General features: G+C 50.3%; 2 protein-coding genes across 2 annotated transcripts in view; both read right to left on the bottom strand.

The window, feature by feature from the left end:
• The window catches only part of NAPA (NSF attachment protein alpha), a 21,738-nt gene extending 5,378 nt beyond the window's left edge, over nucleotides 1-16,360 (bottom strand). The window contains exons 1-4 of the mRNA XM_002923038.4: nucleotides 16,116-16,360; nucleotides 7,625-7,704; nucleotides 5,337-5,453; nucleotides 616-662 (exon numbers count right to left, since the gene is read on the bottom strand). Of these exons, the coding sequence (XP_002923084.1) occupies nucleotides 616-662; nucleotides 5,337-5,453; nucleotides 7,625-7,704; nucleotides 16,116-16,213 (342 nt within the window). The 5' untranslated portion in view covers nucleotides 16,214-16,360. The remainder of the gene's footprint in view (nucleotides 1-615; nucleotides 663-5,336; nucleotides 5,454-7,624; nucleotides 7,705-16,115) is intronic.
• Nucleotides 16,361-20,674: 4,314 nt separating this feature from the next.
• Nucleotides 20,675-61,975, bottom strand: ZNF541 (zinc finger protein 541). The gene is made up of 16 exons (XM_011229656.3): nucleotides 61,793-61,975; nucleotides 51,147-51,546; nucleotides 47,310-47,553; nucleotides 44,602-46,408; nucleotides 42,876-42,934; nucleotides 42,424-42,583; nucleotides 42,025-42,195; nucleotides 40,785-41,109; nucleotides 32,761-32,824; nucleotides 31,989-32,131; nucleotides 31,476-31,579; nucleotides 30,293-30,368; nucleotides 29,655-29,743; nucleotides 21,845-21,985; nucleotides 21,500-21,681; nucleotides 20,675-21,386 (listed from the first exon to the last, which is right to left on the bottom strand). Exons 2-16 carry the CDS (start codon nucleotides 51,451-51,453, stop codon nucleotides 21,218-21,220), a joined length of 4,041 nt encoding a protein of 1,346 aa, XP_011227958.2. The 5' UTR covers nucleotides 51,454-51,546; nucleotides 61,793-61,975; the 3' UTR covers nucleotides 20,675-21,217.
• Between the last annotated feature and the right edge of the window lie 8,626 nt (nucleotides 61,976-70,601).

The raw sequence follows: 70,601 nt of genomic DNA, 5'->3' as shown, positions 1-70,601 counted from the left end.
AAGCACATCTCTCCCCAAAGAGGCCTGGAGCTCCCAGAGGGGCTGAGCACGGGCCACCAGCACCCAGCAGGCGTCCAGTCTGGCCCTGCCGAGGGACATCAGGAAAGGGCGAAGCTCTGGGCTCAGCGACTCCCGTTTGTGGGCATGTGTCCCTGGGCAAGTCACGTCGCCTGTCTGGGCTCCCCTTCCCTGTCACATGGGAGAACGGTTCCTACTCCAAGGGGCTGTGGCAGGGGAGGATTAAACGAGCTGGCTGACAATGCCGGGTTCAGCAGATGGCAGCAAGTGCTGTTCTAACTGCGATACGCCAGCATGGCCCAGGACCTGCCTGGGGAAGGGGTCCGACGAGACAGAGGTAGAGTGTGAGGGCCAAAAAGCAGAGTGGACAGGAGCCTGAGCCGGGTCTCGGTCCCTGGCCCTGGCTCTGGCGGAGCCGCCTCTGGGCCTCACCTGTCATGGGGGTGCTCCCTGGGGCAGGGCAGGGGCTGGCCCAGGTGACCAGACTCCCCCAGCTCCCACTGCCCCTCGAGCCTGCTCTAGGTGCCGAAGTCGGGGAGGGCAGGCTGCAGTAATATGGTGGGGCAGGAGGGGGACAGGATGAGCAGTGACGCTTACCATGTCTGTGTAGATCTCGATTGCTCTCATCAAACAGTTAATGGCCTCTGGGGAGAGAAAAAGGGAGGCGAGGAGGAGAGATGAGAAAGAGAAGTGATCTCAGCAGAAGCCAGGAAAGGAGGCAGGGTGGGCGCCTGGCGGCCTGCAGAGAACACTGGGCCCTCGGAGCGGCCAGGGCTGTGCTCCCGTGGCTGGGCGGGGAGTGGGAGGGATCCCCGAGTCCCAGGTAATGTGCTCAGAGGAATGCACTGTGCAGACCGTGACCTGCTGAGGGCTGTCGTCTCTCCCAGGGTTGCCACAATGCCACCACCCTCCCGGCAACCCCGGGGACGGAACACAGGCAGACAGCCAGCTTCCCACGGGCGTTCGGAGCCAGGCCCACAAGGGCCCTGCTCTCCGCAACAAGAGGGGCTGGCAAGGGGGAAGGGGGACCAGAGGCAGCCAGGCTTGACCTCTGAGGGGCGCCCAGGGTTCCACCCGGGCTCTGGCACCTTGTCACTGCACCATGTCCCCTGCACCTACCTGGCCTCCGTCTACGGCAGGAGGGGGCTGGATGCTGGGACACCCAGGCCCCTCGGGCTGGAATCTCCCTGTCTCCTACCCACATGTCCGCGTTCAGCAGAGCCCTCTGCTCTTGTCCCTCTGCCACCCGCCCGCTCCTCAAACACAGGTCTCCCCAACACAGCAAACACCAGGAAGGCCCATCAAAGGAGAACCTTTGCTCGGCTACCTTTGTTGTACTACCTCTTCCAAGACCTGAAATCTGGGCATGGCTTTTTTTTTTTTTTGACACGTTATTTGGAGGAAAGAGAGCAGCATGAGTGGGAGGCATTTTCTAGCAGACAGAGATGAGCTCTCAGGGTGGATTTTTTTTAATGCATCTCTGAGGAAAAGGTGTTGGGGGAGGTGCAGACCTAGGACGTGGGCTTTGAGCTGGGGTGGGGCTGGAAGTTCATCCTGCCGTCCAGGGCACCCAGCAGGCTCCTGGTCCGTCCCCGGGGCCCCCACAGTCAGCCAGGCCCACTGGGCGGAAAAGCCACGGAGAAGGGCCAAAGCTGGCGCCTGCTCTTATGGGGCTAAAAGTCTCACTACCTGGGGGGACAGGGGATGGGACACATGCGAACAGAGGCGCTCAGCCTCAGACCTGTGGCTGGGCCTCCAGGGAGTCCACAAGCCCCCCTAAATTTACATGTGAAAGGTGGGTGTCTGTGAGCACTCCTGGGGGGAGGGAGGGGCGGAAGGTTTGGTCCAGTTCTGAAAGGCCTCTGGGGATGCCAGAAAGATTCAGAGAAGGTACAGCAATTGGTCAGGGTTCTGAGGCGGACAGTTGGAAGCCCGGGGCACCAGAGAAGAAGTAAACAAGGTAAAGAGGAGGCAGAGAGAGAGAACACAGAAAAAAAACTGTAGCCGGCAACAGTCTCACTTGAAGACACGCACACATCTTGAAAGAGAGTATTTGTGAATTGAAGCAGCCAGGGGGTGGTTGAACACGACGAGAAGGCTGGTAAGGAGCTAGCTGGCCGGGCTGCAGGGAGCCGCCTCTGCACATCTCACCCCTGCTCATCCTCCACACCAGGGTGGGGGGTGCTGTGGCCAGCAGGGCGACTTACTGGCTCCCTCTCCTGGAACACTGGGGAGCCCCACGCAGCACCTGCACGGTGGGGCGGTGCAGGAGGCTCCCGGTGAAATAAGTAGGCTGGGAGGGGGAGAAGCTGCAAGCTCCTCTGGTAGGACAGGCTCCCCCACGGCTGCCGCCCCAGGCCTGCAGGTACTGGTGCCAGAGTGCTGTCAGCAAGGCACGGCCCCTGGAGGGCAGCGGCTGGGCGGGGGAGAAGATCCCCCCCAGGCAGCAACACGGATTCATGGGGTTAAGTCCCCCTCACGCCTGCTCCTGGCTCGGGGACAGCTGTCCCTCCAAGCGGCAGGCTGCCAGCCGACACCCCAACACGTGCTGGCAGACAAGCCACTGACACATGGGACACGACCGGCTTATCTCCAGTAACCAGGCCCCCACGGATGGGTGGCCAGAGCACCCCCGGATGAGATCCAGCCCGGGGTGGGGGGTGCTGCGGTCCAGAGGCGGGAAAGTGCTGGCTTAGGCCCACCAGGAGTCGTGCAACCCAGGGCCCTCTCCCCACCCACTGGGCTCGAGCGGCCTCCGGGTCCGGCTGCTGTTTCCCACATCAAGCCTGGGACTCAGCCCTCCTGGGTGCAACGGGGGCAGATGGCAGAGTCCCACAAGGAAGCGGACTGGGTTAAAGGAAGCTGCTGCCGCGTCTGGTTCACAGGAGGCACCAGTAACTGGCGCACGCTGCCCCGGGTCCGGCTCTCTGGTGCCTGGGGTTAGATGCCTCCCTGGCCGGAGTCCCTCCGGCAAAGGCTGGGAAACCGGGGAACCACTGACAGCTAGGGGCATCATGCCCACCCCCCCCAAGGCCCACCATGCCAGGCAGACCCGCAGAGACAGAGCACTCTGACAGGCCTTCCGTGCGGGCTGGGCACCAGCTGCCTCTCGCGGGGAGGGCCCTCCAGGACTCTTGCAGGAGGTGCTGACGCGGACAGAGGTCTTCCAGGCAGCCGAGGGGACCAGCAAGGCCCCAGGGAGCTGGCCACCTGCTTGGGGAAACCTGGTGGGGTTCCAAGTGGGCCCTCCAGCTCTGTCTTACAAGTCGTGTGGCCAAGGGGAGGAGGCTGGGCCTCTGACGGGAGCCAAGGGCCTCCCCTTACTAGATACTTATTACACGCCAGGTGCTGTGCTGGCCAAGCCTGTGCTTTTTCCCCCATGTGGCCCCTGCCTTACCAGACCAGGAAACGGAGGCCCAAAGGATGGAGCGACTGCCCAAGGTCACAGGGGAAGAGGCTCGGTCTAGACTCAGGAGACCGTGCTGCACGAACCATTATTCGGGTGGGGAGTCTGCGAGGTGGCGGTGCTGGGTCACTGCTCCAGTGCCCCTCCCTGCTCAGCACCAAGAACCTGGACCTCCAGCCAAGGCACCCACTCTGGGCTGTGCCCCAATTAGGCTCCCCTCCTCATCATTGCTCCTCTTCCGCCTGAAAGGTCCTTCCTCCACCACCGCCCCCCCGCCCTGCAATCAGCTCCCAGGGCAGCAAACCATGCTTGCTGATCCCTGGAGAAACCAAGTTGGTCTGTGAGCCCCACGATGGCCACGTCAGCAGACCCAATGACTGCCCCTCTCCCACTGGCGTGGGATACCTCTGCTACCCTCCGTGCTTCCTGGGGCCCCGCTTGGGGTCACACCCCCCCCCCGGGCCCCAGCACCCAACACACCCCTTGCAGAGCCCTGCCTCGAGCTGGAAAAGCTCAGATCAGAAGCCACCGGAGGACTAAGGACGCGACATCACAAAGCCAGGTGGGGGCCTGTCCAAGGGAAGCGCTGGGGTTTGTTTAAAGAGCCCACGGCGCCGCGCACGTGTCATGAAGCCTGGCACTGGACTACTGCCCCAGAAACGAGTCCTTCCGGTCACTCCGGAGCAACAGCTGAACATCACAGATGCTGGGGCGGCAGCGCCAGGAAGACCAGTTCCCCAGGGAGCAGAGGGAAGGCTGGGCGGGGGGGAAGGGACAGATGTCCCTGGGTGATTCGAGGCTGCCCTGGGTCCTCATCCCATCTCCCACACGACCTGCTACGGCCCACCCCACCACAGAGCCTCCCCTCTGGTTCTCGCCGAGCCTGGGCCACCCTCTGTGAGACACCCAGCTACGCAGCAGTGACTGGTCACATCTGGGGACACAGACACCCAACCCCTGCCTGGGAACGATAGGTCCCTGGTGGAGGCAGCTGATCTGCCAACCACTCCCCAGCACCGGGGCGGGAATGGTACTCGCCAAGCCTCGCCAACACCTCAGGGCCCGACGGACAACTGGCCTCTCTTGGGAAGGGCAGGTCTGCGTTCCAAGATAAGGCAACTCCTTTTTGGGGTTTTTTTTTTTCTTGAAACATTCACATAGTGCCTGTTCTCATGAGAGAATAGTAACAATAGATGGTCACCTAAAAACAGTATCTTTGCTTGCTAAAATTAAAAACTCAGCAACCTGTGTCTGGCACCGAGATGAGAAACAGAAATTGAAATTCCAGCTCCGAGACCCAAAATTCTGGTACCCACTGGGCTGTGCTTGTGCTTCGGGACGAGCCCAGTGGGACAAATGGTTTTCTTGCCATCAGTCAGTCCCAAACCAGGCTTCTCTCCCCAACACGCCCTCATTTTAAGTAACTTGTTCTCTGGCAACTCCCGTCTTGGGCGCTGTTCTGATTTCCCCCCCAGGGTGTAGGGAAGCCAGGTTAGGATAATTTCCGCTCCTTTTTCGGCAGCAACTCCTACCTGGCTGGTCTCAGAACCCCCTCCCACCCCCCTTCTGCATGTTAATTCTGACAACAGAACAGATTTTCCCCTCTCCTTGGCATGCGGTGGGTCTGCAATGTAACTCCCACTCCCAAATGCTCCCGGGCGGCGGGGGGGGGGGGGGGGGGGGCCACNGAGTGCTCAGCGGCGCACGCAAAGTAGCAGGGGAGAGGCGGAGGCTTGGAGCGGGATGCAAATGCCAACCGGAAGGGAGCCAATTCTGAAGTTCGAGCGCAAGTGTCTCCCTGCCAGCCTGTGGTGCGTGCGGTGGCCCCTGGAGGAAACCGGAGCCTCACGGAAACTGGAGGACTTCTCTGCAAGAGTGCTCAGGATGGCCCCGGGGCCCCGCCGAGGCTCACCTTGGGGGTCAGCTTTCTTGAATGCGTTGCCGGCATCCACAAAGCAGGTGGCTGCGTCGTGTTTGCTCTGGAGCTGCAGGTGCAGCTGGGCTGCCTGGCAGAATGCGCTTCCGGCAGCTGGAACAGAAAAGAGTGAGCTCAGCCTCAGTGGAGCTCTGCTTGTTGGAAGCCGCTCCGAAGCTGCCCCGGGAGGTGGCTCTCAGGAATGCAGAGGGGGCTGGAGAGAGGAAGGGACTGGCGCTGGGTGGGGGGTGGGGGTTGTGTGAAGGCCTCAGCCTCAGGCCTCCTGACCCCAGCTATCCCGCAGCCCTAACCCCAGCCTTTGCCAGCATTTCCGGGGCCACCCGCTTCTAAAGATCCAAGGAGAAGGCAGACAGGGCCAGGGGCTTTGCAGGATATAGACACGATCCCCAGCTAACCCCAGCAGTGGCCCCGTGGGACAGCAGGAACTCGAGGGCATGGGGACAAGTGCCCATGGGCAGAGGGCGGTGCAGACCACAGGGGAAGCCCCGTCTGTCCTGTACTTGGCTGCATGCTGTCATCCTGTGCTGCTCCCAAGCCACTGTGGTCACCCATCTGTCTCAACTGCCTTACGGCTTGCAGGAGACCATGGCATCGCTCCTCCTCCGGGGCTGGAGCGCAGGGGTGGGACTGTCCTAACCGGAAGCTCCAAGGCCCACCAGCAGCTCGGCCAGCCTCCACCTGAGGCTCCGCTGCCCTCCACCCTCCTCCATCACAGAACTCCTGAGCTGACCCCCTCCTGGAACGTCAGCAGGAAAGAAAAAGCAGCCCAGTTTCCATCATGCGTGATTTATCATTTTTAAGGGCTCAAACGTGAGCGCAAACTTTCCAGAAAAGCAGTGTCGTTGGGAGAAAAACGAAACACGGCCCAGGATTTTTGTTTGAATAGGTGGGGAGGAAGTAACAAATTTTAGGTGCAAAGCAACCTCTCTGTGATGGAGAAATATTCTTTCTCTAATGGCACCTTCTTAGTTTGCGAGCATGAAATTACACAGGGCGTGTGGCTGTGTGCACAATATATTCGGCGAAAGCTCAGAAAAACCCTTCTAGTTTCCAGGAAACCAAAAGCGTTCTCAGAAAACGAGAAGACTCCGTCTCACCCTGGGCCTCCACACCCTGCCTCCAGGGTCCCATTCCGGGCTGTGTCTCCCTCCGGTCAGAAGTTCCTCCCTGGGTCCCAAACCTGTCTTTGCTCAATTTCCTTGATTCAGTGCTGAAGCCTGAGGCCGTGTCATGGAATCAGCCCAGCTGCCTAGCAAAGCTCTCCTGCAGGCCCTCGGGCAGGTCCCGGCCAGCTCTTCTGGCTTCTCTGACCTCTAGGAGCCTCTCCCTGCCTGCCCACCTCTGCTTGGTGGAGCTGGCCAAGCACCAGCCTTGCCAGAGTCTGACCACAACCTCGAAGCCAAGTCAGAGCAGCCACGACTCTGGTAGCGAGACACAGGTAGCGAGCGTCTCGGGAGGCACGTGACCCAGGCTGCCCTCTGCTGGGTGGAGGCCCTTGCAGAAGTATGTGACACTGGTGACACTGTGTGTGAGTCCCCACTGTGGCCTCAGGGGGGTGGGACTGCTGTCGGACCGAGGAGGAATCAGATAGGGAAGTAACCTGCCCAGGGTCACACGGCCAGCCTGGGCCATGCCGTGAACTGAAGTCACTCCGGCTGCAAAGGTCCTGAAGCCACACACGGGCAGGTCAAGCACCCTGCTCCAGCGTCAGAGCTCTGCCTTCTGAATTCTGGTTCGGTGGCTCACTAGTGGTGGCGCCTCAGGCCTGGGGCTCAGCCAAGCCTTGGTTTCCAACAATGGGGGCTATTAACGGTAGCGCCCCTCACAGAGCTGCCGTGATGATTCAATTCAGTGCGCATGCTGGGCACTTAGGGGAGCAGTTGATAAATGGTTAATGGTTAAAGCGACTATTGGAACCACTAGAATGGTCCCCCAGGCCTAGAATTCAGACCTGATCGAAGCACTAGGGAGGAGTTTCCAGGGAAACTTCACATTCTGAGTTTAAGGAGCAACCCCTCTAAGAGCTATCTGGATTCAATAATCTATCCTTATCCGTAGAGTCCTCTCGCCAAGGGCCCGTGACCCAAGCAAAATAACCCAGTGGGCTTGAAGCGAGCTAATGGCAGGCCGATGGGATTCCAGTGCCAGAGATGGCATAGAGAGATGGGGGGCTACAAAGCGAACCCGGATCAGGCCTCCAGGATTGGAAGCTGAGGGAAAAGAGGAGAAGGGAGCACGAAGGGGTTCTAGCGGAGATCACATACCACTCCAGTTTTTGGCCATTTTGAACATGTTTGCTGCTCTGGTGTAGATCTCACATGCTTCCTCTATTTTAGATGAGCCTCTGGGGAAAGAAGGGAAAAGGAGATGAGACACGCTCGTCTGCTAGTGAGGAGCAAGCCAGCATTCTGTCCTGGTGACAGTGGAGCAACGTGCCCCCACCCCCATAAGGCCCCTGTGAAGCCCGCTATAACCCAGGCCTCTGCTGAGGGCTCAGGGGAGACTGAGCCTGTGGCCCCCGCTCCCTCCACACAAAGGCAAGCTAGAGGAAGGCTGCCCGGGCCCCCGTGGGGAGGCCTGGGTCACCCCCACTCAGCAGGACTGGGCTGGGGAGGGGGAAAACTTCCAAACCTCCCCATGAGCCCGGCCTCTGACGGCCTCTTCCACTTCTGCTCAGTGAACACTGGTTCCCAGGCTCTATGCAAATTCCCCTACCGCCCCACTCCCCACAAAGCATTCTGGGAGAGCCCAGCTCTGGATGCCTGGTCCATTTCCCAATGCCTTAAGCCCGTGCCCCGCACACTGTAGATGTTCAAGGAAGACCTCTCGACCCTATGAGCGTGCCGTTACTAATTCAGGACGGAGCAGATGGACCCAAAAAACCAGTCACAGCCTTTTTCCCTCTAAGGTAGGGTCTACAGAACTGGGGGGCCAAGTGCGAGAGACAAGACTGCATTACCATACACTTCTCCTTTGTACTGTCCGAATTTTTCCATCTTCTGCCTATTTTATCCGCTAAAACGTAATAATATAGAACATATAAAAGATATATATAAATCTTTTTAAATATCAGGATTTACATTTAGTTCTGTGGTCCAGCAATGAACTACATTTCTAGCAGTCTACCCCAAGAAACTAATCAAAAAAGTTATAAGGATGTTCAGTGCAGAATTATTTAAAATGGCAAAACCAAACTTACTGTGCAAGAGTAGGCGCCTGAGAGATACGGAGGAGTATGTTTAAAATAAATGAATAAAGAGCATTCCGTTTGGGCAGCTTTGCTCTGCCCTCCCGGTCTCCAAGCAGTACACAGGAAGCTTTTTCTGAATTGGCGGGGGGGAACCTCCATGAGCACCTCGTGAGTCCCTGCCATGCTTCTGTCCTTCCACCTCCAAGAATGCAACCTGCCTCAGCTCGTGAGGTCTGTGGCCTCCGCAACTGTTCAAACTCCCATGGCCCAAAGAAACCAGGAGAAAAAAACCCCACGTGCTGAGTTCCCCCAAATGGATTTTTCTCTCTTCGCTGACATCAGTGTTTTGTGTCGAACGGGGAGAAAAGAGAGGTATTTTCCAATAAAAAGCCACATAAATCATCACTCCTGTCCCCCCTGACCCATGTCCACTGGCCCTGAAAAGCGGCCAGCCCCAGTTGTGGCTGTGGAGGGCCTCCAGGGTAGTTCTGGGAGTCGTGTTCACAGCGCTTCCTTCGGTCCCGTCCTTGGAATCACAGGAGCTGCTAGTTAAAATAATCTCACCAGCTCCCCTAGCCACCCTCCTGGGAGGATTTCACTCAGTAGGTCTGGGTGGGGCCTGGAATCAGGCTTTTTAAACAATGGGCCCAGGCGATTCAGAGAGCTCAGGTGAGCTGGGGAGGAAAAAGCCGGATCTAGACCCACCACTTGGAAAGTGGCCACCAGTGACGTCTTCCGAGTCACGCTGTTTCCTTGGTAAATACACCCCAGGGCAGGCTGTCTGTCTGTCTAGGACTGGAACTCCAGCACCCAAATCCACATCACCGGAGGGGAGCTGCTTCTTCAGGTGACAAGTCTCTGCCTTCTGGGGCTGTGCTGATGGTGTCCCCCCTCCCTAGCCGCTGCTCTTCCATAGGAAGTGGCTCCCCGGTTTCCAGGGTCTTCCCTGGACAGCTTCACCCCAGCGGGCTCAACACACCTTGGGCTTGGGGCTCCTGCTTGGAGTGACTTCTCTAGAACCCACTCCTGGCCTTGGAGAGGTGAGGAACTTGCACAGGTGGTAGGGGCCTTCGGGGCCTAGCTACAAAAATCCTCTAGGGGACCTTCTCTAGAATGTTCTCTGACTTAAAGGGGATGGATGCGTTCACAGACTGAAATCTTGTCTCCCTGTGCCATGGATCGCCTAGCTCATCCTTCCCTTCTTTGTGGGAACAACGAAGTCCTATCCAGATGCAGCCATTCTCTGAAAAAACTCGTCCCACCGAGAGGCCCAAAGCGGGGTGATCAACAATGAACAGAGTCGGCCCCAGCTGGTTTGTTTCAGCTCAGTGGGACAGAGTGAACACAGAACACAAAGGCTGTCAGCTGCCGGGCTGAAATTCTGTGATCCCAGGCCAGCCCTGCACTGGGTCAATGGTTCTAACTGCGGAGTGGGGAAACCGGAGGGATTAGTGTCTGCTCAGGCCTGCCTCCTCCCTCCTCTCAGGACTTGGGTCCTGGCCATTTCCATGCCAGGCGATGACAGGGGAATCTCTGGAGTTCCATCCTCTTCTTCAAGGGATGGAAGTAGCGTTCCCAGAGGGGACAAGTGACTTGCCTCAGGTCACTGGCAGATCTTGCAACAGAGGCCTTCCCACAGCCACTTATGCACCTGGGGAACAAATCTGAGCCCTTATTATGTGCCAAACACTGCACATAATAGCAGTAAACTGAGGAGAAGGACCTGGCCCTCAGTAAACAGGAAATCAGCAAGACGACTCAAGAGTGAGTAAGCACTGGAGGGACTGGGGGAGCAGGGGCCTCTCTGGATGGGCAGGTCGTGGTCACTGCTGTGAGGATGCGAGATTCAAGGTCAGTCTTCAGAGATGACTAAGGAGCTACAGACAGAAAGAGGGAAGAGCATTCCCAGAAAGCAGTCACAGCATGTGCAAAGGCCCTACGACAGAAACAAGCGTGGCCAGTTCAAGGAACAGCCGAGAGCCAGGCTGGCTGCGGTGCAGGGAGGGGTAGGAAATGAGGCCGGAGAAGCAGGTGGGGGAGCCCCAGGCTGGAGGACAGGGGAAGGCGTGAGGCCCTATGATAACATAACAGGGAGGTTTCTGGCAGGGAGAGTGACCAGAAGGAAGAAGTCCCCAGCTTCGGTGCTCTACCATGCTGCCTCCCTACAGCGTAAACCTGCAGAGTTTATGACAGGACTTTTCCCCGAGGTCGGGGTGGCTCAGAGCACTCATCATAGGGTGGCAAACTCCCTTTGGGGAAGAAACCAGGCCTCCTCCAGTGCCTCCTGCAGGAGATCCAGAAAAGCTAGTTGGGCCTGCCTCTCCTGAAGAGCCCAGTGGCAGCACATGCGACAGCTGACTGTCCCTCCCCCACTGACCTCCCCCGATCTGCCTCTGCTTAGCTCTCCCCATCCTGAGGCTCCGGCTCCGAATCATGCCAGGAATAGAGGGAACTGGTTTGGGCCAGCCTGGTGCAGGGCTGTCTATAATTACCCACTCAGCTCTGCTTTCTGCCCCCTCCCCAGGCGGAGGAAGCAGTCTTAGGGCTCCTAGGCACAGCCACCAACCTCCAGCGACTGCCATATGGAGAGGAGTGCGCGGTGCCAGCGATGCACAGACGGCCCGGCAGGCCCTGGGCCAGGGGGGTCTGCAGGGCAGAGTCTCAGCCTCCCTCGCTCCTTCCTCCACCCCCTGGGCACTTCCTGGCTCCCAGAAACACGCCACCCGGCCCACCTGCACTCTCCTAAGGGCCGCAAAGGGCAGGGCAGATGGAATAACTCCTGTCGTAGGTCCTCGACCCTCCCTTACTCTCCTGTGCCTCCGGAGGGCCACAGCCACTGCCCCTCAGTCCTGTCCTCAGTTTCTCCGGCCAGTGTCCCGGATGGGGAAGAAGGGACCCCAGGGCCTGTCCCACCCTTACCGTGTCTCACATTCTACACACCTCCATTATGTGATTAGAATGGCCTGGTAGGGGCGCAGGGTTCCATACAGTAATGCTTTGGGTAGTACCCCTGCTTCACTGAGGAGGAAGCTGGGACTCAGAGGGGTTAAGGGGCCTGCCCACGCTCACACTGCCAGAAAGTGGCAGCACCCAGAAACAGGACTCGGGCCTGGAGATCAAGCCCTGCCTTGCGTCTCACTCACTCAGTGATCTGAGAGGCTTCCTTCCCCATGTCCAAGGGTCTTCCGGAAAACAAGAAAGTGGACAAGGTCCCTGCCTGCTCTTGCCTCTGCTCTAGATTAAACAGCCAACGCTGTGCAGATTTCCCTCACCTGACGAGCAGATGCTGCTCTCTGCTGGAGCCGCACTGAGCTGCCTCTAAGCGAGGGAGGCAGTCGTTAAACCAGCCCCTCATGGAAGCTCCCATCAGTGCTGCAGGCGGAAGGAACATCGGAGAACACGAAGGTCCACCTGGCACGGGGAGCGGGAGGCCACTGGCCCTGCTCCTCCGCTGAAGGCACCGAGCTGTCACGGCCAGAGCTGTGGGATCCCCCGGCTTCTCCTCCTGCCCACCTGCAAGGCTAAGCCCTTCACCGCCTCCCCCTACCCCGGTCTAACAGCTATGAGCACCTGCGGGGCAGGGCCTGGGCCCCCACGGTGTGCACACAGGCCCCAAGAAAGATGAAAGGATAATGTTATGTTCTAACCGCTGGGTTCTGCAACCATCACAGGTCACTCTTGTGACATGTCTGTAATGGGCAAGAAGTAGAAACAGAATGGACCTGGGGGCCAAGGGACCTGGGCTGAGACCAGTTTCAGGCACTCTGATAACGGCGTGAACTTGGGCTAGCAATCGCAGAGCCTCAGTCGCTTTATCTGTAAAACGGAGACAAGGAACCCGATCTGGGAAGCGGCCCTGTGGGGATTGGAGATGATGCCTGCACCATACCTGGCACACAGGGCAGAGCAGAGCAGGTGCTCAAACGGCTGCTATCATATGAAGGAGGAGAAACACTCTCTGAGGGCTGCCAGCCACCTGGCAAGGGGAATTCTAGAGTCACGTGAGGTGGTGGAAAAATCGGGGACTGTAGTTAGGCCTGGACTCAAATGCGGCCTCATGGCTTGTGTGCCCTGGGTCCCTCTGTCACGGCGGGGGGTGGGGGGAGGACGCCATACCTGGTGGGGTTGCTGGAGGCTCTCGCAATCTCGCAGGTAGCACCTGGGAGAGTGCCTGCCCCACGGCAGGGGCTCAGCTTGGCTCTTATCAGGCTGGCAGAGAGAGCACGTTCTAGAAATGTTTATTTCCAATCTCAGTGTGAGCTTTACCTCCCCTGCCCCCAGGTTGGCAAGGTGGCACCCTCCTCTGATTTCCATAGAGCCTTGGGCCTCTGGCCTCCCCACCCCCTTACTCATCCTGCTGACAATGCTTATTCACAGGCCACTGCCTTCCTGACCGTAAGCTCAATGGCAGGGGGCCACGCCTATGCACGGCGGGGGGCAGGGGGAAACTCCTCTAGTTCTCCTACTGATGCCCCTCTGCACCCCAACAAGATGACTTCACTGCAGCCCAAGAGCTGAACGCATTTCCTTCCCTTAATAGATGTTTCCAGAAAACCTCGGCCTCTCAGCTGTCCTGCCCCAAACGGGAGCCCTGGAAGTTCTGCACAACCGGGCAGCAAAGTCCCCCTCCATCGAGAAAGGCAGAACCCTGGGACTGCAGCAAACTGATGGCCGGGGTACCCCCAAACCTTGCATCCCCTCGGGAAGGACTCCACTCTGAGCCTGGCCAAGGGACACCCGAGTTTTCAGCTGCAGAGGCCAGCAGCTGGCAGGGCGCCCTGAGTGGCCGCAGCGCCCACTGGAGCGAGGCGGGCCAGGCCTCGTGCAGGCTCTGCAGGGGGAGGGGGGTTCAAAGCACAGTGGGAAGCCGCGGCTCCCACACCGGGCTTGGCTAAGGCCCAGTACCCGGAACGGCGCAGCCATTCTTCCCCTACAAAAGCCAGCCTCCAGGGCTCCCGGGGCTCCCTGGTGCGTACAGGCAGTTTAAACAGGAGCTGAGCGGTCAACATTCCCTCTTTGGGAGCGTGCTCTTGGTCTACACAACACCCTATCATCCCCATTGGTCCAGCACCTCCCGCCCAACTTCCAGTGACAGTACTTAATAATAACAGTGAGTACAACACTTACCAGGGTCAGGCGCTGTGTGCTCACTTCACAAGCACGTTCTCTGTGACTCTTTAGGACCACCCCGTGATGTAGCTATTACTATGATTTCCATTCCACTGACACAGAAACTTCCTATCAATGTTGGTATCCAAACAGAAAAGTTTTTGTCTTGGATGTCAGTAGGCAGGGGATGGGGGGCAACGGTGGAGGTGTCAGGGACAAGGACCAGCCCCAGGGAACAAAACCACCGCTTAGAACTTGTACCATGCCAGAGGGGGCACAGCAGGGAAGTTTCTGGATTCATCTGAAGCCTTGGAGCAGGAAGAAGGAGAAGGCGTGCCCCCTTTTCTGAGGTTTCACTGTGCTTCACTCAGGAACTCTCCATCTTTTTGCTTCCAGTGAGAAGTCTGGGCTGCCCGCCCCCTTCCCTACAGCTCCCCGACCCAGGTGCATGTGCTCTGGCTGGGGACTTGAGGGAGGAGGAAGGAGCCAGAGAGAAGGTATACAAGTAGTTCTGATCTACTAACTGGCTGGTACCGCCTCCCTCACGGGCTGCTGGTGCCCCAAAGCCCTCTAGTGTCTGGCGGCCCAGAAACAGTGAAGAACAAAGAAGGCCCGAACATCCAAGGACACGGGATTGCCCCGGATCCCAGGTGAGAGCTACCCTACTTGGCCAGTGACTAGTTTGGAATGTTATCACTGTTTCTGAAAGGGGAGGGAAAAACATGAGAGACAAGCTGAGCCCCAACACTCTATTCTGCGGTCCCCGAAGCCACTGGGGGCCTTAAGAAAAAGCAGCCGTGAAATGCTGAACACATGAAACCCCAGCTCCAGAGGTGAGGAGGTGCCAGGAGTGGTTGCTGGCCAAGAGTCGTCGTCTGGGCTGACTTGTCACTATCCTCCCTGCTCCCAGACAGGCTTCCGTCAGTACCTCTGCCCTCTGCTCTCGCCTTGCCCACTCCCCTCTCAGCACCATCTCAACTGCTTTTGGAGCTGTAAGGGACTGGGATGAACACACTGGCTCTTTTTCTCGAACGTTTGGAGAAAAGTGCCATGCGGGGCGGGGCGGGGGGGAGAGTTACAGGGTGGGAGCCCCCTAAGACACCGAAGTCTGCCAGCATCCTTCCTAAGTGTACTGTCCAGAAATGGGCACAAGCCTTGAGGAGAAATGAGTGTGGCAGCAAGACAGCTCTGGGATGAGAAAGGCCCAGGTCTCCCACTTACTGAGGAATCAGGCAAGTAACTCTGTCCACCTCCACAGGGATGTTATGAGGATTCAATGCAAGGACACGGGTAAAGTGCCTGGCCCAGATCTGACTCAGAATCAGAGAACTTAATGAATATTATCGGGTATTACTACTGTCACTGCCTTCACTCTCCCCCACACCAGCTGCCGCAGTCCTTTCTAAAAGGCAAATGGGAACCCTCCAAGAGTGGCCCTGTTATGGACTGAATGTGTCCTCTCGAGATTCATGTGTCAAGATCCTAACCTCTAAGATGATGGTATTAGGAGATAGGGGCCTTTGGGAAGTGATTAGGCCATGAGGCAGAGTCCTCCTGACTGGGATAAGTGCCTTTATAAGAGAGACTCCAGAGCGCTAGTTCCCCCCCTTCCACAATGTGAGGGCACAGTGACAAATCCCCTATGAGAAAGCAGGCCCTCACCAGACACAAAATCTGCCAGGACCCTGATCTTGGACTTCCAGCCTCCCAACTGTTAGAGATAAATTTCTGATGTTTATAAGCCACCTGTCCTAGGGTACCTTGTCATAGAGTCCCAGACACACTAAGACGCCCCCCACTAAAATCGTCAATGTTCTCCAGCCCCTCAAGTCCAAGCCCTTTCTCCAGTTCATGCAGCTTTCTCTCACGCACCCTCACACACCGCAGACTTGGGCTCATCACTCCCAGGATCACCTTAGCCCTGACCCCCTCACCCTCATCGCCCAAAGCTCATGCAAATCCACTGCGGTGCGCCTTGGAAAGGTCAATCTGCAAGGCCGGTGACTCAGTCCCAGGTCCCACAGTACCCATCAGAAATCCTTCAGATAGATTCTCCTAGAACTCCAAAAGACTCCTTGACCTGGCTGCTCTCCCAGGCCGATCCCCTTCGAGGCCTCAGACCGTGTTGCCTCGGCCCAGGTTCTCCTCCGGCCTCTTGGCCCATCTTCAGCCTGGGTCCCCTTACCGCCTCAAGACGGTGTGGCCTCGGTTTGGGTGCCCTCAGCCCAGAGCCCTCCCAAAACCTCAGACTGTCTCTCCTCCAACCGTGTTGACACTGCCCGGGCCCCCTGCCCTTAGCCTGTGTCCGCTCTGCTACTTTAGATCACGGCACCTCCTCCCGGAATCCCCTGCATTCTCTAGGCTCGAGCTGTGCGACTCTACCCCGCTGCTTCAGGCCATGACTCCTTCGTCCTCCCAAGCGTAGGTCCCAGCCGACCCCTCGGCGCGGTTCTCACCCAAAGAGGCCCGAGAAGAAGGACTGAGAGTTCTTCACTTTGCGCTCCGCCTCGGCCAGCAGCGCCATCGCCTCCGCTTCTTTCCCGGAGTTGTCCATGGCGGCCTCAAAAATACTCAGCAAACGGCCCGACCCGGGCCCACGGCACTCGGCCGAAACCCGGCCGCGGTAGACAGGTCGGGGGAGCTTAGAGGGCTGCGTTTACGTCGCACCGGTGCGCACCGCCCGCTGCCCGGCACCATGTGACGTGCGCCGGCCAACCAGCGGGCTGGTAGGGAGGCGCGCGCCCTGCCGGCCACGCCCTTGCCAGCTGCCGCACACCGCCCCGTGACTCAAGGCCGCCAATCGGCGACGCGATGCTTCAACGCTTGCGCATACTTCCGCGTAGGCCACTCCACGCTTCCTGGTGCGCTCTACGACATACCACGTGACTCACATAAGCCAATCGTAGTTCCCACCGTCAAAGACCCGTCCCGAGGTCCAGCTCTCTGTCTCCTGCTCCACCAATCAGCAGCGTTCCTCGCCTCGTCCCGTACCTCTCCGCGGAACTTGCGCCGCAGTCAGCCGACCATTGACCCTCACGTGACAGCTCCCGACGCTGCCGGAAGATACGCCCCGCCCTCCTCCGGATTTGACAGGTGTCCTGCGCACAGCTCTGTCCCGACCTCCGCTCCTTAACTCCCGCGGTTCTTCACTAGAGAGGCGTAAGCGGCAAGGGAAGCGCTCTGCCTTTTCGTGCGCCCTCTGCTGACGGATACTGGAACTGGTTTGGGAAAGCCAGTAAAGTACTTAGAAACAAAACTGAGCGAGGTCTCTCTCTGGATTCATTAAAAAAAAAAAAAAAAAAAAGCCGGAGAGAGCGTGTCAAAAATTCACACGCAGAGCCTAGATCTTTGTTTTTAATACCATTCTCCAATGAAAGGAACCAGGACTCCTTGATAAATGGCTGCTTGGAGTCTTGGGCAGGAAATTACACAGGATGAGCCTGGAGCATTTTGTAGTGCCTAAAAGGGGTGTGTGTGTGTGTGTGTGTGTGTGTGTGTGTGTGTGAGAGAGAGAGAGAGATACACACACAAACGGTAGGGTATGTCAGAGACACAGGAGCCAACTGAAAGAGCTCCCAATGTCCAAAGCTGGAACAATTTGAGCAATACATTAAACTAGTACTGGATTATAATCCAATTGTATAAAATGTCCCTGAGCCCATGCTGGTGTAAATGAATGACTGAAATACATGGGGGGAATCGACAAATATTTCATGCAGAAGAGTTCCGAATAGTTCATGTGGACTCCTCCCTCCAGAAGGTGGAGTGTAACCCCTCACTCCTCAGTGTGGACGACCCCGGGACTTCCCTCCAGAGTGTGGTATGGGAAGGGGATGGGGAGCCTGCTTCCAGTGGAGAAACCTGAGACCCACTGTCAGCCAGGTGACTGAGGTTAACATCAACAGTGGTGAATCACACTGACAGAATGTACTCTCAATAATGGGATGTGAATGGCACGTCACTTCTGTGAAGGATGGCTCCTGACACCACCCTCTCCCCATCTATCACAAGCATCAAACCCCAGTTGAGGCACATTCTCCAAAACACTTAACCAGGCTCTCTCAACACTGTCAAATCATTAAAAACAAGGAAAGTCAGAGAAGCTGTCACAGCCAAGAGAAGCCTATGGAGACACGCCCACTAAATGAAATGTGGTATCCTGGGTGGGATCCTGGAACAGAAGATGAACGTTGGGTAACAACTAAGGAAATGTGAATAAATTGTGGACTTTACTTAATAGTAATGTGTCAATATTGGTTTGGTAATTGTAACAGATGTGCCACACTCATCTAAGATATTAATTAGGGGAGACTGGGTGGCTCAGCTGCTTAAGCATCTGACTCTTGATTTCAGCTCAGGTCATGATCTCAGGGTCCTGTGATCGAGCCCCAGTTGGGCTCTGCACTCAGGGGGAGTCTTCTTGAAGATTTCTCTCCCTCTCCTTCTGTTCTTCCCCCTGCTTGAGTTCTCTCTCTCAAATAAGTAAATCTTTAAAAAAAGCAATAGAGGGAACTGGGTGTGGGATTTATCAGAATTGTCAGTACCATTTTCACAATCTTTCTGAAAAAATCTAAAAACGATTCGACTATGAGATCTTCTTTAAAAAAATTCAAGGGGGCGCCTGGGTGGCACAGCGGTTAAGCGTCTGCCTTCGGCTCAGGGCGTGATCCCGGGTTACGGGATCGAGCCCCACATCAGGCTCCTCCGCTGAGCCTGCTTCTTCCTCTCCCACTCCCCTTGCTTGTGTTCTCTCTCTCGCTGGCTGTCTCTATCTCTGTCGAAAAATAAATAAAATTTTTAAAAAAAAATAAAAAAAAATTCAAGTTCTAGGGCCCTACCCCCAACGATTCCAATTATGAAAGTCGGTGACAGGATACGGGACTATGCATTTTCTTACAAGATTCCCAGATAATTCAGACACACATAATCCAAGGACCACTGGGGGAGAAAACACTGTTATTTGGGAGTGAGGATGGGGTTTAGCTGAGGCGGAGTAATTCACAAGAAACCTTTGCTCTGACATTCTGAGACTCTCTTAGACCACCTTCTTGCGGTGGGCACTGTCTTCTGACCGCAGATCAGTGTGGGGAGGTGTTGGGGGGGGAGGCTGGATCACCACAAGCAGTTTCAGTTCCCTGTCTGAGTGGTGCTATTATAAAAGCTCCAGTTTGTTTAAAGCTGTTGAATTTTAGCGCGATTTGTTTTGCAGCACTAGCGAACTAATATACCACCCACCCGTTAAGTCAGGGTCTTTCTGTTCCAGCAGCTGAGCTTGTCATTCAGGGCGAGACCCAAACAATAAGAGCAGGAGGACGCATTAAACAGCAGCTGCTCAGTTCCTGCGGGGCACCCTGCCAAACCTGTCATTTACCTCTTCTCACTGAACCGAGACGTAAGGGAAGGCACTTTCAGTCCCATTTTACAGAATGAGAACATGGAGGCTGAAACAGGGAAAGTGACTTGCCCAAGGTCACAAAGAAAGGAGTCGGGCTGTAAATTCCAGCTCTTAGCATACCTGATTCTGAGCCCTTTCCCTTAACCACAAGGGTTCTAAGTGCTTCAAACTCAACTTGCTCCTCCGCTCCCCCTCCTGCCCAGGTTACTTAGTTGCAACCTGGCCCCCCTGGGATGGCTGACACTACCCTCTGCCCTGCTCTCCTCCAGTCCCTCAGAACACAACACCTGCTATGACGGACACAATCGCACCTCGAGGTGATCAGTCCTCTGAGGTATCCCCGCTCTTCCCCATCTGACTTACTGACATCTACTCAGGTGCCGAGCCCCAAAGCTGCCTTGCTGGCCCTGACCTGTCCTTTCCCTTACCACTTCTCCCTGGGAGGGGACCCATCAGCAAGGCTGAGTCTACCCCTAAGATGCTCCCCTACTCCCCGAGTTTCTGTCCCTCTTCAGCCTGGGCCACCGTCTCACCTTCTTACCACCATGCCTACTGTCTACGCTTGCCATCTTGCCTCCTACAAGCTCCACAGAGTATCCGGAAGCTCTTAGACCTCCCTCCACTAGCCCCTGCGGCAGAGTGCTTTGCCGTGCCATGGCCTGGAATCCTGACCTTGGCCCCAGCAGTCTCCTCGGGGTACCTTCCCTGGCCGGCCACTGTCTGCCATGCCCTGGACACTGCCTAGGACTTGCGCCCCACTTTATTTTCTTCATGTCACCCTGCGGTGGACACACGGTCTACCTGCCCGGTAGCCCTCCCTGTGTCCTCTTCTTTTCCTGGCAAACAGAATTCCAGTTTTGACCCGGTGGCAACAAACTTGAGAGATCACACTGGATTCCCCGGTTCCTGGAGACACACCCTCAGTGTCCGGGAAAACTGTGGGCATTTTCCTTCCAGCTGCCAGGGATCAGTGGAGAAAGAGCATGGGCTACAGTTCTGCCAGTGGGATAGGAGGGGCATTCTGCTGGGGGCTGCTACAAGCACTCCTGGCTCTTCAAAAGGGACACGAGGGAGGGACGTGCTCTCTTCCCCGAAGCCTCCGGAGGTCTGGCTGTTGGTGTAGGAAGAGGGGATTTTTGGTGCTGCGGCAGCCGACAGCTGAGGCTGGCCCCCGCGGGTGCTCCTGACCTCACAGCTGAGCCACGGGAGCCACCAGGCCTCCCAACCGCCAAAGCCTGCACTGCCTCCCTGCTACCGTGGCCACGAGCATAGCCACGATCAATACCTCAGATCACCATTTTTTCATTTGCCACTGCGACTCTCCCACTCCGAAAACGGAAGCTCCACACGGAGGGCCCTTGTTCCTCTTGCGTCACTGTAGCCGCACTGCACGGACTGGGCATCGCCGGGCTTATACTCTGTAGTAAGTGCTTACTAAATGCTGGCCGGGTGAGTGTACGAGCCCCCCCCCCCCCCCCCCCCCCCCCCCCCCCCCCCCCCCCCCCCCGCCCCCCCCCCCCCCCCCCGCCGCTTACTCATCGCTGTGGCTCCAGCAAGGAGCAGGGGCTCAAAAGCCTTTATCGGATCAATAGGCCAGGGAAGCCAGAAGACAGCTGCTCAAGAACCCAATTTAATAAGATTTACAAGTCGACACGTACAAAAAACCCTAACAATGTACAAGTCATTGCAAGACTAGGGACTGAATCTGGAATGCAGAGAGACTCCCCTGGAGAGGGTCCCCAACATGTTGGAGATCTGAAGGTATCTTCCCACTGATTCTCTACGTCTTGGCCTTATCTAACAAATGTAACCAAACCCCAAAATTGAGGCGAAGATTTAAGAGCTACCCAGATCTACCCCGTTTCCTCCCCAAGCCTCCCTGCTCTAGAAGGAGGGGAACTGCAAGAAGGGGAGAGACGATTTAAAGCCTAAAGGGAATGGAGCGTCTGGCACCAGCCGACAGCAGTCTGATGACTGGGTGCTTCTCCTGCCTATTTATGGCCAATGCCCACCATGTTTCCATGCCGGGCTAGCCAGTGAGGGACAGTAAGGGTGGGGAGGAGGCAGAGGGGTGCCCCGACCCCCTGGGGAGGCCGAGGGGAAAGGTGACAAGGCTGGAGGCCCCCATCCAGACTTGCTGCCTTGCCCCAGCTCCCCCCCCCATCACCACTGCAGGGGGCCGATGTCAGCCCCTATCTCCTCCTCCTCCTCTTCCTCCTTCAGCTGGAAGGGCTTCACAGGCCACTTCACCCTGACGACGACGGGCTCCACATGGTCCTGAAGCCGGTGGCGCTTCATGTGGGCATTTCGACTCTTGATTTTGTCGAACACCCTGAGGAGTCACCAGAGGACACAAGTCAGAGCAGGGGGAAGGAGGGTCGCCTAAGGGCAGCAGGGGGCGATGACGGGAGGTGGTGTGGGCGCATCCAGGGACAGGGCTGCTACCTCTCACACTCTCTGCAGGGAAAGACACCCTGGCCCTCCACACTCCCTGGCGGCTCGGGAGTCCGCTTGGGGCCGGCATTCGGGCTGGCGTTGAGAATGGACTCCCTCCTGTAACTCTTGGTCTTCATTTTGAACTCAGGAGTGGGACGGTGGCTGGGTCTCTCCCGAGGGCTGCAAGCGACCTGCAGAGGGAGAGAAGTGACGATGGAAAGGTGCCGACCCTCCACCCTTCTCAGGGAGCCGCTTGGCTCGGCGGGGAAGCCCTTCCCCCTCCCCGACTTCCACGGGCAGCGGCATCCCGATATGCGCCGAACTCCAGCCCCACCTTCCCCCAGAACCTTCTACCTTTGCTTCTGTCCTGTCTGCTTCATCTGGCTCTCTCTTGACCCTCTTTTCCAGTCCTGGGGCTCGGCCACAGTCAAACTTGATCATTTTTTTCCAGATGTAGTAATACTCAACACACTGGGCTACAGTCTTTGTCTGAATCTAGCGAAGGAAAACAGAAGGCGGTTTTGGGCAACACCTCACGAGCAGCCTCAGCGTCGCCATGATGCCCTAAATCCCCTCCCCACGGGGCCACTTTTTTAAAACCGTCCTGAAAAGCTTCTTTGCGTTTGCCTGGCGTGCCCCTGTGGGGGCAGAGAATCACGAAGTCCTCGCAGGTAACGAGGGGTTCAGAGTGAGGCCACCACAGCCACCACCGGCGAAGCCCTGCACACCCCAGGGGGCAGGCCCGTGCCGGGGATCCTCCCCTACGGAGGGCACACCGGAAGGCACACTACGAGGGTGCTCAGGGTGCCATCATGGCTAGCAGCCATGCGCTTGCCAACTGGGACTAATGAAAGCAGAATGCCCTGAGGCAGTGGGGGCCACGCAGCCTTTGCAACAGTGAGGCAGGGCCCTAAAGTCCAGAAGGAAAGGGGTCCACGAGAGAAGGAAGAGGCTCTGGGGGCACGGTTTGATCCTGGCCATTCAGACCCCACCGTTTGCTCCTCTCTCCACTAAGAAGTGCTCCTGTTAACAACAACTTCTGTAAGAACAAAACAGAATGGAAAAGTTTAATTGCTCCAGAAAGAACATTTCTCAGGTAAATTCACTTGGCCATTTACTATCTGGAGCTCACTTCAGAGAATACCTTCTCCGTGTGAATTTTTTTCAGCTTTGTGTGTCCTCACAAACTAAGAGTCAAAACAGTACCTCACCTGCCCATCTAGGAACCAGCACGAAGTTAAAAAAAAAAAAAGCCAAAAAATTGAACTTCTGCTTCCAAACAAGATGGAGCAAAAGGAGGACTTAGATCTTCCTCCCATCCAAAACAATTAAAAGACACAGGCAAAATACAGGAAACAGTGGTTGGAAAGACACTAGGGCATCAGTCAAAAAACATCTGAGAGGCAGAAAATACACTACTGCCTTGGGAGAGTTTCCAGGCCACAGCCCAGGGGGAGGGACCCAGGCAGAGCCCAGCAGACTCCCTGAGTTGAGAGGGAGCTGAATGCCTGGGGAGACTAAGGTGGCGAGAGTCCACAGGACAAAGGACAGGAGAGGAGACAGCAGCACGGAGAAAAACGCCAGAGATCTGGACAGAGTCCCCTCAAGTATTCAGTGAAGTGCGTGGAGAGAGACGACACAATGCTAAGTAAAGACCCATCCTAAAGGATCAGAGGGAAAGGCGCCTGTGGCTCACAGGGGCCAGGAACGGTGCCTGTCCCCACCAGCTGGGGTGGAAAACCTCCTAATTCATGGGGCATTGGTAGAGTAATGAGAACAGTTTTGCCTCAGAAATGAGAAATAATTAGCCACAGACAAAAAGCTGTTCTGGTACCATTTTAAAAAACCCAAAAGCAATACCCGAAAGGAACAAGTTGTTTTCTAGTAACTGTGCCGGAACAAAGGCCAAGAATATTTATAAAATGCAAAAATATCCAGCACCCAACAAGCTAAAATTCACAATGCCTGAAATCCAGTGAAAAATTGCGAGGCATGCAAAGAAGCGGGAAAATATGACATCTGACAGGGAGAAGAATTAGTCTGTCAAAATGAACCCAGAACACATGCAGATGTTAGAATTAGCAGGAAAGGACATTAAATTTATTATATCTGTATAATACATGATCAAAAAGTTAAGTAGAGACATGGAAGAGATGAAAGGGACCCAAAGAGAACTTTAAGGGACAAAAACTATAATGGCTGAGATAAAAACTGCACGGCAGGGGATTAATGGCAGATTTGGCACTACAGGAGGAAAGATGAGTGAACTTGAAGATACAGCAATAGAAACCATCCGAAATGAAACACAGAGGAAAAACAGTCAGGAAAAACGAAAAAGAGCATGAGTGAGCCATGGGGCAAGTGCAGGGAACCACACACACACACACACACACACACACACACACACACACACACACACACCAGTGGGGTCCTTGAAGGAGAAGGGAGGGTCACAAGAAATATCTGAAGAAAGAAGGCCACATTTCCTCAAATTTAATGAAAACTAAAAACCCACAGATCTAAGAAGCTCAACCAAGCCCAACCACAAAAAAAAAAAAAAAAAAAAAGACGACCATGCTGAAGCACATCATAATAAAACTGCTCAAAACCAGGGATAAAGAGATTCACATAAACAGCCAGAACACACAAAATACATGTTTTATACAGAGGAACAGAGATAGGGAAATCAGTAGATTTCTTGCTGGAAACAACAAAAGCAAGAAGAAAATGGAGAACACCTTTAAATGACTTCAAGAATTAAAAAAAAACAACCCGTCAGACTAGAATTCCATACCTAGCAAAGATAGCTTCCAAAAACGAAGGCAAAATAAAGGCTTTTTTAGATACGTAGAAGCTGGAAAAATCCATGACTAGCAAACCTGAACCACAAGAAGTGGTAAAAGATTCGCACCTATTTCTTTCTGGAAAATGATACCAGATGGAAACACGGATCTACAAAAAGGGATGCAAGCGGTAAAAATGGTAGCTATGTGGGTAAAAAATATAAGACTTTGTATTATTTAAATATCTCTAAACATAGTTGGCATTCAAACAAAAACAGTAACAAGGTACTGTGGGGTTTATGACATGTATAAAATAAAAGGCATAACAATCACAGTATAAAGGCCAAGAGGAGAGATGGAAGCCCACTACTCTGTGGTTTTCATTCTGCACATAAAGTGCTATCAAATCACCTGAAGGTTCAACAGTGATAAGTTAATGATGCACAGTATAAACCCTAAAGCAACCACCAAAATAGTAGTTAAAGCCAATAAGCCAACAAAGGAGATAAGACAGAATCCTAAAATTTACTACATTAATCCAAAAGAAAACAAAAAAACAGAAAGGAGAAACAAAGAACAGATGAGACAAATAGAAAACACACAGCAGGGTGATGGACTTAATCCTAACTATCTTAATAATCATGTTAAATGTGAACGGTCTAAACACCCTAATTAAAAGGCTGGATATTTTTTTTTAAAGCATATAACAGAGCATTACTCAACAGTAAGAAGGAATGAAATCTTGCCATTTGTGACAACATGGATGGACCTGGAGAGTATAATGCTAAGCAAAATAAGTCGGTCAGAGAAAGACAAATACTATACGATTTCACTCATGTGTGGAATTTCAGACACAAAACAAACAAGAATTTAAAAAGATAAGACAAATTCTTTTTTTTTTTTTAAAGATTTTATTTATTTGACAGAGATAGAGACAGCCAGCGAGAGAGGGAACACAAGCCAGGGGGAGTGGGAGAGGAAGAAGCAGGCTCCTAGCGGAGGAGCCTGATGTGGCTCGATCCCATAACGCCGGGATCACGCCCTGAGCCGAAGGCAGATGCTTAACCGCTGTGCCACCCAGGCGCCCCGATAAGACAAATTCTTAAACACAGAGAACAAACTGGTGGTTCTCAGATGGGGGGATGGGGGAAACAGGTGACAGGGATCAAGAGCACACTTCTTTTGATGAGCTCTGAGCAATGTACAGAAGTGCCAAATTATTATATTGTGCATGTGAAACTAATGTAACATCGTATGTGAATTATACTTCCATTAAAACAAATAAAAAAGCACCATCCAACACATGCTACTTATAAGAACACACTTTAAATATAAAAACACAAATAGGTTAAAAGAAAAAGGCTGATAAAAGATACACCATGCAAACACCCGTTATAAGAAAGCTGGAGAAGTTGGCTATATTAATACCAGAAAAATAGACTTCAGAGCAAAGAATAATACCAGGCATAAAGGAAATCATTTCATAACAGTAAAAAGGTCAATTAATCAAGAGAACTTAAGAATCCTAAATGTTTACATATCTAAATCAGAGCTTCAAAATACATGAAGTGAAACCTGATAGAACTACAAGGAAAAATAGATCCATAGTTACAGCCAAATATTTTAATAGCCCATTCCCAAAAATTGCCAGAACAAGTGGATGGTAAAGGTATGGAAGACCCAACCCACATTATCAACCATCTTGAACTGATATTTCTAGAGCTCCAGCCAATAGCAGCAGAAAATACCTTCTTCAAGTGCACTAAGGACATCTACTAAGATATAGACCATATTCTGGGCCAAAAACAAGAATCCAAAAAAATTTTTTTTTAAAAGATTTTATTTATTTATTTGACAGAGAGAGAGAGACAGCCAGCGAGAGAGGGAACACAAGCAGGGGGAGTGGGAGAGGAAGAAGCAGGCTCATAAGTGAAGGAGCCTGATGTGGGGCTCGATCCCATAACGCCGGGATCACTCCCTGAGCCGAAGGCAGACGCTTAACCGCTGTGCCACCCAGGCACCCCAAGAATCCAAAAATTTTAAAGGATTTGAGTCACATGAAGTATTTCTCTGACCACACTGACGTTAAATTAAAAGTCAGTAACAGAAGAACTCTGGAAAATCCTAAAATATCTGGAGATTAAATGACACACTTCTAAATAACTCGTAGGTCAAAAAGGAAATCAAAAGGAAAGTGAAAACGTATTTTGAACTGAATAAAAATGAAAACCCAACATACCAAAATGTATCAAAGCAGTACTTTGAGGAAAATTTATAGCACTAAATACCTATATAAGGGAAGAAGAAAGGGCCATATCAACCAAGTTTTAATAAATAGAATCTACCAATATACATATAAAGGAAAGACATCAGGACCAAGTGGAGCTCATCCCAGAAATGTGAGGTCGATTTAACAATCAAAAATCAGTGTAACTGATCATACTAAAATAAAAAAGAATAACCATAGGAGCGTCTCGGCAGATGCAGAAAAAGCACTATTGATATGACCCCATATCATTTACTGATACAAACTCTCAGCAAACTGAGAGTAAAAGGAACTTCTTCAACCTGATAAGGAACATCTACAAAGACCGCACAGTTAATGTCATACTTAAGAGGGAAAACAGGGGCTGGTTTCCTTCTAAGGTCCTGAACAAGTCCAGAAGGTCTGCTCTCACCATTTTTACTCAGCAAGGTGCTGGAGGTTCTATACTGCAGGGAGGAAAGGAAAAATGAAAGGCATCCAGTTTGGGAAGAAATAAAACTGTCTTTATTTGCAGATGATATGATTATCTATGTAGGAAATCCAATAGAATCTACAAAAAAAGCTATGAAAGCTAATACATGAGTCTAGCAAGACTGCAGAACACAAGATCAATATTATTTCAATTTTATTTCAACATACACTAGCAAGAAACCACTGGAAATCAGAATTTAAAAGAACCTTCCATAACAGCATAAAATCAGAATGACTTAGGAATAAATTGGATGACAGATGTGCAATACCTATACACTAACCTTCAAAACACCGTGGAGAGGAATTAAAGACTTAAGTAAATAGATATACTTTGTTCATTGGTCAGAAGACTAAATACTGTTAAGATACCAATTCTCCGCAATTGACCTGGAGAGTCAATGCCGCACCAAACAAGATCCTATCAAAAAAATTTTTAAAGACATTGACAAGCTAATTCTAAAATTCACATGGAAATGCAAAGGACCTAGGATAGAAAACACTTTGAAAAAGAATAACAGAATTGAAGAACTAATGTTTTCCGATTTCATGACTTATTATAAAACAACAGTAATAACGAGCATGCTAACAGCTTAATGATAGACAAATAGATCAATCGAACAAAATGGACAGTCCAGAAATAAACACATACATATATGGCCAACTGATATTTGACCAAGGTATAAAGGCCACTGAGTGGAGAAAATACAGTCTTTTCAACAAAACGTACTGGAGTGGTTAAACATGCATACACAGAAAACAAACTCCAATCCATACCTTGCACTGCGTATCAACCCAGAATGGGCCATAAACCTAAACGGAAGATGGAAAACCATAAAACTTCTAGAAAAAAACATAGTGGCGGGGGTGGTGCCTGGGTGGCTCAGTTGGTTAAGCGTCGGCCTTCAGTTCAGGTCATGATCCCAGGGGCCTGGGATTGAGCCCTGAATCCGGCTCTCAGCTCAGCAGGGAGTTTGTGTCTCCCTCTCCCCCTGCTCGTGCTCTCTCTCTCTTTTGCTTGCTTACTCTCTCTCAAATAAATAAATAAATAAAAATCTTTACAAAATAGAAAACATAGGGGAAAATCTTGATGACTTTGGGTTAGGCAAAGGTTTCTTAGAGACGCCACCGGAAGCATGGTCCATAAGAGAAAAATTAATAAACTGAACTTACTCAAAGTCTAAAACTTTTCCTCAAAAGACGCTGTTGAACCGAGACTGAGACGCCAGAGACTGGGAGTAAATATCTGCAAAGCAGGTATCTGGATGAAGAGCTTGTGTTCGGAACAAATAAAGAATTCCCACAGTTTAATAAAAACACAAACAGGGGCGCCTGGGTGGCGCAGTCGTTAAGCGTCTGCCTTCGGCTCAGGGCGTGATCCCGGCGTTCTGGGATCGAGCCCCACATCAGGCTCCTCCACTGGGAGCCTGCTTCTTCCTCTCCCACTCCCCTGCTGTGTTCCCTCTCTCACTGGCTGTCTCTCTGTCACATAAATAAATAAAATCTATAAAAAATAAATAAATAAATAAAAATAAATAAAAACACAAACACCCCCAAAAAACATAGGCAAAAGATTGTGAGCAGACACCTCACTACATGAGGCACAATGACAGCAAACAAGCACATGAAAAGATGTTTAGCATCGTCGGGCTTTGGGGAAGCGCAGGGAGAGAATGCTGCGTGCTCAGAATGGGGCGAAAAGAAGAGGCCCGATCTCAGGGGGGCGTGCTGGGGAGGGCGCGGAGCCCCTGGAACTCTCGACCAAGGCCTGTGGTTACATGAAGTGTTACCACCGACCTGGATACCCATTTGGCAGTTCCCTCAAAGTGAAACATGACACTCACTGTATGATGTACTCACTCCCTGCTAAGTATCTCCCCCGCGGAAAAACAGGGCTGGCCCATGAGAGCCTTGTACGCGATCAAGTGTTCACGCGGCTTTATCTATAATTGCCGATATCTGGAAACCAGCCAGGTGGCACGAGCAGAACGATGAAACAGTCGGTGGTACACCCACGCAATGAAATCTTCCCCGGCAGTGAGAAGGGGCGAGCAGCTGGTACTCAAAGACTCAGATGGATCTCCCCAATGCTGAGTGCAAGGGTGTAAGGGGATGGACAAAGCAGAGCACGTGTCGTGTGAGGATTCCGCTAACAGAAAACTCTGGAAAAAGCAAACTAATTTACAGTGACAGAAAGGAGACAAGGAGTTGACTAGGAACCAGGCTGGCAGGAAAGAGGACCGAGGGGCAGGGGGAAACGTGTGCAGGGTGACACATGTGTTTGTGATCCTGACCGTGGTGATGGTCTCGTAGGTGTGTAAGTACACGGAAAAATCAAATGTTACACTTTGATTACGTGCAGCTCTGTGTACATCAGGTTAACAAAAGAACGAAAAACCAGCAGGACATTCAGTGTAGTAGGGTCTCAGCCTTCCCTAAGCGCACACACGGGTAGGCAGACGTTAGCTGCCAGGAGGGCCTCCCTGGAGCATTTCTCAAGCAGAGAATGGAAGCGTTCATCCACTCGAGCCCTGAGTGTTGCTGCACCTCGCCAATGTTTGGAGGTGCTCCCAGCACCTGGCTCTAGCTCGGCTCAGCTGTGTGAGGCGAGGCCCTGTCTGCATGAGCGCTCCCACATTCACCTTACCGTCTTGTGTATCAAGTAAAAGTCCTTCTTGTGGGCACAGAATGCCTTCTTAAAAAGCCTCTTCTCCATGGGGGTCCAGACGTCCGAACCTATGAGAGAAAGAGCCGAGCGGGGAAAAGGACAGGGCTGGCGTGCCGACCACCCTCCTTTTTGAAGCGGCCATCACTAAGCGGCACTAAGTGTCCAACGTTCTGCTAAGCTGCTCACTTGCTGTATCTCCCATAACCCTCACAAAAACCTTAGCAGGTAGGGACCGTTGACCTGCGCTTGACGAGGCAGCCACGGAGGCTTGCCCTGGTGGAGAGAGCAGCCGAGGCTGGGGGAGGGCCCCAGACTGCCTGAACCAGGGTGGGCCTGCCCACCGAAGCTCAGCCCGCCTCCCCCTCTCCCCGGCCAGGGGCATCCCCTTCCTGGCTGGGCACAGTCCATGAGGGAACCACCAGAAAGGGGGAAGGTAGGATGCAACTAGAAGGAAACATGCCCACGGAGTCCCCGCCAGAGAGGAGAGACCTTTCTGGAAAGGCAGGCGAAGGCCCCGAGAGAACTCCCAAAACGCACAGGCAAAGCTTGCTGTTGGGACTGACTGTTCACAAGGTCTCAGCCAGGCAAACGCCACACCCACAGCCTTGCCCGGTCACCTGTGTAGCGGTAGTCGGCCAGTGGGTGAGTCTGCGGCTTCTGGGGTCCTCGGAGTAAGAGGGTCTCCAGGGCGATCTGGAACAAGAGGAGTCGCAGGCTACTTGCTTCTTTCCAAAGACACCTCCAGCTCCCCTAAGGCCTTCCCTCGCCCGACTACTCAGAGTGGGGTTGGTCCACGGACCAGCCACCCCCTGTAAACCACTGTGGCCACGTGGACTGCATCACTAAGGAGACCACTGAGCGCTGCTGACGTCGCTTCCTCACGGCAAAGTGCTCCTGATGCAGTAGAGTGTGTGGGTTTATTCTGCTGCGAGCTCCTGGCCGTCAAGGACCGGCATCTGGACTAGCACTGCCCCTGCGCGCTGGCCCCTTACATTTCCTTCATAGCGTTAACTCTCCAGCAATCTTCTAAAACGTATCTCCTGTTTGACTCTTCTAAAATGTCAACCCACAAGAGAAGGGTTTTGTCCTGCTCCCCAGAGTAACCCCGGTCAGGTCCCGCCATGGGATTTGTGGGACCTGGTGCAAAATGAAAACCTGGGCCCTCATTCAAAACTTACGAAGAATTTCAAGACAGCCTCAGCGGAAGCCAAGACGGGGCCCCCAAGCTGGCCCCGGCCCCGCCCCAGTGCCACAACATTACAAGCACCCAGTCGAACCCACAGAGACGTGTTGATCTCTCTGCTGAGCACCTACTATGTGCCTGCCACTGCCTCTCAGCTCAAGAAAAAGCCTGACCGTGGCACTGACTCTCGGGGACCGACCTTGCGTGACAGACTTTTCCTCTCCCACTACTCAAGAATGTGAGCAGGGTCCTTGGTGGAGACAGAGGCAATTCTATTCCATCAGAGGTTTTCACGCACGGGTTTTCAATCGAAGAGAGAAAGCTCCATAAGTAAACCCGATCAGCACAGGACCTGAGACTGGGCGCCAGCTCCCCAGTGCCCGGAGATGTCTAGGAGGAACCTGGGCACAGCTGTTGCACCACACAGACAGCTGATTCACTGAGCGCACGCCTGCAGCTCACCAATCCCAAAGGCCCTGGGAAGCAGGACGGTGGCCTGCCTTCACTTTTCATGAACTGCAAACCCCCAAGCAGACCGCCCATGGCATGCACCTGCCGCTCCCTGCCCTAGGGGTTTCCCCAGATGCCCACTCGCCCTGCCCCTGCCTCCACTTCACCTGAACGTTGCCCTGGGCTTCGTGCAGGCAGTGCAGAGCGAGCTCCAGGTTGGTGCCCCCTCCTGGCATCACGCTGGAACAGGCCACGTTGCAGAGCTCAGTCACTGTTTCCCCGGCAAGGCAAGCGGTCCCAGCAGAGGGAGAGACAGGAGACACAAGGAGTCAGCAAGTGCCAGGGAGGGCACTTCCCTGACAGCACAGAGAGGGGGGCTCCTTGTCACCGGCCCCTCACGGCTCAGCTGAAAGCAGGATGAGGGAAGGGAGAGACAAGGAGGAAGGGCACAAACCCTGCTCCCGGCACTTGCTGTGAGCAGCCTGGCCGGACCTGCGTGAGAAGGGAGCTGGGGGCAGGAGACTGCCGCTCTAGGGAAGACACACAGCACCAAGGATGAGCCTTCCCCACCCCCTCACCCCGGGTACTGCTTATTGGCCGAGGGGAGAACTGGGAGAAGTCCTCAGACGTGGGGGGTAGGGGCAGGGCCCTCGAGAATTTGGCCCCAAAGTCTCAGCCACCTCTGTCCTGCGTTTCTGGGTTGGTCGTCACATCTCCCCACGGCTTCCAGACCAGAGAAGCTACGTGCTCATCAACTCCAGCCAGCGATCTCTCCTGGAGCTCTGGGATCTCAGCCTGAAACCGGCTTCCTATGTTGATGTGTCTGAAATAAGCCGCGTACACAGACATGCGAGACATACACACATGACTAAGATGGGAACTGAAACAGAGACAGGTGGTGTGGGCTCCTCTCGCGCCACAGCCCTGCCCGGTGCAAGCCCTCTGCCATCTGCCAGACATGTTAAGCATCCATCATCCCTGACAGATATGTGTGGGCATTCCAGAAACCTCTCGAGGGGGTACTTCCTTCCTTCCTCTGATTTTCCTTATTGCCATATCTCTGGCCTCAGGTGTTTCTTTGGGTGTAAGATAGGGGACGTATACGCTGATAGCTGGCATGCTTCTACACCCGCGGCCATATCTATGTAGCCACATTCCATGGGCACTCAAAAGTCTTGTATAGTACCATCGCCAATTCTACCTAGAACCCCAGGCTCCTGGGCATTCTGTCCCCCTGGCTCCAGCTATCGTATATCTGGACAGAGAGAATATTGGGGGAGCTTCCCACATATACCCACAGAAGTGCACCACTTTCCTCTTAGGGAGGCTCTGTGGCTAGACCTGATCCCCTATGATGAAGGGGCCCTTGGGAAAAACTGGCCCGCAAGGAGGGTAAAAGCACCCCCACTTTGGAAGGACCCACCCTCAGGTGCTAAGTCTGTTCCAACTCACGGTTCAATGCTGATCTTGGTGTCATCCTTTACCATGCAAATGCCAAAAGAGCCATCCACTTGATCTAGAAAACATACAACAGCAACAAAAAGTTTCCAGAAGACTGACCATAAGTGTCCTGGGGGTCCCTTCTGCCTGCCTTTGCAGAGTAGCTAAAAGCAATCTCTTTAAGACGGTGTGGGAGGGAGATTCCTCAAAAAATTAAAAGTAGAACTACCATAAGATCCAGCAATCCCACTTCCGGGTATTTTTTTTTTAAAGATTTTATTTATTTGACAGAGATAGAGAGAGTCAGAGAGTATAAGCCAGGAAGAATGGGAGAGGGAGAGGGAGAAACAGGGTCCCCGCACAGAGGGGAGCCTGACATGGGGCTCGATCCCAGGACCCTGGGATCATGACCTGAGCTGAAGGCAGATGCTCAACCGACTGAGCCACCCAGGTGTCCCCTGCTTCTGGGTATTTATCCAAAAGAACTGAAATCAGTATCTCAGCGATATCTGCACTGCCATGTTTATTCAGCACTATTCACAACAGCCAAGTGGAAACAATCTAATGTCTGTCAGAGGAGTGGGTAAGGAAAATGTGGTATTTACATACAATGGAATACTAGTCAACTTTTTTTTTTAAAGGAACCTTCAATATGCAACAACATGAATGAACCTTGAGAACATTATGTTAAGTGGAACAAACCGGTCACAGAGAAGGAAATACTGCATGACTCCACTTATGTAAGTATCTAGAATAGTCCAATTCAGGGGTGCACGGGTGGTTCAGTTGGTTGAGTGTCTGACTCTTGGTTTTGGCTTAGGTCATGATCTTGGGGTCCTGGGATCGAGCCCCACATCAGGCTCTGCACTCGGCACTGGGCCTGCTGGAGATTCTCTCCTTCCCCTTCTCTCTCTGCCCCTTCCCCCTACCCACACGCATGCTCACGTTCTCTCAAAATAAATAAAAATCTTTAAAGAATAGTCTAATTCACATAATCAAAAGTGGAATGGTGGCTGCCGGGGCTGAGGGAGTGGGAAGTGGGCATTTATTAATCAATGAGCACAAAGTGTCAGTTACACCAGATAAGTAAGCTCCAGAGCTCCTCTGCACAATGTGGTCCCCACAATCAACAATAATGTACTGTGTACTTGCTCATTTAAGGGGGACCCATATCAACTTCTTTTTTTTTTTAAAGATTTTATTATTTATTTGACAGAGACAGAGACAGAGACAGAGACAGAGACAGCCAGCGAGAGAGGAAACACAAGCAGGGGGAGTGGGAGAGGAAGAAGCAGGCTCATAGCAGAGGAGCCTGATGTGGGGCTCGATCCCACAACGCCGGGATCACGCCCTGAGCCGAAGGCAGATGCTTAACCGCTGTGCCACCCAGGCGCCCCCCATATCAACTTCTTATCACGATAAAACACAATCAGAAAAATATTTATTTATTTATTTATTTGAAAGAGAGAGGCAGGGGAGAAGGGCAAATGGAGAGGGAAAGAGTAACCTAAGCAGACTTGGTGCTGATTGTGGAGCCCGACACAGGGCCTGATCTCACAACCCTGAAATCATGACCTGAGATGAAACCAAGAGGTGGTCACTCAACCGACTGTGCCACCCAGGTGGCTTGATAACACACGGTTTTAAAAAAAAGATTGCATGGAAGGGGGATTGGACTTCTGAAAAACAGAGTAAGGAACTCAGCAAGACAACAAATTGATAAAAACTATTTTTTAAAAATAGTAAGCTAAAGTCTCTGGAAGTTGTCCTAAAGGCAAACAGCATTTTAGGAAATACTCATTTAAGAAAATGACCAAATAGTGGTAAGAACAGTGAGAGTCTGGGGCATCTGCTTGTCCCTTACCCACCCAACCCCCAGCTCCATGTAACAGAAGCTCTAGCTGGAGTGCCCGACTCTAGGCAGGTACATCCAAGGAGACAGACTCTCTCTCCCTGCAGCATCCATGCTTGAAGAATTAAAGGGAGGAATGATGAAAATTTTTTATCAAGGAGAAAATACCATCAAGAGACAGAAGATTTTTAAAAAGAACCAAATGGAAATTCTGGGGTTAAAAAAAGTACAATAACCAGGGTGCCAGGGTGGCTCAGTCAGTTAAGTTTCTGACTCTTGATTTCTGCTCAGGTTGTGATCTCAAGGTCATGAGATGGAGCCCCGCATGGGGCTCTGTGCTCAGTGGGGAGTCTGCTTGAGATTTTCTCTCTTCCTCTGCCCCTCCGCCCCCCAAAGAAATAAATCTTCAAAAGAAAAGCACAATAATCAAGATGAGGCTCAACCACAGATTTCAGCTGGCAGGACGAATGATCAGCAAATCTGAAGATAGATCAATGGAGATTATGTGATCTGAAGAAGAGAGAGAAAAAACAATGGAGAAAAATGGAGTGAGCCTCAGAGAAATGCAGCACATCATTAAGTGCAGCAAAATGCTTGTAATGAGAGTACCAGAAAAGGAGAAGGAAGGGATGAAAAAACATGTGAAGTATTATGGCACTGATACAACAGCTGAAATCTTCCCCAATTTGGTAAAAAAACAAAAAACAAAAAAAAACCCACAAAACAATATATAATGCAGGAAACTCTATAAACTCCAAATAGAATAAACACAAAGAGCTCTACACCTAGACACATCCATCATAGGCAAAATGTTGAAAGCCAAATATAAAGATCTTGAAAGTAAAAAGAGAAAAACAACTTGTTTCATGCAAGAGCACCCCAGTAAGATTAGCAGCTGACTTCTCGACAGAATCAATGGAGGTCAGAAGGCAGAAGGATAACATATTCAGGTTGTTGAAAGTAAAAAACTGTCAACCAGGAATCATATCCAGCAAATCACTTTTCAAAAATAACTGTGAAATAAAGTCATTCTCAGATAAATAATAATTGAGATTTGTTGCTATTAGGTCTGTCTTGTAAGAAATAGTAAAGGTGAAGGGATGCCTGGGTGGCTCAGTCAGTTAAGTGTCCGACTCTTGGATTCAGCTCAGGTCATGATCTCAGGGTCATGAGATCGAGCCCTGTGTTGGGCTCCATGTTCGGTGGGGCGTCTGCTTGAGATTCTCTCTCTCCCTTTGCCTCTCCCTCCACTCTCTCTCTCTAAAATAAATAAATCTTAGAAAAAAGAGAAAGTGAAGGTGGATTATCATTCAGTCATAAAAAGGAAAGGAATGCTGACACATACTGCGACATAGATGAAACCTGAACACATCATGCAGGAGACGGTCACAAAAGACCACATACTGCAGGATTCCATGTACATGGAATGTCCAGATTATCCAAATCTACAGAGACAGAGAGTAAACTAGAGGTTACCCAGGGCTGGGGGTGGGGGCAGGGACAGGAGTGGCGGCAAATGAGCGTGGGGCTTCTTTTGGGGGTGAGGACAATGTCCGAAACTTGATGGTAGCAATGGCTGCACGGTTCTGTGAATGTAATAAAACCCACCGTATTACATGCTTCAAAGGGATAAATTTTAGGTAGCTTGTATCTCCATACTGATAACAGACACCTAAGAAAGTTCTTTAGACTGAAAGCAAATGAGACCACATACTAATGTGAATCAAAACAAACAAAGGGTGCTGGTAAAGGTCATTATATGGGTAATTATAAAATTATAATCACATATTTCTTCTAACTCAAAAAGTAATGGCAGAAAACTATGTATTGTGGGCCTATAAAATATAGAAATACACTATATGTGGCAATAATGCCACAAAGCAGCTGCCCTGGTGTAAAGAAATACTATCCCAGACAATAACCTGAATCCACAGGAATAAATGAAGTTATCAGTAACGGTAAATGAGAAGGGTAATATAACAAACTCTATAAATAATGCCTATTTTCCTTTATTCTCTTTTTTCATATAACATAAAATTACATAAAATAATAACTATGACAGTGTGTTTCTGGGTTTCTAATATCTATGTGTATACATACTACATATTGTTATATACATGTTTATAACAACAATTGCAAAGGGGTTAGAAGGAACAGAATTAGATAGAAATGTTCCTATATTTTATTAAGTTGATACACAACTGAACACACACTGATAAATTAAGATGTATGTTTTAAGTCCTAGAGCAACTCCTAAGAAATGACTAAGAAAAAGTGAAAAATTAATTAAAGGAAGGGGTGTGTTGTACAAGAAACTATTCACTTCGTACAAAAGCAAGCAGAAAAGGAGGAACAGAAGGAGAAAATGACATGAGACATATAGAAAATAAAAAGCAAAATGAAAGCTATAAATCCAACTGTATCACTGGGACATTAAAAGAGAATGCTTAGACAAACCAATCAAAAGGCAGCTTGTCAGACTGGATACGAAAATATGATCCAACCGATGCTGTCTGTAGGAGACTCACTTTCTTTTTTTTTCTTTTTTTTTTAAGATTTTATTTATTTATTTGACAGAGAGAGAGACAGCCAGCGAGAGAGGGAACACAAGCAGGGGGAGTGGGAGAGGAAGAAGCAGGCTCACAGCGGAGGAGCCTGACGTGGGGCTCGATCCCATAACGCCGGGATCACGCCCTGAGCTGAAGGCAGACGCTTAACCGTTGTGCCACCCAGGCACCCCTCGCTTTATTTTCAAAGACACAAACAGGTTGAAAGTAAAAGAAGAGGAAAAACTATACCAAGCAAAAAACCATAAAAGAGATGGAACCGCTATACTAATGTCTGGCAAATTAGACTTTTTTTTTTAAAGATTTTTTGAGAGAGAGAGAAAGAGAGTGGGGGAAGGGGGAGAGGGATAGAGAGAATCTCCAGCAGACTCCTTGCTGAGTGTGGAACCCAACGCAGGGCAATCTCATGACCCTGAGATCATGACCTGAGCTGAAATCAAGAGTCAGATGCTTACCGACTGAGCCACCCAGGTGTCCCTGCAAATTAGACTGTAAGACAAAAAATGTTACTCGAGGGGCGCCTGGGTGGCTCAGTCGTTAAGCGTCTGCCTTCGGCTCAGGTCATGATCCCAGCGTTCCGGGACCAAGCCCCACATTGGGCTCCCTGCTCAGAGGGAAGCCTGCTTCTCTCTCCCCCACTCCCCCTTCTTGTGTTCCCTCTCTCGCTGCCTCTCTCTCTCTCAAATAAATAAAATCTTTTAAAAAAATATTACTCTAGGGGCGCCTGGGTGGCATAGCGGTTAAGCGTCTGCCTTCGGCTCAGGGCGTGATCCCGGCATTATGGGATCGAGCCCCACGTCAGGCTCCTCCACTGTGAGCCTGCTTCTTCCTCTCCCACTCTTGTGTTCCCTCTCTAGCTGGCTGTGTCTATCTCTGTCAAATAAATAAATAAATAATCTTTAAAAAATATATTACTCGAGAAAATGACAAAATTATTGTAATAATGATAAATGATACCATAATGGAAAAAGGTCAGGCCATCAGGAAGATATGGCAATTATATAAACATAATGTACCTAAAGAGAGTCCGTAACAACTGACAGAAAAGAAGGATAAAATGAACAATTAAAAATAATAGCTGGAGGGATGCTTGGGTGGCACTGTCAGTTGAGCGAATGACTCTTGGTTTCGGCTCAGGTGGCAATCTCGGGCTTGTGGGATCGAGCCCTGAGGTGGCCTCCATGCTCGGTGTGGAGTGTGCTTGGGACTCTCTCTCCCTCTCCTTCTGCCCCTCCCCCCATGCATGCACATGCTCTCACATAAATAAATCTTTAAAAAATAATAGTGGGAAATTTAAATACTTTCAATAATGCATAGGACAGCTAGGCAGAAGATCAACAGGAAGTAGAATACTTGAACTAACTCCTCGTCGCAGACAAATACAGTGTATCCCGTCCGCCATCAGGAGACTACATTCTTCAAGTACACATGGGACATTCTCCAAGACAGAATATATGCTAGCCTACAAAAATGCTTCAAAAAATGTAAAAGCACTGAAGTAATACAAAGTATGTTCTCTGACCACAACAGAATTAAATTAAAAATCGATTTTTTAAAAAGGCAATTTGAAAAATTCACAAATAGGTGGAAATTTAACGACACACTCTTTATTAATCACTGTATCAAAAAAGAAATCAGGGATGCCTGGCTGGCTCAGTCGGTTAAGCGTCTGCCTTCAGCTCAGGTCATGATCTCAGGGCTGTGGGATCGAACCCCAAATCAGGCTCCCTGCTCGGCAGTGAGTCTGCTTTTCTCTCACCCTCTGCTCCCCACCTCCACTCGTGCTCACTCACTCACTCTCTCTCTCAAATAAATAAAATCTTTAAAAAAAAATCAGAACACACTTTGAGATAAATGAAAATATGAATACAACATATTGAAACTTGTGAAATGCAGGTAAAGCGGTGCTCTGAGAGAAATTTATAGCTATAACTGTCTGTATTAAAAAGAAGAAAAATCTTGGGGCGCCTGGGTGGCACAGCGGTTAAGCATCTGCCTTCGGCTCAGGGCGTGATCCCGGCGTTATGGGATCGAGCCCCACATCAGGCTCCTCTGCTATGAGCCTGCTTCTTCCTCTCCCTCCGCCTGCTTGTGTTTCCTCTCTCGCTGGCTGTCTCTATCTCTGTCGAATAAATAAATAAAATCTTAAAAAAAAAAAAAGAAAAATCTCAAATCATTTATGGTCAATTGGCTTTCCACAGGGTGCCAATTCAAGCCAATTCAAGAGGGAAGGGACAGTGTTTTCGATAAATGGTGCTGGAACAATGGATATCCACATGCAAAAGAATGAATTTTTTTCTCCCACTTCACACAACATATAAAAGTTAAAATGGATCAGACATGAATTTAATACTTAAAATGATACAAATCTTACAAGAAAACACAGAAGTAAATCTTTGCGACCTTTGCTCAAGCAAAACCTTAGATACAACACCCAAAGCACAAGTGACAAAAACTGAATTGAACTTCATCAAAATTAAAAACTTTAGTCCTGCAAACAAGACCACAAATAAAATGAAAAGACCATGCCCAAATTGGGAGAGAATCTGCAAACCGTTTATCTGATAAAGGGCTTAATTTCAGAATATATAAGAAACTGAGTAAAAAAAGATAACTCAATTTAAAAAATGGGCAAAGGATCTGAAAAGATTACAAATGGACAGTAAGCACACGGAGAGATGCTCAGTCTCAGATTGAAACCACTGCACGTACTAGGATGGTTACATAAGAAGAAAGGTCACGAGTGTTGACAAGGACGCAGAGAAGCTGGAACTTTCATACGACGCTGGCGGGAATTTAAAATGGTTCAGTCATTTTGGAAGACAGTCTGGTAGCTCCTCAAGTGGTTAAACACAGAGCTACCCTATGACCCAGCAATTACACTCCTGGAATGTATGTGAGAGAAATGAAAGCATATATCCAACGAAAACCCGTACGTGGACGTTCACGAGCAGCATCATTCACAGCAGCCAAAGAGAGAAACGACCCAAAGGCCCGTGAACAGATGAACGGATACGTAAAACGTGCTGTGTGCAAACCATGGGATATTACTGGGCCGTAAAGGGGCATGGATCTCCTGCACGTACTACCACCTGGATGAACATGGGTGCTAAGTGAATAAACTAAACACAAAACGTCACCCACCGTATGATTCCAATTATACGAAATGTCCAGAACGGGCAGATCCACAGGGAGAAAAAGTAGATTAGAGGTTGCTCGGGGCTGGGGAGATGGGGGCAAAAGGGGGTGTGTGTGACTGCCTGGATACGGTGCTTCTACTGGTGGTGACAAAAATGCCCTAAAATTAGATGCTGCGATGGGCACACGACCCTGTGAACATACCAAGAAATACTGTATACTTTGGGTGATTCATATGGTTTGTGAATTACACTCGGGCGAAACTGTTAAAAATTATTCAAAGGGCAGGCAGAAGGGGGTCAGGCAGAACAGTCTCTGCATTTTCTTTCTGGCTGTAAAATTCTAAGCACTTAGAAGGCTGCTGGTCCCAGGTGGTGCTGGGATGCTCCGAACTGCAGTGGGACTCACAGGGCAGCGGATCTGGCCCCCAGCAGGCCCGCCACATGCGCAGCAGAGACTGTGCTGCCCGCGTCACTCACCAAGCATGTTGCTGATGAGTTTGTCAGGACCAGCATGAGCAGAGGTGGAACAGAGGGTGTTGAAGTACAGCCCCGAGCCCTCCCGGATAGGGCTGAGCATTGGGGGCGGCGTGTAAGGGGAGCACTGGAACAATCCCTTGAGCAGGCGGTCCACCAGGAACACTGGAGAGCGCAGACAGCTCTGGTGGCAGCCTCCCAGGCCCGGCTCCCCACATGAAGAGGGTGGAGGAGGGGAGAACAAGGCCTTGGGCTGGGGGCGCTTCTTCCGCTTCCTGTGCTGGCTGCTCTCCTTGCTGTCTCTTTCCTCCCCATCTTTCTCTTGTCCCTGGGGAAGAAGAGAGTGCAGAACCGCAGGGATCACTCGAGGCCACCTGCCACCCAGCTCAATCTTCAGGAGAGCGGGAGAGTGGGAAAAGAGGACAGACTCTGGGGACAGAGGGACATATGACCTGCAAACTGGCATGCCCATGCCTGGGGCCCTCAGAAGAAGGAGTCGAGCAGGGGCCCACGCCTGAGCCAGACCCCAGATCCTAACTAAGCCGCTGGAGTCCTCCCACACCCCTGTGCCCTCAAGGAGAGGCCTTGACTCAGGGGAACCTGGAAACAGGTGAGGCCAGTGTCAGTTGTTCAAATGCCTGGCCTTTAGAGAGTGGGGGCCAACAGTGCAACAGCATGACCAAACGAAAAACAGCAACAGGTCCTATAAGACGGGCAAAGGCATCTGTGTGCCTCGTCCCTGAGGCCAGCACGGGCCTGTCTGGCGGGATCCTCCAAGCACGGGCTGAAGACACTGGTCACTCGAACTCACAGTGTTCTCTCACCTCCATGCAATATCCCCTCCTCTCTGCCAGTCTTACTCCTCCTCTCCTCCAGGTCTCAGCTGCCACACCCCTCCTCCAGGAAGACCCCCTGACCTCCTCAGGCTGAGTCTCTGATGCCCCCTCCGGGTGTCCTGTACTCCCTCTGCTGCTCCTCACAACCCAGCCCGCCCTGGGGCATCACTGTCTGGGGACAGGTCTACTGACTCTACTGGACCAGCAGCTCCAGGGGGCATGGTCACCAGAGTCCAAAGCGCTGCCACCACAGGGGGGCTCCAAGGAAGCTCAGTGGATGTTAATGACTGAATAAACACGCTCTCTGAGACTCAGATATTTTTTTGACGTTTGGCCTGGGCTTCCCCACAGCTTCCGTCAGCAGGTAGGGGAAACAGCAGGAAGGAAGTGGCCTGACCAGCACCCACCTTGGCGGTGTTCCCAGTGCGTCGGTTCCCTGGAGCTACAGGCATGGGGATCCCCGAAGGGGCTGCAGCTGTGTTGTCGTCGGAGGATTTCTTAGCTCCTGGGGGACTGTGCCCATCCCCCTCTGGCCTCAGCACTTGTCTCAGTGGCTTGCAAAACTCCGTGCCAAATACCTAAATGCAGAAAATCGATGGCTCTTTAAGATTAACTGGCGGGCAGGACAGGAAGAGCTGCTGGCCTGCAACGATGGCCTGCCCCCCGCCCCCGACTCCTGGTCCCCCCTGCCCAGCCTTCCCCAGGGGGATATCTCCATCCTGAGATAAATGACATCCACTCGCCTACTCCCCAAAAGCCTGCCAGAAACCCTGAAAGCACAGAGCCCACTGTGCGCGCCCCTTCACCTGCTGCTCCTGCTTCCCTCGAGGTGACGGCCACTGGTCGCTGTGAAAACACATGTGGCTGCTCAGCCCTTTCTCTGTATAAAACATCTGGCTGCAATTCTTGCAGACATAAGTGCTCCTTGGCTCTGCCCAGTCTGCAGGGCCCGCATTTTGCTGGTTACTGTGGGGAAACATGGCAGGAGGGAAGAACGGGAGAATGGGACTCTGTCCCCATCACTAATTTCGCTTTGTTTTTGTTTGCTTGTTTGTTTTTAAGTCTGATCCACTGATAACTCTTGATGAACCCTAAGAAGTGGAGAGAGGACACCCCAATTCTTCATGGCCAGGTGCATACCTCTTCAGGACTGAAGCATCCAGAACTCGGTGACCCAGGCCCAGCACAGAGAAGCCACCAGAGGAATCTGAGGGGCTGAGCTCCCCTGGGCCGGGCGGGGTATGGGTTCTGAACTTACCATCCACCTGCCACGTTGTCCTCCTTCAGCGGATGGGGGAGCCGGTAGATATTCCCACCCTGAAGATGAAAATACATCTGAGCCAACATACTGGAAAGGAGGTATGCAAAAGCTACAGCTCTAAGACTCTGAGAAGAAAGCACAGGCATAATTCCTCATGACCTTGGAGGAGGCCCTGGTGCCTTGGATGACACTGAAATGAAAGGACAGAACTGACAAATTCGACTTCATCAAAACTTAGAACGGCCGTGCTGCCAGAGAGTGAGAAGACGACCCCCGGCATGGGAGAAAATCACCGCAAGTCACATACCTGACAAGGGACTTGTATTCATAACACATAAAGAACTCATATACAGTTCAGTGACGAGAAGTCCAATAACCCAATTTAAAAATGGGCAAAGGATCTGAAAGACATCTAACCCAAGAGGATTCACAAATGGCCACTATGCACATGGAAAGACGCTCAGCGGCGTCAGCCATCAGGGCAACGCCAATCAAAGCATAGTGATGAGAAACCATGTCACACACACAAGGATGGCTGGGCTAACCAACCTGGAGAGCGAGCAGTGTCTGTGAGGATGTGGGGAAGCTGGAGCCCTCCTATACTGTGGGTGGGGATGTTAAATGGTGTGGCTGCTTTGGAAAAGTCTGACGGTCCCTCAGATGGTTAAACACAGAGTCGCCATGTGACCCAAGAATGCCACGCTTCGGTACTTCCCAAGAGAAATGGAACCTATCTCCACACAGAAACCTGTACGCAAACATTCACAGCAGCACTCTTCACTCTGGCTGAGAAGCGGGAACGACGCAAATGCCCGTCAACTGATGAACAGATTAACAAAACATGACACAGCCACACGGTGGAACATTACTCAGCCATATAAAGGAGCAAAGCACGGACAGGTACCACAACGTGGACGAGCCTCAAAAACACACTAAGTGTAAGAAGCCAGACACAGAGGGCCGCGTGGTGTATGAAATGTCCAGAGGGGCAAATCCATAGACACAGAAGGTAGATTCATGGTTGCCAGGGGCCGGGAGGGACGGAGAGGTTGGGGGCAACAACTAAGGGTGCGGGGCTTCTTTTTTGGGGTGACAAAAATGTTCTGGCCAACGGTGGTAACAGACGCACAACCTTGTGAATATACTGAATGCCACTGGAAGGTACACTTTAAAATGGTGAATTAAATGATATGTGCTGTTAGAAAAGAGGCAGCTGTGGGGTGACGGGAAGGGTACTGGACCTGGGCCATGGTGAGGAAGAGCATCTCCATGCCCAGACCCAGTGCCACCCACACGGACAGAGCCACTACCGCTCCGCAGGTGCTGGTGGGCGTTGGGACCGTGACTCCCACCAGGAGAGACACGGCATCGCACGCAGAAATATTTACAGGGACAGGATCTCTACCTTTATGTCCTCTGAAGAATTTAAGGAGGCTGATACAAAAGGAAGTGGAAGGCAAAAAGCAATCAAGCAGAAAAAGCTTCGGGGAGAAAGTGTCTCTGACAGTTCTAAAGACCTCATTCTCAGCTCTTTTGGGGGAGGGGGAGACGGGGAACCACAGCCTCTGTGAACCTTCCTTTCCGCCACTCTAAACATGCCCCGGAGGACCCCAAGATTAAACACAATGCCTGACCAACCAGTAAATGCGGGAGCAAGTCATGAACAAGACTCCGGCCTGGAGCACGGGCAGGTGTCGGGTCTTGGGAGGGAGGGCCCAGGTACCTGGATTCTGTTGAATATGGTCAGCTTGGACTTGGAGTCCTGCAGCGGCTCTGCCGGAGGCCCAGCCGACGAGAAGGAGGCCATGGCTACCTGGCTCGGGGAGGCTGTGCAGCACATATCCATTTTCACCTTCTCCTTTCGGAAGCCGGAGAAGCGCTGGGACCTGGAGTTGCCGGAGAAGAGCCTGTAGCCTCCGCCCCGGGCGCAGGCCTGGCTCTTTTCACCTTTTGTGGCCCCTAAAGCTGTGCCATTCTCCGCCTGGGTCTGCTTCCCTGAGAGCTGGGCTCCAAGGGATTCCTCCCCACCTAACTGGGTCTGCCGTGGGCCCCCTGGGGAAAAGATGTCCCCCAGGTCCAAGGTCCCTTTTGTGGATCTCAGCTGCTTGGCCAGAGAGGAGATGTCTGGATTCGCGGGAGGGTCCAATGATGATGCTGTGAGGGACGGAGGAGCGGTGGCCACTTCTGGACCTGCCTTTAAGTCCCGTCTGGTGCTGGCTGGGGAGGCCTCTCTGGGGAACACTGGCGTGATTTTCCTCCTGCGGGCTGGGGACCCCTCTGGCTCCGGGTTCCCGGGGCCAGCATGGAGAGAGTCAACAGGGGGTGCCGGCGGTGGGGGCTGCTGGGACCAGGGCCCCGGCAGTGGCTTCAGGGTGGCCTGCTTGCCCTCGGGCCCAGGGAGCTGAGAAAAGATCCGCTGGGACTTGGCGATCATCTGGAACACCTGCATCTGTTCGTGGCTCACTAGAGACTCCTGGGACTTCAGGAAGAGCTGCCGAAAGAGTGGTGTGGCATCAGACGGGTGCTTCTGGGCATCCTGGAGGCCAGGCTCCCCGGGGTTTTGCCACGAGAAAGAGTCGCAGTCAAACTTGTTCTTCTTGAAAACCCAGGAGTCGTCTTCCCCGCCGGCATATCTCAGGTCACTGGAGACCTCCCCAGGTGCCTTCAGGAGCGTGGCAGGGAAGGGCAATGTGTCCTCCAGACTGGTAGTGCCCGAGCTGGGCGAGGGCTCCCCTGCAGGGGAAGTGCTGCTGGGCCCGGGGCCTGACTCACAGCCCTCCCGGGACGGCACTGAGGGGGGCTTGTGGACCAGGAACACATTGTTCCCTTTATTCTTGGGGCATCCGGGCACGTTCCGGAGCCACTGGAAGTTGTGGCTGGCTGGCTGGGAACTGGCAGGGACCGTCTGGCCTCGGAACAGAGGCAGGCAGGCAGGCAGGGGGCCGCCCTCGGGCCAGCCCTCCAGGGTGGGCGGCAGCGGAAGCACCGGTGGCTCCGACTCGGCTGGGTCGGTGCTGCCGTTCTCCACGGCTCTCGAGTGGACGGCCGTGACCATGGCAGCAGCAGGCTCCTTCCGCGGGGGCCGAGGCTCCTCGGGAACATCCGTGCCCCGATTTGCCGGGTCCGCCGGGATGCCTGCTGGGGTGCAGGAGGAGGGCCCAGAAGAGGGTGCGCGGGGACAGGCCGCGCTCCTCCCCTCCCCGCCATCGGAGGGGGCCGCAGGGGCCAGGACGGGAGAGGGGATCTTCTGGTGGACGATGCTGCTCACCAGGCAGCGCAGGAGGTCTCGGCTGGGCAAGAGGGAGCCAGGGGACCTGGCTTCGGGGGGCCCCAGGGAGCGCGGGGCCTCGTGGGTGTGAGGGAAGTCCCCGCAGGCCTCCTCCTCCGGGGGCGCCTCCTTCAAGATGCACAGGCCGTGCTGCACCTCGTAGTGGCGGCGCAGGGAGCGGTAGTCGCAGTAGCTCTTGCTGCAGCCCGGCTCGATGCACACGAACGGCTTGGTCTTCTGGTGTGTGAGCATGTGCCCGGTCCTGCGGTCACACGGACGCAGGCGTTAGCGGGTGCCCGGCTGCCGCTCGCAGGGGATCCCAAGTGTATCCCCGAGGGGCAGTGGTGCACCCGTATCACCAGTCAGAAGCTACACTCACTCCCCCACCCCCACGAGGAAAGACCCAAGTGGCCGCTGCTTCGGTCAGAGCGATGCAAGGGGCACTCCTCTCCCTCACCTTCAAGCAAACCCCTTATCGGAGGGAAAAAAAATCAATGAAAGCCAGACTGGCGTTCCCCAAAGTGAGTTCCCAAGGAACACCACTCCTCCAGAGCTGCTCCCTGAGGACGCGGGCTCAGCTGGCAAGGAAGTTTTGAAAAAACACTATTTGCTCCTTGGAGGTTCGGCGTAGCGAACCGAAAAGCCACACAGTACGTCGACGTCTCTTTCACCTCCCACGTCTCTCAAACTTATTTGCCCACAGAGCCATTTACTCAAATAGCCCCTTTTACTTGAGGAGACGCTTACTTGGGCATGACAACCCCCCCCCGCCCTGGCTTAGCTAGAGTCTTTGCCTTCCCACAGCACCCCTCTAAGGAGACAGCTACCTGGAATCTGCCCCCAGAAAACAAAATTTTACAGATGCCCCATCAGTAAAAACTTCCTAGCAAACGGCCAAATGCGTCTCCTGGAATTTCTGCAATTATATATCACGACGAATATGTACTACGTTTACGTCATACTTCTAGCCGCGTTACTCTATCGCAGCATAAACCAATGAGTACGTCAGGCTCTAGGTTCCCAGCAGCCCTACCCTGGTCAAGGCGGGGAGGGGAGGAGCACGCCCCCCAGCCACGCCCCAGCCCCCCCATGCGGCCACGCCCCCCCAGCATGCTCCTACATACAGGTGGTCCCCCCCAGCCCCCGCACATGCTCCCACATACAGGTGGTCCTGGCGCTTGAAGGCCTTGCTGCAGATCTTGCAGACGTGCTTCCTCTCCTGGCTGTGTGTCAGGTAGTGCTTGCTAAGGGAGCTGGCGCTGCTGAACACCTTCCCGCACAGGCTACAGTCCAGAAGCGGGTTCTGGGGGGAGGCATGCTGACGCTTTCCTTTCCTGCTGCTCCCACAGGTGGCCCTGCCTCCTTCATCAGCCTCCTTAGGCACCTTGAGGACGCCGAGCCCCAGGTCTGAACAGAGGGAGAGAGAGCACAGGTTATGGACCTGTGGGGAAATCAGAGGGCACTGTTAAGGCGCTTGGCGGATCTCGGGGCCACAGCCCGCAGGGGCAGAGGGGCCAGGTCTGTGCCCTCCAACTCCAGTGGCTTCATGCACAGAGAAAAGGGGGAAGGGAAAGGGACCATGGTCAGGCCAGCCCCACGGGATGGCACTGGGAGGGACGGCGGATGTCTGAAGCACTTCTGGGACAAGGTGACCACCATGGGCCGGCTTTACATTTCTATCATCCATGGCACTCTTGGAAGGCCAAGCCAGAAAAACAGAGTCCAAGACTTTAGCCAAGTACAAACACTTCCTTGCAGCCAATTCCACTTCTGCAACGTCACAGGAATAAACACAGATTTGTACAAAGAGGTGGCTGGCAAAGCAGTTAGCAGTAGCACCGCCTTTCCTGCTAGAAACAGCCCAGCATTGGATGAAGGGGCGCACAGGGGACCCCGGGATGGTGTAAACAGTCTAGGGCACAGCATTTAAGATAAAACTGTGGGAAAACAGCTGACGACATGAATGGATATTCACACTGAGCTCATCAGTGAGAAAATAGCAACCTGTTACAAGACAGAATAGGACAAAACAATTTGAGTGGAAAACAAGCTGAGAGAATGGCATGGACAGGGGATTATGGGCCACTTCCATTTCCCTCTTCTCGTGTATCTGAGTGTGGTTCCATGTTTTCTGTATCCCTTGAGGTAAAACGATAAAAAGCATGTTTACAAACCATTCACCTGAGGGGCTGGGGAAGGGACGGGAATGCTCAGGTGGGAGAGGAGCAGAGTGGCCAAGCCTCTCAGGGGCCAGAGTGTGGGGAGGGAGCAGCCCGCTTCCGTCTTGCTCCAAGAGACAGAGATAGGTTTGGTTTCATCTGACTGAAGAGAAGCAGATTTCAAACCACTGGAAATGGAGGGGCCATGGTTGCAAAGACGTGCGGGCTCCTGGAATTCCCCTCCCAGCACTCGTGAACACCCACAATCGTCTGGTGGACGGACCAACTGCAGAAGATATTGCTGCTCTTCAGGTCGGTCTTCAAGACAGACCGGACCGCCTTGTGAGATGGCAAGTTGAGAAACCGCCGCTTCTCTTGGGCGCTGCGAGGGGCAGGAGTGAGCAGAGCAGGTGCGCCGGGAGACACCGCAGGAAGGAGCCTGGACTGGAGACTCCCAACTCCGTCCGGGCCGTGGGCCGTTTGTCCTCCACGTGCCTGCTCGCCTTCTCTTCATGTAAGAAATGACCGTGGCAAGCGGTCAACTGGTCCCAACAGTTTAAATGCAGAATAAGAGGACTCCCGTCAGAGAAGTCCTCAGACCTGCTAAGCTACTTTAAAAATGCTTGTGAAAGCAACTATTAAACCAGAATACAAAACGCTGCTCCACGGGGCACCTGGGTGGCTCAATCGTTAAGTGTCTGCCTTCGGCTCAGGGCGTGATCCCGGGCGTTCTAGGATCAAGCCCCACATCAGGCTCCTCCGCTGGAGGCCTGCTTCTTCCTCTCCCATTCCCCCTGCTTGTGTTCCCTCTCTCGCTGGCTGTCTCTCTCTCTGTCAAATAAATAAATAAAATCTTTGAAAACAACAACAACAAAAAAAACGCTGCTCCAAAAAATTGGCAAGGACACTGAAAATCAGGCAGGGTCACTGGCCTGGGAAGCTGCTGGATCTTCACAGAAGGCAGAGTTAGGAGAGTGTTATAAAATGGCTTAAGTTCTCTGATGGGCAAGCCTACTTGTAGGAATACGTTCAAAGAACTCATCCAAAAGGAAGCTGGACATATAAAAAGTTGTTCACAGAAACACAGTCTGACGAGCAGGAATATGGTCAAACAGCACGATGGAGTAACTTGTGACAAGGGAACACCTCACATAAGAAAGCAAATATGCTCAGTTTGAAAAACCTCAACTTGCATCACACACTTACTGCATCCGTGCAAACCCATGTTTTTCCGAGTGTCTTCGCTCGTGTTCTTCAAAATCTACGTGCGGGAGCCAGGCTGGGGAGTTTTCCTGATGTGACTTTTCTCTGTTTCCTAAGTTTTCTTTAATAACTGTATTACTTTCCTAATTAAGAAAACGAGTCCAAGTGTATGTGTTTATATTGGCCTAAATTTAAGCTGGAGGAGTATAAGGAGCTAGAATTTAATAACTTACAGTGGACTCCTCTTTATAAGGTAAAAAAAATATCAAGTTTAAAACACACCAGGAAAAGCTGAACTAGATTAATGATTTGGAACACATTCTGCAGGGAGAACACAGACCCCCATGAAAGCCTGGTGAAGCTAGTTTCCCCGCCCAGCAAAACGGGCACGTACTCACACTCCCGGCGTTGTTCAGGTGGTTTCCGTGGCCGGGGTTGAGAACCCTAATTCCCACACCCCCCGCAGGCCTGGCCCCACGCCTACAACACTGCACATGTCACGCGATTCTAGGATTTTGTCTCAGCCATCATTCCAACACGGTGACAAGGCTGAGCCCTTGTCTACTGCACCTTGTGTGGAGAGGGGGCTTCAGGAGTTTCTCATTTTAGCAAGTCTTTAGGACATTTCCTGAGCCGCTTACCCTGACTGCCACTAACACCTGTTCTGCAGAGCCATCGCGGACGTGGGCCTTCCATGCACGTGCCGTGAATATAACTATCAAAAAGAGCTCTAGCTCAGTCAACCCGTCTAAGCAACTTACCCATGGAAAGGGTTAGCAAAAATCGAATTTGGGGCACCTGGGTGGCTCGGCCAGTTGAGTGTGCGACTCCTGATCTGGGCTCAGGGCTTGATCTCGGGGTCGTGAGATCGAGCCCTGAGTTGGGCTCCGTGCTCAGTGGAGAGTCTGCTTGAGATTCTCTCTCTCCCTCTGCCCCTCCCCCCTCAAATACATAAATAAATCTTTTTAAAAATTTTAAAAATCGGATTTATCTAGTAGGGAAGAGTGAAAGCAAGCAAACAAACAAACAAAACAACAAAAATTGCACCAAGGTCTTTAACTATTCTATCAGTTCTCCTTCTGCTCCTCTGCTATTGGAGAGAGAGGCTTAGAACGGAATGGCCTGTCTGGGATGAACTCTACCGACGCTGATGGAAATAACTGCTGCCTATCCTGTGCTCTACAGTCTATGCTACAGTCTCACTTCTTACTGCCATTACTCTGGGGGGAGCGGAGTGGGTGCTATCATCCCCCACTTCACGGATGAAGACACTGAGTCTGGGAAAGGTTAGCCAACCAAGTGGCACACGGACAGGATCCCAGGTCACTCTGCAAACGTGAAAAGGGCCTCTGAGATGTAATCGGTAGGAAAATCTCCTGTGAACTCCAAAGTCTGCCCACACCACACACGAGATTAGGACATCCACAAACAGCCCGGTTTCTCAACATTATTCCTTACGATCAGTGTTCAGCCGGAAACAATTCCCAAGTTAAAAAAGAAAGTGACCATCCCCTGCTCCCTATTCACCCGTGGAAGATAAAAATGTTCCTATCCAATCCATGCAGAAGCAACCCCGAGCCGGCCACAGGAGCTTTCAAACAGTGCTCTGGGCCCTCGGACCCAGGTGCACAGCCTTACCTTGTAAGGAAGCCTGAGATTCCGGGTCTGCATACTCCTCCAGCAGCTTCATGGAGTCACTGTCCTTCCCTGAGTACAGGGACAGCGTGTCTAAGTTGTCCTCCAGCACCTCGCTGGCCATGTCAGGCGTTGGGAGGCTAGGGTCCAGGTCCAAACCACTCAAGCCAGCATAGAACAGGTCTCGTGTGCTGGGACCCAGATCCCGGTTGAGGGTGTCACTGCAGTTGAGTCCCTGGCTCTCAGAAAATGAAGGGAGATGCATCTCTGGAGGAAGGGCACCCTCGTCCCCAAGGTTGTACTGGTCCATGGCTCTCCACTGCCAGGTCTTGGCCAAGAGCTACTCTCCAGACAAACAAGGCTGTGTAAGGAGTCAGGGAGGCAAAGCTCTTGGTGCTAATTCCTGAAAATGAACGAGGAGGAATCAAAATTATGAAATGGCAATACAGCGTGGCGGACAGAGCGTGGACTTGGAATTCAAACAGACCTGTGTTTGGGTCTGTTCTCTGCCACTTAACAGCTTAACAATGTGAACTTGGGCAAGTCACTTAAGTGCCACAAGCCCCAATTTCCTCATCTGTAAACTGAGCGTAAGAGTACCTCCATCAAAAGGTTGTTGTAAAGGGGCGCCTGGGTGGCACAGCGGTTAAGCGTCTGCCTTTGGCTCAGGGCGTGATCCCAGCGTTATGGGATCGAGCCCCAACGTCAGGCTCCTCCACTATGAGCCTGCTTCTTCCTCTCCCACTCCCCCTGCTTGTGTTCCCTCTCTCGCTGGCTGTCTCTATCTCCGTCATAAATAAATAAAATCTTAAAAAAAAAAAAAAAAAAGGTTGTTGTAAGAAATAAATGAAAGGATTTCCGGCAACATGGTAGACAGAACTGACCTCTTTCTCCAGCTATAAACACAGAGAAATATGACAAAAGATAATTTTTAATACACAGCGAAGTTCAAGAGACAGGTAAAGCCCCATGTGCCAGCAACAATGAGAAAACATGAACAAAACTCAGAGGTGTAGGCTCAAGTCAGCCAGAAGGGCAAGTCAGACTCAGATAGTGAGCCTGTTGTCCAATATGGCGGCAACTAGTCATACATGCTGTGAAGCACCTGACTCATGACTGGCCCAAACTGAGACGTGCCACGAGTCTAACATATACACTGGATTTGGAAGACTTAGTACGAAAAAAGAAAAGGTAAGTTTAGTATGTTTTTGTATTACTATGTGTTGAGACGATAGTATTTTGGATACAGTGGATGAAATATGTTATTAAAAAGAATTTTTTTTAAGTTTTTCAATGTGGCTCCTGGAAAACTTTAACTTATACATATGGTTCGTATTATATTTCTATTAAAGAGCATTACTCCAGAAGCTGGGACCCAGGGTCATAACAGACACGGGAGAAAAGGAAACAGGGCCCTGAGCTTGCACGAAGTGGAGATCTGGGGCCTTGGAAGAGCCAGGCCATCCACGGGAAAACTACACAAACAATAAGAAAAACTCTGCACATGGGGCGCCTGGGTGGCTCAGTCAGTTTAGTGTCTGCCCTCAGCTCAGGTCATGATCCCAGTGTCCTGGGATCGAGCTCCGCATCAGGCTCCTTGCTCAGAATGGAGTCTGCTTCTCCCTCTGCCTCTAAAAGAAAAGAAAAGAAGAAAAACTCTGCACACAAGCCTAGAGAAGTACCCCAAGAGTTAGGAAGAAAACAGGGCAATGAGAGACAACAAAACCTAGCATGAGAAAAGAGTAAGTCAGTACGGGACAAGAACAAACATTTTAAAAAGAAACCAGGGAAACCTGCATGAAGACAGTTAAATTAAAAGCTCACTGGAAGGGTTAAGCAGCAGAAGAAACAGTGAAGAGAGAACTAATGAACTGGCAGAGCAATCTGAGGAAATCCCCCCAGAATTCAGCACAGAGAGAGAAAGAAATGGAAAATATGAACGGGAAGCTGAGACAGTACAAACGGAGAAGCAAACGCGAAGACTAACAGGTCCAATAGGAGTCTCCCCGCAAAACAGGAGAGAATACAGAAGACACGACATCTGGTTTGTTTGTTTTGTTTTTAAGATTTTGTATTTAAGTAATCTCTATACCCATTGTGGGGCTCAAACTTATGACTCCAAGATCAAGAGTCACAGGCTCCATGGACTGAGCCAGCCAAGCACCCCAGGAGACACAGCATCTTAAAGAGATATTGGTGGAGGAATTTCCAGAACTGCAGGGACACCAGACTTAAAGATCATAATTCCTGACGATACATAGTTAATGACCAAGCGCTGCAAGGCAGAGCAGGATGAATAGAAATGAATCCACTCCTCAACACACAACAGTAGAACTGCTGACCACTAGAGACGGAGAGAAAACCCTACAAACTACCCAAAAGAAGAGGCAGACAGTCTACAAAGGGACAGTGACTAGCCTGATGGCAAACATCTCGGAAGAGTGGAGGCTAGGAGGCAAGGAATAACACCACCAGCAGATGAAGGAAGGGTGAGAGCACAGAACTCAACATGCATGAAAACTAGTATCAAGAGGGCGCAACAAAGACTTTTTCATACAAGGCATAAGAGTTTGCCCACAGACGTTGGCTCAAAGGCTAATACAGGTTTTGAATCACTTGGAAAAGAAAAGACAATGATTAACTTTGTACTTTATGTAGGTTAAAAGGATCTAAGTATAACTACCAAAAGAAAAGGAATAAACTATGTAACATCTGAACTAGTAGAATTTATCCCATCCCCAAAAGAGAAAAAAGAGTCGAATGACTAAAATTAGAAATTAAATTAGAAACAAAAATAGAAAGGATTATAAAAGATTACTATGAACAACCACGTGCCAACTAATTAGGTAACTTTGAGAAAAATGGACAAATTCCTTAAAAGACACAAATACCAAACTGACTCAAGAGGAAACAGACTATCTGCATAGCCCTGCAAGAAGAAAGAAGATTGAGTTAGTAATGTAAAAACTTCCCACCCATGCCACTGCAGAAACAATGAAAAAATCAACTTTATTGGAACTCTGGAAAATAGTCAAAGGTTTACTGCAAACAAACAAACCCTTAGCAAGACAAGGCAGGAAACTTGGTAGGAGGGTCCCGTGGCATTTTAACTTACTCCTGTCTCATCCCCCACTCCCCGCCCTGCCAGCAGTGGCTTCGAAGGCAGAGCCACATTCTGGTGTGGGCTCCTAGTGCAGAAGGGAGCAGAGAGCTGAGCTTGTCTGTCTTGACCTGTCAGATGGCTCCTGAAGGGCTAACATGAAGGTCTTGCCTTGATTTTGCCTAACTTGGAACTTTCTCAGGGCAGAGAATAGCCACAAAGATGGCATTTGTTGGAAACATTAAAGGCGATATTGTACACCTGAAATTAATGTAAGCATATATTAATGATACTTCAATTAGAAATGCTCAAAAAATAAAAATGAAAGCAATGAAGCAGGAGCTGCAGCCCAGGGCAAAGGATATTCACTGGGGCCAACAGTAGACATGCCACTGAAAGCCAGGGAGGACGAGCTGGACAATGAGAGGCTTTGAGGTGTAAGAGCTTTGAAAAGCTTCCAGGCTGGCAGTTTCTTACAAAGCTAAACGTGGTCTCACCATACAATCCAGCTATCACACTCCTTGGTATCTACCCCAGGGAGCTGGAAATTTATGTCAACAAGAAACCTGCACACAAATGTTTATAGGAGCTTTATTCTTAACTGCAAACAATTAGAAGCAATCAAGATGTCCCTCAGTAGGAAAATGGATAACCAAACTATGGCACATATGTACAACGGAATGTTATTCAGCAATAAAAAGCAAGGAGCTAAGTGCGCCTGGGTGGCTCAGTTGGTTAAGTGTCTGCCTTCGGCTCAGGTCATGATCCTGAGGTCCTGGGGTCCTGGGATCGAGCCCCACATTGGGCTCCCTGCTCAGTGGGTAGCCTGCTTCTCCTTTCCCTCTGCCCTTTTCCCCCTCCCCAAGCTTATGCTTGCTCTCTTTCTCTCTCTCAAATAAATAAATAAAATCTTAAAAAAATGCAAGGAGCTATCAAGCCACAAAAAGACTTGGAGGAACCTTAAATGTGTGTTGCTAAGTGAAAAAGGCTGGTCTGAAAAGACTACATATTATATGATTTCAACCATATGGCATTCTGGAAACGGCAAAACTACAGAGACACTGAAAGACTGGTGGTTGCCAGGGTTCGAGGAGAGGAAGAAGGGATGAATAGGTGAAGCACAGGGGGGACTTTGAGGGGAGTGAAACTATTCTGTGTGATTCATGTAATGGTAGGTACATGACATTACACATTAGCCAAAGCCCAGAGAACTACATGACACAAAGAGTGATTCCTACTGTAAACTATGGACTATAGTTAATTAAGAATAAAATAAAATAAATTAAAAAAATAAAAACCGTCCACATATTTCAAGGAATCAAGAAGGCCATGTGCCCAGGGCAGGCACATGCTCAGAAAACACTTGTGAAGTCTCTAAGCTCTCACTTCTGGTTGACCTTCCATCTGTGAAAGCAGGAAGTGAAGGTGAAGGCAGAGGTGTAAACTCCCGCTGAGCGCTGAAGGTGTGTCCCAACACTCAGACAGAGCCCAGCTGCAAAGACCGGGAGATATGTTTGGGCTCCAGACATTTAAGGAAATCTCCGCCAAATCATAGCTGACTGCAAACTAACAGAACAGAGACTTTGCTGACCACACACGACAAAGAATACAGTCAACAAAAAGAGTCTATAAAAGTCACTAACTGAACATTAGAACCCATAAGCAGCAGCAGCAGCAGCAGCAGCAACAACAAACCCTGGAGTAGTTTGAAGGAGAATCTGAGTCCAAGAGTCACCACATTAAAATATTCAAAACCTCCACTTTCTCCACAAAAATAGTTACAAGGCAGGCAAACAAAGCATGGCTCAATGAGAGGACCAACCATTTCATACAAATGATGGAATCAAATCATACCGGCCTTTTACGTCTGGCTGCTTCCACGAAAAATAGCATTTTCAAGGTTAATCCACATTGCAGCGTGCACCATTACTTCACTACTTTTTATGGACAGACAATATTCCACCGTCTGCATACAGCACATTTTCCTCATCCACTCATCTGTTGATGGGTATTTGGGCTGTTTCCATTTTGGGCTATTATGAATAATTCTGTCCTCGCCTAAACATTTAGTAAACGCTTGATGACTCACTGGTAACAAATCTGGTGACTTCTGGAGTAACTGGAGTTTGGGTCTAGATTCCTAGGCTATTGGTCTCCACTGTTTTTAAACCTTCCATGTTGAAATGTGGTAGAACTGCTGTGCCCACAACATCTGCATTTTACATCATGCATCTACCTGGGTGTCTGTGTTGTGGAGCCTTTTGGGGGAAACTCAAAAGGTGAATACGGGCCAACAATAGTGTATAACTCTGAGACCCAAGTGAGTTCTAGAATTCAGAATATGGAGTAAATCAATGAAAAACACTGTATTTTAAGTAACCTTCGGTGGGTCTAGGGCAGCACCTGGTAACCAAATCACTCTTTCTGCATCAACACCTGCGACGACTCAGAGTAAATGGAATAAATACTGAAAAGAATAACACGTGAGTTCAGGTCTGCCCACCAACTGAGGTCTGCGACACTGTGGCATTGTCAGAGTTTTTCGGTTTCTAAGTTGCAGAGAAGGGAGTGTGGACTACTAAAATTTATATTCTGAGGCAAAATGAGTTTCTCTGCCAATTCTGAAGTTTCTTGTGCAGTGCTGCAATAAACTCTCTTCGGCACTCCAAAGAGGAAAGAAGCCATCTCTTTTTTCATATTCCAATAATAAAAACAAGCTAATAAAACAAAATAGAAAGCCCTGTTTAAAATACATGTGAAGCATGGGGCGCCTGGGTGGCTCACTCATTATGCGTCTGCCTTCGGGGTCCTGGGGTTGAGCCCCACATCAGGCTCCTCTGCTGGGAGCCTGCTTCTTTCTCTCCCACTCCCCCTGCCTGTGTTCCCTCTCTTGCTGGCTCTCTCTCTCTCTATCAAATAAATAAATAAAATCTTTAAAAAAATACATGTGAAGGAATATTTAATAAAATAAACTATGAAGCATTTTCTCCTTCTCAGGCATCACACTAAGAGCTTTCCATGCACGAATTCACTACCTTCTCTCTACAACCCAGAGGTTGGTGCTGTGCTACTTCCATCATCCTGAGAAGGAAAGGGACTGACTCTGAGACGCTAAATAATTTGTCCAAAGTCACATGCCTAACAAGGAGTTGAGCCAGACCTTCAACCCAGATATTCTGACTTTACAGCTTGTGTTCTTACACACTACACAATGCTAATTCGCCATAAATAAATTTACACTGTGCTGCAGCAATTAATCTAGAAAGCACTAAAGGTTCTGGATAGGGACAGAATTCCCCATAGGCCTAAGTGCAGGCTTTCCAGCATACTCCCATAGTCCACAGAACGAACTGGTCTCATTGGGGCAGGCACACCCAAGGTCCAAAGGCCATGTTTTGATATTTACATCCTTTCTCAGTTAGTAAAGCAAACCCCCCTCAGCCAATATTGAACTTGTTCTGTCAACAGATAAATTCAATTCAACAAGTTTTAGCACCTTCTAAGTACAGGGCTCCCTGCTAATCCCTGTGGGGCAGGGTTTGTGGTCCCCTGGAACCTCGCAAACATTCCCAATTCTTTCCAAGAATTTTATAATTTTGTGCTTTCATTTGGAGAACAACCTAAGAAGAAAATCAGTCTATGTGTATTACTGGTTTACTACCTTATAACCCAGTACTACTATTTGGTTTCAGTGCCCGGGGTATGTTTATAATTGCATGAATGCCAAAAGGATGATTTTAATTGCCACGGGCTAATGAGAAGAGGATAGAGGTGGATTTAGCTCATAATAATGCCTTTGGGGTCACCTAAAAGACAACAGACATCGTGGTACATATGGAAGTCTTGCTGCAGTTTGAACTGAGGAAAAGGACAGGAGACCTGAGACATCACAGGGTCTGCTCAACCCACAGCGGCCCAGTGCAGCCTTCAGCAAGATGTTTGTTTCAAGAAAGTTGTTTGGTTTCAGCAAAATCGCACCCCTCCCACTAAACTGATGTTTGTAATTTGAATTACATTGGTTTGGTGCTTTGTTTTACATTTAATTTGCAAATTGATTTTGGCTTTATGGTGCCACAAGAACTGTAAGCTTTAGGAACATATGCCTTGTCTGATCATCATTTATACCTTGTTTAATAGTTTAAGAAACAATTTAAGCCAACACTAGGGATCTGAAGCAATTTGAATGTTTTTCTTTTAAAAGAGGCCTGTCATTCTAGGACTGGTGGGAGCAGGAGGAGACAGGGATTCTCCTGTGAAATGCTACAGCCTCTTGGGAAATTAGTCTGCCATACGCTCTAGCCTGCAACAACAGGTACACAATCAGGTAAATAACATTTACTGAGGCCTTGTCTGGATGGAACGGAGGGAACTACCTAAACACTTACCACTTCTACAAAGAGGTTTTATTTTGCCCGCAGTTAATCTGAATATTTTTCTATTTGTTATCAAGTCGAAAAATCTGTCAGACTTCTTTTGGAGCGAGCATCGTTGTCCAAAAGAATTTTGTGTGCTGATGGAAATGGTCTAAATCCTCACTGTTCAATGAGCACCTAGAAATGCAGGAGGCGCAATACATAAAATTATGTATTTTATTGGCGTTTCATTAAACGTAAATGTACCCAGCTGCAAGTGCCTGGCAGCTACCACCCTGGACACTCACTGCAGATCTAGAGATTTCTCATCGAAGTAAGGCTTTCCAACTGCAATTTCAAAACCTTGGAAAAGGGGCGCCTGGCTGGCTCGGGTCGGTGGAGCATGTGACTCTTGATTTCCTGGCCGCCAGTTTCAAGCCCTGTGTTGGGCGTAGAGCCTACTATAAATAAATAAATAAGTAAGTCCTAGTATTTAAAAAAAAATCTGAGTCTCTGTCAACTGCAATAATCCTTTTCAAGAGAAGGCTTGCTATTGCAAGGAAGCCATGGGCTGGGGCTGAGAAGCTGCTTCGGACACAGCAGGCACTCTCGGGTTTGCCAAGGTCCCCACCAACCCCTAATCTCTCACCCCCTCCCACCTCACTCATTTATATGCCCAGCCAGGCGCCAGGAGACCTCTCCCCTTAGGACCCTGATTGTGCAGCTTCCTTTGACCAACCTCTCTCTACTCAGCTTTACCGAATGAAACCCTTCAACAGCAGGCCTAAGGGGTCCCTCCCAACATAACCGGGTCTGAGACGACCTCTCCCTCCTTCTGAAATCCATAAGCACGTGTCAGGCAGGCCACTTCACGCTTACCCCAAATGGCTTCGGAGTCTCAGGATCTCTCAAGTTCTTTCCTTTTTCCCAGACTACAAGCTCTAGGACGGCTGTGCCTCTGCCTACCTGTCCATACTTCTCACAGCATCCTGCCTGGCACAGAACTGACTCTGATCAAAGAAAGCTTTCTGCATTCCTTTCGCAGATGAGTGACAAGATCCCACCACGACACCTCCTTTCCTCTTTGAAAAGCCCCAGCCTACTATTCTGTCTGCTTTCCTTTCTTTTTTTTTTTTTCCTCCAAGCACCATCTTCTCCTTTCCCTCTCTGTATCAATGTAATCAGGGAGAGAGTGATCATGTCCAAGTAAGATCAGACTGTTGGAGCTGGGAAATAGGAGAGGCTTGCAGCTTCTACCCCAGCTATGCAATTCTTTCCTTGTCTTCCCACTCCAAACATTATTGCAACTATAGGCCTGTTTTGTCTGGCCTACGTGGTGTTTTTTTGTGACTGGGTTCGTCACCAAAATTTTCTTTAATGAGGAGATTTCAACTAAATATGTTCATTTCTGCCTTCTCCTGAAAATTATTAGATTTTGCATTTCCTGACAGTTATCAGTAGAAGAGAGGTGAGGGACAACTGCCATCTCTGAACAGGTATTCCCACAGTCCTCACTTTCTTCCTCTCTGGCCCCTATAATCACCATCGTTATAAATACCAACGATAACAGCAAACACTTCTTGAGGATTTGTCATGTGCCAGGCACTCCTGGAATCACTTATGGATCATTGGATTCCCACAACATCCCTTTGAGGCACGTCCTCTGTTCTTAACCCTATTTTACAGATGAGGTAAATAAAGTCGAGAAGTTAAGTAACTTGCCCCGAATCAAGGTTAGGATTCAACTCCGGGTAGTCTGACATCAAAGCTCTCACAGATAACCACCCTCAATGCTAGGATTCCGCACCTGAGCCTGGGACTCCTGCCCCGCACTCAGCACCTACTTTCTTGAGCTGAACAACCAAAGGGACACTCCCTCCCCTGGCCATGGAACCAATATAATTTTAACCAGAAGGTTAGTTCATCTCCTCTGATCGCTCATTAAAAGAACAGATTACACCCCACATCGGAAAAGAAAAAGAATATATGGGGGAATCAGAAGGCTAGGACTACGCTTTCCAGGAAAATTTTTTACATAGAATTAACTGAGAGAGGAAAGGAGACCTCAAAGCTTCTCATTCCAAAAGCCGATCCTAGCATAAAATGCAAATAACTAATGCATCCTCAACAGCAGTTTTCAAGGGAGATGGATGGGGGTGGGGAACCCTGGGGTCCTCAAGAGTCTTTCAAGGAGTCTTTGAGGTTAAAACTATTTTCATAATAATATTCAGACGTTATCTGCCTTTTTCATTCTTGGTGAAACTTTCCAGAAGCTACAGGGAATACCTCAAGAGGCTGAATGCAGAAGCAGATATGAGATTCCAGAGGACTCTAAGAGCATAAGACAATGCCACTATTCTCTCTTAATTTTTTGTGTTCTGAAATATAATCTTTAAAAAAATTTTTTTAAACAGTCAATTTTGTTAATATATAATGACTTTATTACTGTTATTAAGTGAATAAATATCTTTAAAATTTATTACACTCCCAACACACCAAATATCAGCATATATAGTTCCCATGCACAAACTCTCTGGGGTCTTCAGTGATATTTAAGTGGGTCCTAAGATCAAAAAGTTTGAGAACTGCAGCTCTAAAGAGAAAAAGTCCTGCGTGTACGCACGTGTCTAACACAGAAAGAAACCCTAAACCAAATATCCCAAAGTGGTGGCCAGCCGACATGTTTTGCAAAGGCTTCATGCTGTCTTTAAATGCCTTTTAAATTCATTGTCACCATTTAAAGGTCAAAAGGTTTCACATAAAGACAGTGTTCTGGTCTCTTCTCAAAAAAAAAAAAATTCTGGCAACACTGTCCTGGCATTTCCACTTGGCCATTTCCACTGACTGGTAGGTATCACTTAGATGGGGCACACGATCTTTGGTTCGCCACACTGCAGGCCTTTACCTGCCTGTCCCTGGAGGTATCTAAGTTGCTACCCTGAGCAATGGGGGGAAAAACATTTTTGAAATAAACAATGAAACATATATCAATTTAATAAATGTCTGCATTTCTCCAGAGAAGTCAACATGCACTACAAATAAGCTTTTCCTTATCTGACTTCCCAAAGCAGCAACTTGTGATGGTTTCACCATCGGTACAAAAGACTCTCAGATCAATTAGACACCCTTCTGAGAAAGAAAGGAATCCACCCGACAAAATAAGTATCTTTGGACAAGGGCAAAGGGAGACAACTCACCAGGAGAAGAGCAAACGAGTGAATCTCCAGGGAACAGGAGGGCCCACGTTAGGCCCCACAGGGAGGGGGTTCAGGTGATCGTCAGACCACTGGCTATTTCTTCCTGGAACTCTGGGTAGTAAATTCAGGACACTCATCCAACTTCTTTTGCCCTGAAAGCAGGTGGTGGAAAGGAAGAGGCATTCAGAATCTGGGTCCCCAAAGAAGCAAACACGCAGGTGTGAAATTGGGGAAGATGGGCAATTTCTGGAAGAAGGAAGAAAGCAATGCTAAATTGGGGAGATCTAGATGGGAAAAGGGGTTTTGTTGTTAAGGGAAAGTTATTTTTTTGTCTTCCTTTCCTTATTTTCCTTCCTGGGGAAGGGACCTGGAGGGTTTTGCTGGGAAAAGCCTAATTGGGGTAGAACTGGTGATGAAAAGGGATTTTTGCTGAAGAGGTGGGGAAGAAGATTGGAAAAACAAATATTACAATGAGAAACTGGAAAAACTGAGTTGGTCTGTTATCAGTGGAAAGATACTACAAAAAGGAGGACTCTTGATGGGAAGAAACAATTTTTGCTGGAAAGTGATCCTGAATGGAGGAAAAACCTGGAAAAGAAAAATATATATTTCTATATATATTTTCTTTGCTAGAGGAAGTTCCTAAAAGGAGGGCGAGGGGTATAATCAAAGAAGAGAGGGCAGATTTTTGTTTTTGCTGGAAGATCCTAAAAAGAAACAAATCTGGGTCCCCTATTCAGAAGAAAGTGGCTTTTTAGCAGGCCTGGAAGCTAGGGCGAATGCAAGGCCGCGGTGCAGAAAGCGCGGAGGTCGGTAGGGCCCCGAGGCGCGAGCTGGGGAGCTGTGAGGGGGCAGTTGGGGCCTGCGGGGGCGGGTGAGGAAAGAAAGGGTATGCAGCGGACCAGGGACCCCTGAGGAGAGCCTTCTCCAAGGGGGAAGGGGCTGCGGGGGTGCAGCGGGGCCCGGAGCTGTTGGGGTGCAGAAGGTGCGTGCGTGACGCGGGGTGAGGGGTGCCCACCGCGCCTGCTGCTCTCCTCGAAAAGGAGATGGGCCCCCTAAAAAACAAATATATAAACGAATTAGATTTTAAAAGGGGGGGAGGGGTTGAAAAGTGGGGCGGGGCTTTGGTGCAGTCAGGTGAACAGCGGCGGGCGGGAAAGGAGGCGGTTGGTCGCCATTTTGCGAGGAGGGCCGTTGAGGGCGGGAGAGTGTCAAGGCAGAGCCTGGCAAGGGGCTGTGGGGGGAGGGGCCGGCCCCCCAACACCCGCACACACACGGAGGCCCAGAGTCCGGCGGCCCCGGCCATTGTTCCTGGAGGGCGGCTTTAGAACGCAGCGGCGGAGCACTGGGGCTCCCTGCGGCCGCTCAGAGCTGCGGTGGCCCGCGATGGGGGCTACGAGGGCGGGGGCCGCCCTGGCCGGGTCGTGGGGCCCAACGAGGCAGCCCCGCGTGTTCCCGAGACGGCCGCGGTGTGAGCGGGAGCCACGGAGACCTGCCCTTCAGTGGGTTGGGAAGATGCGGGGCTGCCCTGCTTCGATTGAGTGCTGGCGCCGAACCGTCCCTGGGTCCGGCTCGGTGCTGAGCCGTGTTGAGGGAGGGGTGGAAACGGGGTAACCAGCAGTCGGAGGGTGCGGCCTGGTCAAGGAGTTTGGTCAAGGAGTTTGAACCCTGGAACAGCTGAGACCGGGAATTCATGCCCTAGAAAGTGAACACTGAACATCTATGGACACGAAGTAGCTTTGCGGTTGCCTGGGGGGTGGGAATGAGGATGGGCTGTGGCTGAGCACGAGGGGAGCTGATTGGGGTGATGGAAAGATTCCAAAAGTGAGTTATGGCAATGGTTGTGCAACGTGGTGAATTTACTAGAACTCCTTGGATTGTACCCTTAAAACTGGCGACTTTTATGTAAATACCTCAGTAAAGTTTAGTTGATTTTAAAAAATGGAGCCCTGGGGTACACAGAACAGAGAGGAGAAGAAAAAGACCGGCCTTCTACTTTTGGATTCCTTTGTTCAGCAAATTTTGTTGAGCTTCTTTCTGAGGTAGAGCAGTGTCTGAGTCAGACAGACATCCCTGCTCTAGCTTACATTCTGGAGTAGGCTGTCTGAATGAAACAGAATAAAAAACGTGAAATTAACTTTAATAATACAATTTAACCCAAAAATGTTATTTAAATATGTAACCAATACAAGACTTTTAATAAGTTACATTTTTTTTTGAAAGTCTGGACATCTCAATCCAGACCTATCACATTTCAAGGGTAGCCACAGGTAAGCTAGTGGCTCTGGTACCGAACAGCATATCTGTCGTAGGGGAGAGGCAAATACATTTAGAATGTGGTTATAATTTAAAGGAAAAAAATAAGGAGAGAGGATGGATATTGTCAGAGGATACTATTTGAGACAGGTCAGTGAAGGTTTCTCTGGTGAAGTTACACTGAGCAAAGACCTGAAGAAAATAAGAAAGGGAATCTATAAAATATCTGGGGGGAAGAGCAAGTGCAAAGGCCCTGAGACAGGAAGATGTGGATCCATTTGAAGAACAGCAGAGACCAGTGTGACTTGATCTATGTGAGTAAAGGAAAGAGTAAACTAGGGAGATCATGTAAAGCCTTGGAAGTTATGCAAAGACAGGAATTAAACACCACCTTTCAATTTACGAGAGATGTTTGAATTATTTAGTGAACATTTAAAAATAGAGTTTTGGCAGTGTGATCTAGCCCCTTGATGGAGGAAATAGGAAACCCGGTCAAAGGGTGCATGAGGGTTTAAAGAACAGGACTTAAACTCCTGAAATAAATTGATATCTTCCCATCCTCTGACAAACATTGAACACTTTATGGACAAAGAAGACACTTGCAACATATAACACAAAGAATTAATGTTCAGAAATTATTTTAAAAGACTGCAAATTAAAGCAACAGCCAAATTAAAAAACTTTTTTTGAAGAGATGCTTCATTCCAGAGGAAACCTCTGAAAAAAGGTGCAACCACGATAATGAGGAATGCAAGTTAAAACCCCAGGTATCATGTCATGTCTATCAGCACGGCAAATTTTTAAATTTTTCTATCAGGTGGAGCAAGGGGAACTCATACAGTACTCATAATGGGTAAAATTGGGACAGTCACATTGGAAAACAAATTTGACTTATTGAATACAATTAAAGATGTAATGTATCCCATGCCCCAGCAAACCCAGAGGTTCATTGTGAAGAAACTTAATTCATATACACTAGAAAATGTATACAAGAATAATCATAGGGGCGCCTGGGTGGCACAGCGGCTAAGTGTCTGCCTTTGGCTCAGGGCATGATCCCGGCATTATGGGATCGAGCCCCACATCAGGCTCTTCCGCTATGAGCCTGCTTCTTCCCTCTCCCACTCCCCCTGCTTGTGTTCTCTCTCTCGCTGGCTGTCTCTATCTCTGTCGAATGAATAAATAAAATCTTTAAAAAAAAAGAATAATCATAAACAGCAATGCTTTTGCAGCCCCCCCCAAAAGCCTGGATTGGATGATGCTAGAACAGAAGAAGGACATTAGTGGAAAAACTACTGGAATCTCGATAAAGACTGGAAGTCAGTTAGTAGTAATGTATCAATGTTGATTTCATGTTTTGGTTTTTTTTTTTTTAAGATTTATTTATTTATTTATTTGACAGAGAGACAGCCAGTGAGAGAGGGAACACAAGCAGGGGGAGTGGGAGCGGAAGAAGCAGGCTCCCAGCAGAGGAGCCTGATGTGGGGCTCAATCCCAGAATGCCGGGATCACGCCCTGAGCCGAAGGCAGACGCTTAACGACCGAGCCACCCAGGCGCCTCGATTTCATGGTTTTGACAAACATACTATGATGATGTAAGAGAGAAAACTGGGTGAAGGGTATATGGAGGTGTCTTTCTAACTCTCCTGTAAATCTAAGATTATCTACAGGATACTGGATAAATTATGATACATTTACTCAATAGACTATTATACAGCTGTGAAAATTAGTCAATTTCAGTCACAACAGTACAGATGTGTTTTCACATCACTTGCATACAAAGTTTCAAAAAAGGCAGAATGAAACAATATACAGTTTAGGGACACAAAGATGTCCCTAAAGATGATGATGATGATTTGAAGTAGGCTCGATGCCGTAAGGAGCCCAACGTGGGGCTTAAACTCACCACCCTGAGATCAAGACCTGAGCTGAGATCAAGAGTCAGATGCTTAACTAACTGAACCACCCAGGCCCCCTGTGGATTATTTTTTTTAATGATAAGATAACACAAAGATAAGATAAACACAAAATTTAGCAAAGTAGTTACCTCTGAGGGATGACGGGAGGGAATGAGAAAGAGGAGGGCCCACAAGGAAACTTCAGAGGAAATGGAATTTTTTTCTTTCTTAAATTAGGTGGTGGGACCATGGCTGCTCATTTTGTTCTTATTCTTTATATTTTATGTATGTACATATGTATATATTATATATTTATATATGTATGTATTTGAACTTTAAGCATCTCCTCCATACTTAGTTAAAAACAAAGAAAAATTTAAGAGAAATAAGAGTTAAGCTAGAGAAGCAAGACCACGGACTTGAAATAATTCAAGTACTTCCTTCAATCCCATCTTAAACCTTGAAAGCCTTCTGAGTGCTATTCTTTGAGGGGGATACAAAAAAAAGGAAGAGGGACACTGGTCGCAGGAAACGGGTCCAGTTAGGGAGGAACAGTTTTTAAAGCATTGTTCTTTTCATTATTTAGCAAGTATGAAGAAATACCGAGGCTGTGTCACTGTGCACCACACCTGACCCTGGCAGTCAAGCAGATAAAGACACAGGGTCCTGGCTGTTGACAGTCTACTTACAGGAAGTAGGACTTAACTGCTGAAATGATCCAAGAACAAGCCATTGCTTCTTCCCTTAAGCAACACTTCTGAGCGTCTGCTTGATGCTCAACCCAGTGATCAGCTTTCCTATGAAGGGACTCACAGGAGGCCAAGAGACTCAGGAAGGAGAGGGCCCTGGACAAGGGAGATGGCAGTCCACTTAGCCAGAGGGGACTGAAACTCGAGGAGTGAATTCACAAGGATTTTTGCATTTATTTAATAGATGTTAGAAAATATTGAAAGCCTGCCTGTCTTCTGCTCAGAACTTATGCTGGCAAGGAAAAAGAAAATGCAAGGAGCCTAGTAAATGCTAAGAAGTCCCGGAGAAGGATTCGGGCCCTTGCCTCACTATCACATATTGGTTAAGTAAGCGCTTGCTTTGGCCCAGAGTAGCCTAAGAATTGCCGCGTATGGGAGAGCTCACAGCCTCACGAGGGCTAGACATCGCCAGTCCCCGAAGATACCTGCAGGAGGAAGGTCATTAGAGCTGGTCTCAGAATGGCTGTCTGCTCTCTGTCTGGAGAAGAGGCTAGCATCTGTGCAAATAGCCTTTTGTCCCCATTTTCAAGTGGAGACGTATGTTTAAGGTTCAGGTGTGCAAGGGCATTTCCCATCAAGACGACCCTTCTAGATCAAAAGGCCTTCAAGAGCCCCCGTCGGCACTCATCGGGATAGCCAAAAGGTGGAAACGACCAAATGTCCACCTACCAATGAATGGATAAGCTAAACATGGTAGATCCAGACAATGGAATATTATCCAGCCATAAAAGGAGGGAAGCACTTAACGTTATATCCCCACGATTTAGTTCGTTCATCAGAAATAGGTTCAACGTCAAAACAGGTGAACACACCAGGGCACCTGGGTGGGTCCCTGGGTTAAGCATCTGCCTTCGGCTCAGGTCATGATCCCAGCGTCCTGGGATCGAGTCCCGCATCGGGCTCCCAGCTCAGCGGGGAGCCTTCTTCTCCCCCTCTTTGCCCCCCTCCCCTGCTCATGCTCTCTTGCACGTGCTCTCTTTCTCAAATAAATAAAATCTTTAAACAAAAACAAAAACAAAAACAAAAACACCGAAACAGGTGAACACAGCTGTGGTAGAAGCAGGGCCCTAAACAGTGCCCATTGGTACTAACCACTCCTGATACAATGACATGTGTCTTCAGGGCCTAGCACTCTGCATTTTTGCTTAACTGAATTTAATTAAATGTGATGACTTAAAAAAAAGAAGAGTGGAGCCCTGCTATGTGCTACGACATAGGCAAACCCTGAAAACACGACGTCAAAATATCCAGAGGAGGCCAATCCAAAGAGATGGAAAGTAGACTAGTGGGTGCCCAGCGGTGGGGCTGGGGAATAGCCCCCAGTAACTATTTAGCGACTATGGGGTTTCCTTTGGAGGTGCTGAAAATGTGCTGGACCTCCATAGGGAGGCGGTGGCCCAGCATCGCAAATGTACGAATGTACGAAGCACCACGAATCGCATGCTTTAAAATGGTAAACATCCTGTGATGTGAATTTTATTTCACCAAAAAGTCATTGAAAAAAACCCCTCTCAGTATCTTTAAGCTTTGGAAAGTAAAAAAGCATCCCTGTGTCTCTTTAACGGGACATTTCCTCTGTCCAGCTCAGTGTTTCTCCAAAGGGAGCCTGGAGGGCCGACTCAGGAGGTCTGGTGTGGGACCAGAGAAAGTGCGTTTCTAACAAGTCCTCCAGTGATGTGGTTGCTACCGGACGGGAGGCCACGCTTGGAGAATTATTATTTTTGTACCAAGAATCTACTAACGTTGGTGGGTGTTCCGCTAGACACTTTCAAGGGAGGGGTGGCAGCCCCCCCAACTCAGCACCGTGCTCTGAACACCACGCACGTTCACCTTTGTGAAATGACTGTTGCAGGATCGAAATGACTGGCTTTCCCCTACCCCGAAACACAGTATCTGGAGACACTGGCAAGACGTTTCTGGCTGAAATTAGGACTTGAACAATCCTTGAATAATATAAATAGAAAGCTTTTATCAAGCTCTACTTGTATTAACTCACTGCTCACAACATAGGAATATTAATATCATCCCCATTTTCCAGATGAGGAAAACCGACTCCGAGAGGTTAAGTAATTTTCTCAAGTTTACACAGCTAGGAAGAGGCAGCCGCAGGAATAAACCCATCCTTTTTACCACCAGGGGTGTTTAGTAAGTATTTATCAGTTGAATGAGTAAATCGAGAATCATTAGTAGTTTCGGATTTGACCATAAAATCTAGTTGAAGAGACAAGACACTCTTACTCGCGTTTGTACCTCTGTAACCTTGCAGGGCTGGGCGTGTCCACCCGTCATAAACCAACATGAAATCCCACAGCTTGGAATGTTCAAAGAATAGCACCAGCAGCGTTCACTTTAACGGCTAACGGGGGAGCTTAGCTTCCACGGGCTGTAGGAGGAAGGAGAAGGTTAGGAGGACTGAAGCCGATTGAAAAAATAGTCTCAGACCTAATCTGCATCTTAAAGGACCAGTGGATTCCGGAGTCAGTGGGCCCATTAGCGATCAGTTGCTTCCCGTGTACCACGATGTGTGGTTGGGGGAGGAGGGAGAATCTTCCTGGACAAAGGGTGTAAAAGGGAAAACAAGGCTAGGAAATTCAAAGACTGGCCAGACTTAGATCTGGAGGCAGCAAACTGATGCTCCAAGACCAATGGAATAATAATAATAATAATGAATAGTAATAGTAATAACAGCAGCAGTCACAGCAGGAAACATTTCAACAGTGCGTATTGTGTACCAAGCCTTCCTCTCAACATTCTATATGCAAATCTCACTTCATCCTCCCAACATGCCCGTGATGCAGATACTATGACTCACCTCGTTTCATGGAAGGGGAGACTTTGAATGGAAAGCGACGGGTGGAGGAGTTGCAGACTGTGTTCCGTAGGTCGTGGGGAGTCCCCTGAGCAGAGTGTTCAATCTCAGAGCTACTGTCATTTGGGAGGGTCAGGCCCGTCTTCGTTTTGGGGGCTGACCTGTGCATGGTAGGCTGTCTGGCCACAGCCCCAGCCTTTACCTGGTAGAGGCCACGAGATCTTGCCTCCAGACCTTGCCAAGTGTCCTCCGAGGAAAAAAAAAAAAAAAAAGAATCACTCCCGGCTGAGAGCCATTGCACTGGTGATTTTTCAACGGTGAAGGGATACATAGCTGAGTCTGGAATGATTTCTCCGAAACCCCAAGATAACGAGTCTGAAACAAGGGGCTAGATACTGGGATGGCGGGCTCTGTGGCTCCCTTGATTTGTCATTGGCTCAATACTCATCTTTCTGCCATACCAGTTCAAGGCTTTTAAAATGAGAATCAGGTGGCGCCTGGGTGGCTCAGTCGTTGAGCGTCAGCCTTCAGCTCAGGGCGTGATCCCGGAGTCCTGGGATCGAGCCCCACATCAGGCTCCTCTCCTGGGAGCCTGCTTCTCCCTCTCCCACTCCCCCTGCTTGTGTTCCCTCTCTCGCTGGCTGTCTCTGTCAAATAAATAAATAAATCTTAAAATAAATAAATAAAATGAGAATCAGAGTTAAATTCTGAGCGGAAAGGCGTTTTTGTCTTTTTGTCTTTTTTTTTCCTTCTACCTGGGGGAAGGGGAGATGAGATGTCCCAGGGCGCTGGGCTTTCTCACAGGGCTTGGGGATGGCGAGATGGCGGGGTGGGAGGGCAGGTGTGACTGGGAAGGGAAGCCACAGCATGTTAAGGACTGGACTGAACTCCAGGGGTCCCCAAGACTACCCTCAGGCTTAACGATTGGCTGGAAGGATGCCCAGAAGGAAGGGTTAAAACGTAAAATGTACACGCGGCAGAGTCCAAGCAACACCAGGCACGAGCTCCCAGCTGTCCCTCGCAGTGGAGCCACAAGGGCTTATTTCTCCCAGGAACGATATGGGACAACGTGCAGGAGCTGTTGCCAACCAGGAAAG

The sequence above is a fragment of the Ailuropoda melanoleuca genome, chromosome 12, assembly GCF_002007445.2.
Source record: "Ailuropoda melanoleuca isolate Jingjing chromosome 12, ASM200744v2, whole genome shotgun sequence".
Taxonomy (NCBI): Eukaryota; Metazoa; Chordata; class Mammalia; order Carnivora; family Ursidae; genus Ailuropoda; species Ailuropoda melanoleuca.
This window is presented reverse-complemented; position numbering and strand designations above follow the sequence as displayed.

What these genes read in the sequence shown, in the direction of transcription:
- ZNF541 (XM_011229656.3), bottom strand. Translation starts at nt 51,453, where the DNA reads ATGGACCAGTACAACCTTGGGGACGAGGGTGCCCTTCCTCCAGAGATG. An exon ending in CCATATTCAACAGAATCCAG is followed by an intron (nt 42,935 to 44,601) that starts GTACCTGGGCCC and finishes TTTCATCTTCAG; the next exon opens with GGTGGGAATATCTACCGGCT. An exon ending in GCACTGGGAACACCGCCAAG is followed by an intron (nt 41,110 to 42,024) that starts GTGGGTGCTGGT and finishes CTTCTTCCCCAG; the next exon opens with GGACAAGAGAAAGATGGGGA.